At 40.8% G+C, this 72,089-nt stretch overlaps 1 pseudogene; it reads right to left on the bottom strand.

Annotated features, from left to right (window-relative positions):
• Positions 1-45,088: 45,088 nt before the first annotated feature.
• On the bottom strand, positions 45,089-46,131 carry LOC148013608 (plant cysteine oxidase 4 pseudogene; annotated as a pseudogene).
• Positions 46,132-72,089: the final 25,958 nt, after the last annotated feature.

Here is a 72,089-nt window from a genome sequence, read left to right as displayed (position 1 = left end):
GTTGAGGGAGATGACTCCCTCCTTATCCGCCTCACTCGAAGTGAGGTCTTTTTACTCTTCTTGACCCGAGAATCCTTCTTCCTTCTAGGAAGCTTCTTAGCAATTGGATGCTTTGCATCTTCACCATCAATTGGTGCAATGGTGTTTCCTCCAGTATCACCATCTTTTGGAGGATTCAGGCCTTCACAAGTAGCTTCTTCCCTTGCCCTTAGGCGACATACTTCAGGAATCTCCAACAAGCTACGATACTCTGTCAATTGAGCCTGTAATTGCTTAGTTATAGGTGCTTCGTCAATTGCCATCTTTACCTTCTTCTTGCAAGGATCGCCTTTACTTTGAGAAAAGCAAAGAGACCTTATCTGATACCACTATTATAGAATCTGAGATACACACTCAACATTCTTATATACTTAAAATATATATGGTGAATATTATGTTGGCACAGAGGGAGAATAGATAAGAGAAAAGAAAGATGTAGAGAGAGAGATAGAGAAATTGGCAACACACTAGGGACTAGAAGATGGGCCAGTCCCCCCCTTGTGGAGTTATATTATTGACAAGGAGCAAGCTCCTCCATTACACATAAGCCAGTTCTTACTTCTAGATCTTGGAAACAAGATCACGGTTCCTTGCACGGTATACAACCGGCTAACACTTGCACAACTTGGAAGTTGGCACCTTTTGATCCTTCTTGAATCTCCTTCTCTCCTACACAATATGTGTAGGGCTCTCCTCTTGGCGCTTGATTTCAACAGAGCTTCCACAGCACTTGCACCTTCTCTTCTCCTCTTGGAACTTGATTTCAACAGAGCTTCCGCAGCACTTACACCTTCTCTTCTCCTCTTCGATACATGCAAAGTGATGCTTCCTTCACCTCTCCCTTACACCCAAGGAGAGCCTCCTCTTTTATAGGATTTCAAGAGCTTCTCTTCTTAGAGAGAGAGTTGAGTTGATCTTCATGCAAGATGTGGTTGTTCCACTCTGTAGCACTAATTTCAAGATATCTCTTTGTGCATTGTTTGGATGAAAAAACGTCCAACACGAAAGTTGTAGATCTCACTATTTCCGATACCCATGTGGCCCGTTTTTAGAGATTGTTTTTCTATTGCGAGATATTTTAAAAATAGATTTTCCAAAAAATAGTTTTTTAAATTGTGCTCTTAACTTGTGGTCCATGTAATCACCTTGAGTCATAGATAAGGAGAGTTCATTAGATTGCCTTGGGCCTCAACCTTAAGATTGAATTCCACACAAAAGCTTGTATCATTTTAGACCTTAAAAAGAGAAAATCACTTCTCTCCTCACTTCCAGAGGATCATGTCTATCGTCTTTCTTAGTGAGAGAATTTTCTCTCTCTTCTTTTTTAATGAAAGAAAAGACCTTAAACCTTGACTTGTAGGGCAGAGGATGACCCCAAATGAATACAATGCTCATTACACACAAGTAAAACATTCCCAGACATCTTTGGATGCACACATAAATACATATACACAATGCTAATGCACTTCCTCTTCTTAGAACTCAATCCATCTTCATTTATGTGTAACTCCTTGGTTCTTGTGTACACTCTTACACTTGGCAGACACTTCTTTTCCCCTTCATAACTTGTACAACATATACCAGATATCCCTGTCACATTGCTCTGATCACCCTATTAAGTGATGCACTAGGAATACTAGTCTCAAAATGGTCTCATGCCATGCTAGATCATCATCAAAATGGTCTCATGGCCATGCTAGATCATCATCAACACTTAAAGAAAAGTGAATCATTAATTTATTGACATGAATTTATTAAATAGAGAATGTGTAATAAGCAATCAATTTAGTGACAGTTATCAAAGTCTAATTCCCAAAATTGAACCAACCCATCTTGTCCAATCAAACATAACCTGTCATATTTTCAAAATCGCACACCCCATAATCGAACATCCAATTCTCAGAATCGAACTCCCAGAATCGGATATACGAGAATTGGACACACCAAAATCCAACACAAAAATCGAACCATCCATAATTGGACACTTGTCAAATCAGATGTCTAATTCCCAGAATTGGACGCATCAAAATCGGACACACCAAAATTGGACAAACCCATAATCGGACCACCTGAATCGGACCATTGGACTGTTCGATCGGCCGATCGAACCAACCCAGAATCAGACGTCTATTCTGATAATTGAACTTCTGAGAATCAGACCTATGAGAATCAGATAGAAAACTGTCAAAATCAAACAGGTGAATAGAACGCAAATTTGACACGTCTAACCCCTAAAACCGATCTAGAGACCATATAGAGCCGAAAGCACATCATAGATCTATGACTGGACTGAAATTTAGAGCAAGTAGTTCAAAACTTGGCTTACGAATGGACCTTCAAATTGCCCATGGTTTTTGCATAACGGCCCTACGGGCCAGGGGGGACTGCCCCCCCTCGGACCCCCACGGAGGGGCCTCTGTCCCCTCTGCACCTCCCCCAAGTAGGTTGGAGAGAAAACATGCATTGTGACAGGTCCTCCAAATTAGATCCTAGTGTAGTAATGGCTCTACACAAGCATAGATTTTCACTTGCAGAATAGCAACCAAAATCCCATACCCAAATAAAGACAAACAGAGACCCTAGAATCTCAATGGGCCAATCTAACTAACAAGGGAAAAAAGGCCACACCACAAAAACATGTATATGTTGCATTAGGACTGCATCTAGTCAAAGTGGAATGGAACAACATCAAGCTACAACTGTGAGGATGACTAGACATGAGATTCTTGATGATAGATGCACCTTGAATGGCACTGCATAGACAACCCAAGATATTAGTGGAGAATCCACATCTAGTTGTGCAATGGGGGACTCAAGGGCATGTATTAGAAGGCTTGAATTTACAAGCCAAGACCCAAAAGAAGAAGACATAGTACCACCTGCTTATCTTAGGGTCAAACTCACCGCAAAAAGAGAGCATAGTGTCGATGCTCTCATCATGAAGAAGTAGTAGATTTTAATGTCTTGACCTATGAAGCATGGACCCTACTAGGCCAACCAGAGCTCACACCGACTAATGCAACTCTTAGTCCTTTACGGGGAAAACCCACAAGCACTTATAGGGAAGTGCAAAATCCTCGTAACTATTGAAACTGAAAGCTTATTTATCATGTTCCATGTTCCTCCTAATAGTGATGATTGGAAAAAGGAATCCCTCCTAGGAAGACCCTTCAAAAGGCCGACAAAGTGTGAGGCTGATTATGTAGCACAGAGGATACACTTGATACTACCATGTGTGAGGATAATCATAACCTTTAGCAAGATTGACCTCATGAAGCCTCGAGGGAAAGACAAGGAATATTCTGACATATTAGGCAAGCCTAGTAATAAGAGCAATGACTTCTTGAAAGAGTTGATAAAAGCACATGTTGAACAGAGAGAACCAGTGAGCGAGGCCATGCTTGAAATAAGAAGTTCAACAGACAATTCTAAGGATAGGCTTTGGACTTACAAATATCATAGAAGACCACAAAAGAAGCCCAAGCCTTATAGACAAAGGCATCGATGGAAAGCCTACACAATGCTGCAATAGATATCCAAAGTGTTGCTACGTGCACAAGGGTATTATGCACGTAACCAATGGATTTGGGTACCAAAACCCCTTGCTAAACCTCCTCTATCAGCTGAAGGTCAGATCGCATCAAAAGCAAAGAAGTGCAAGAGGAAATCTAAACGAAAATCCAAGTCTCGAGGCAAGAAACCAAACATGACTATTCGAAAGGTAGATCCTCAATCTAGTGTGCTTAACAAGTGGACATCAGATGTAATCATTGAGTGTGCACAAAGACCATTAGTCCTGTGACTTTCCAAGAGGATAATGAGCATCATAGGCACAATGATACTCATGATAAGGCTAATTTCTCAACAAAAAAAATGGCAGAATCATCTAATAGCCACCAAAAAATCTTTCAGTCAAGTCCATCTAGGAGTATCAAATCTCCTACACCCTCTTTCCCTAGACAGACACAGGAAGTACAATAGCAGTCGTCAACTGTAGCTGTTCAATCCCAATCTCTATCTCCATCTGAGCTTCCAAATGTCCAAGGTGTGGGACATGATAGCACCCCTAATTCTCAACCTAGGGATACGCTTGTGCAATCCACCGTGGCTAGCTCAAATCGATCTACACAACTAAATGCTCAAAGGGCAACAAAAGACACGACCACTTCCGATCTTCCTAAAGACTTAACACCGCAATCTACCATTGGTAGTAGCCAGTCCATGGAACTAGCTACTACTACTTCCAATTAAGAATCATAGTAGTCACAGCCTTTGGACATGACAATGCCCCTTGCGAAATGTGTCCTTAGCAATTCATCTGTGGAAGAGATGTCACAACCAAAATCCTTGACACCTCTAACACTTTTGAAGCACCTAAAACCTAGGCTTGAGGAGAAATCTCTCAAAGATTTGGCCAAGGAGATGGCGCATCTAACCAATGAACAAAGATGAAGTGCATGATGAAGCTTGATCACAATCTGACAGCCATCACACGTGCGTACGTCCATGTGGATATCGAAAGGGCAACACCAAAGCACAAAAGCTCATAGCCGAACCCCTAACTTGGATAAGAAACAACATGTTTGCTCTCGCTATGTAGCTATCACTGAAGAAGCCATAAAGGACATCCCAAAATCCACAGCTAGAGAATTGCGCTTGATACCCTCACTCTATACTACTCAATGTGTGACAAACAAGGAAAAGCTCGAAGCAATCAAATGAAAAGGGAAAGGACAAGGCAACTTTGTGTAGAAATGGCACTCCAACCAGAGTTTGGCCAACCGAAATTGGCCACTGACTAATGACACTCGCTGAGCAAAGGAAAGCCCTTTGGACATCAATATATAATCCCGTGTATGTTGCTCTGACCTCATTAAGAGTGTTGGCAATGGTCCATGAGGTCCAACTGATGGGACCTGAAATGGGCCGGCACTGGCTATAGCACTAGCCGGACCTCATGCTCATGACACACAAACACCCTCACGGCCTCGCGGACCAGGAGCGTCAATCTAATGCTAAAGGACAAACTGCCCTAAAGCTTAAGTCATGTGTTTATAGTTTATAGTCCAATGTTTCCCTTAAACTCCTCAGAGGGAGATCCCAAAGTACATAGGCATAACGCCTCATCACACGCACATAGGAGGCACTCCACTGACTAATGGCCGGAGCCCCACTGTAGCTCTCCTACATCGCAGGGATTGGCCCCTTGATGCACTGCTAAACATATAACACAAACGAGTACAAACTCCTCTCAAGGTACCAATATTTAACGTTCAGGATGTACCATTCCTCACTACACTTTTCCGTTAGGACCCAATGATTAACCTACAGCTTAGGACATCCTCTCATGCTCATCATTGGTCACAACCTAAGGAAGACATGTGCCATACATCCAAGAGGTTTTTCTGATACCTTTAATTATTATGCTTAATGAAAATCGTGTATGGCTATGTGCTCAGACAAAAAAAAAATCATCATCGTGCATGGTGCATGGTGCGTAAAGCATTCTTTCCATGAATTTTACTAGCGTGTGCTGCGTTGAAAGGAGGCGCCGAGCCATATGCTCATGCTACCATCCTCTTTATTCAAATCATTTCCTATATGCCAAGTGCAATGAATAAATCAAATCTTTTCTTTATCTTTCAGTGTTTCAGCCCCTCCTCATCTAACTCTTAGCATTTTGTATCATTGATCGGTTAGATAGGGTGTCTATGCATTTTTCCCTTTTAAAAGAACGATAAATACGCACAAAACATAGAAACGGGGACAAACCATGGCCAACCTCGTGCTTTTCCATCGTTATACATTGCACAAACATAGATATAATTTTCCTTAATTTTCCTCAGTCCGTTTTCTATTTTTTCCTAATTTTAAACCCATTTTTCTCTTTTTTTGGGTATTTTTCCCTATTTTTCTTTAATAAATAATGACTGAAAATGAAAGTTGATTGTGGGTTGTGGCCCTTAGGTTCATTGACAGCAAAAACTCAGATTTAGTTTGTGTGACATATCATATTCCTCATTTATATAGCAAAACCTCCAATTTTACCCTTTAAATGCGTGTTTTTCATGTATTTTAACACTAATTCCGGCCATGTAGCCTTATATTTTCTGATTTTCAGGTTGCAAACAGTTGAAACTCATGGCAAACAATATTATAATGAACTTTCATTCCATATGAACAAGGTTTCATAAAGCAAATAGCATAAAAGGACCATTTTTCTTTATAAAAATAGCATTACCGCTTATTTTCAGGTCTCGGTTTATTGGTCTTGATTACGGGACTGATTTCCAGCATGCATTTAATACTCAGTATCTTCAAGAACTGCACTCTTCATGTATTCATCCATCGGGAAGCAATCCAGTCTCATCCGAACAAGCTTTCCTCCATCATTCTTCATTGTCTTCTTCCACACAAGAACAGCCCCTTAAGGGAGAGAGAGGGAGGAGAGAGAAAGACTAAAATCAGATATCTTCATCCAAGCCATCATTGCGCGGGCGAGAGGCGGCGACAGGCAAAGGGTAGTCAAGCCCCATAGTCACTTGGGGGGGTTGCTCACAGGCAGGAGGATGCATTGCCCAAGATCATGGCGTATTTTTCGGTGCCTTCCTGCCATTCTTCCCTCACGTTTTTTCTCCTCATCTTCTTGCCCGCAATTTCATGTTTGATGTCATGTGGCATAAAATGCCTTGGGCTCCCAAAGGTCACCACTCATTTAGCCAAAAAGAAGTCCACCCTTTCGCATCTTGCCCTTTCCTTGGCCATTTCCCCGTCCGGTGTCCAAATCAAGTGCTGTAAATTTTTCCACATCCAGCTTGACATCCCGCATTGGCTAGCAACTCCTGACAACCCACACGGCAGTCTAAAAATTATCAAAAATCAACAAGTATCACTCGAGCATCTTTTAAGAGTCGTATTTCACTTGGTGCTTAAAATCGTCCTAGCTGGAGCCGCCGCCTTCGACATTGAATATTTTTCCCTTGATATTCGTAATTTTTAGCTATTTTTAAGCACTTCTCGGCATCAAAACTCCACTCTCACCAACTTTTTTCCAATGTCCAAAAACATCCCTTGTATGATAAAGTGCTTCTAGAAGAAGATCTACACATGGCTAGCAAGCTAGGAGTAAGGAGCATGGTACTTGATGTTAGCGCATACGTCTTCTGCCTCACTCAAGACGTGAAAATCCTAGATCTCTATGCTTCCCATCAATACAACTGTGGGAGCCTTCGCTCAACTGCTAAGACCCACGGACGACTTATTATTTCAAGCGTTCCAAGCCGAGCACTAGTGGCTACCTCTCACATAGCCAACACACCATTCATATCTACAGGTGTAGTGAGCTTACCTCCATGCCAATCGAGTTACCTCCTCTCCCGCGCACTCTGGTAGCTCCATGATCCAAGTGCAAGCTTCAAGCAAGCTCCATCCTCATGCTCCACTCTCCAAGCTCCATCGTCATGAGCAAGACAAGAGAAGAGAAGAGAAGAGAAGAAGAGAGGAGAAGATGGAGAGCTTCTCCTCCCCAGTCCATCACCCTCACACACTCACTCTCTCACACTTTCACACTCCCTCTCTCAAGCACAATCTCAAGCAAGCAAGAACAAGAATAAGAAGAAGAAGAAGAGGAGAGCCACTTTTGGACACACACAAGAACAAGCTTCTCATTCACTTTTCAACTTTATATACAAAACCCTAAATCCATTTTGGGCGGTCATCCCCTTATCCCCTTTTTTACATGGTCGGCCGTGGCCTAGGCTCTTTTTCCCATTGTCCTTCTATCTTCCTAGCTTCCTTCCTACCGCCTATCTACCTTTACAAATTGCACGGGTAAGAGCCCAACCAGCGCTCTTTAAATTAAACCATGATGCGCTTGTGCTCTTTGACAAAAGTATTGACTTGCACTTTTTCTTGTGCACCTTTTTCCTTTATTTAGGACTTTTCTGCATTTCTTATGCTTCCATATTTTTCTTGGCGCACATTCGTCTTTCGTTTCACTTTTGCATTGGCCTTTGTCCTCTGCTTTACATTTTCAAGATTTTCCACCTTGTTCGTCTACTTCTTCAGCTGGTTACACCGAAGCCTACATGACAGGAATCCTAAACCATCTCTTGCTTCTACACTAGAGTTACTCGAATCTCCTGAGCAAGAGAAAAACATCTCTAAACACAATGCCCGCTCTGATAAGAAGCAATGGAGGCATGTTCCAATGGGTAAGGACAAGAGTCTAGAGCAAACACCCGACCAATGGGTAAGACAAGAGTCTAGAGCAAACACCCGACCAAGAGCAACTGCCAATGCAATTAGATGAGGGGCTAAATGAAAGAGAATTGGCTAAAGAGCTAAACTCTCCACAAAGAGAGGCAGTGGTACCCTCAGAACCTAATGAGGCTATTCAGCAGGCCACAGCTATGTCCCATGAGGACACACTAGAGAAAAAGAATGATGAGGCCCAACCAAGCACATCAACGGCTGGCATGGTTCATGTTCTTGAGTCTTTAAAGGATACACCTCAATTGCCCAAGAAAAAGAGGAAAAAACAATGAAAACAATGACAATTGCAAGTGACGGTACATGCCAACAAGATTGAGACCAAGAGTGCTGAAGAGCTTGGGAATAAAGCATTGAGTCCACCCACGAATGAACCCATCGCCATCTCTCCTAACAGTGTTGAAATCTCAAACACATCTGTGTGTTCTGATAAGTCAAAGCAACCATTACCATCAATGGTTACTTGCAACACTCAATCCACTGACAATAGAACTTGCATTGATCCATCAAGTGGATATGACACTATCACAACAGGTTGACAAAACTACACCAATCACATCTGAGGAGAACCATGACACAATAACAACAAAGCCTCAGGACAAACATGAAAACCTCAAGGACATAAGCAATCCTAGCATTGACCAATCTTGCTCATCTAGGCCTGAGTCCCCCAGCTATGCTAAAGCCTAGGGAAACTCCCATAACCTTGCATGAGATAGCAACCGAGCAAGCCCTCATTGAACATAGAAGTGTCACAAAGTGCTTGATTGAGTTGGATGCTACACTCAAATTATTCACACGTGTCTACATCATTGTAGACAAAGGCACCCTCCCTAGGGAGTAGCTTGAGGAATACTTGCCATATCCGCTATCCTTGGAAAAGCAATAATATCTTAACGAGCACTATGACAAGCTCCTACATGAATGCATGCAACTCATCTCTGACGAGGAGGCTGACGAACTACACTTAACGGTGACATTCAATGAAGTATTTTTCCAACCAAATCTCTTAGAGATAGAGCAACTAAAGCAACAATCACACTGTCGAAGTCAATTTGAAAAACGTTAATTTGAAAACCATGCTGCAATGGTTGAACTTGTAGCCCACAATCTCAAAGGAGCGATTGGCCAAATGGCGGTCTCGAAGAGACCCAACCTATGTGGCACCAACTTCCTTTCGAGTATTGACTGCCATTTAGGGTATGGACTTATCCGAAACTAGCCAAGAGAACTCTTTGGTTGATAAAATTCTCACTATGGAGGAGCTACATGTTGCCAATTGACTCAAACAAGGTACCACACTACTTGATGTTGCAAAATATTTGTTGTTATTGAGTAGGCTACCATGAGTACTAGATGCATGTGCCACACTTCAATACAACCCTGAGTTTTACAATTGGTTTTTATCCTCACGAAGTGACATGGATTTATAAACATGTATATAAATAAACAATATGTTTTGTGACTGTGTATAGATAACACATGAAAAACAAAGCCATCACACACACAAGAAATAATAATCAAGCATGGGTGATATGCATCGAAGTCAACACCACGGGATTCAGATAAGTGATGTCTCTTTGAGCTACACCCGTTCATTATGGTTGAAGCATATGATTTGCATGTATTGTCACAAGTTGCCAAGTGAATGCATGATGACACAAGTCTTTGTACAGAAGCATTCAATGTCCAAGTCACCACAAGACCACTAATCCCACAAAAAACCATTATGGGGAAAGTGACATAAGAACAAAGAGCCATGACAAAATCCTCGCTACTGGAAGAGAAAATCACCCCTACATAAAGCACACACTGCATTTGAGCATAGCCCAAAGCATAGTCATTGGCTGCTCTCTCTTTCTTGGCCAGACTCTACATCCAGGGCAAGATTCAGATGGGAAGCTCCCGTTCCCAGTGGAAGAGCAAGCAAAGTACGGCTTAATGGTGGAAACAAGGGGTTTTAGCAAGTTTACATTCAAGCTTACCCTAAACCTAAAAGATGCCATCATGGATGAGCGAGCCGTAAAACAACTCCTGGACCAGTGCAGTCTGCAGAAGTATGTAGAGAAGATCGGGCAGGCTATCGATTACAGCAAGTGCGCAAAATTTCTGAGGAGTTTTGATGTCGAAAGAAATTGTGGCCTGATGATAGTAAGAAGAAGACGAGAAGCTCATCAAGTAGACGTGGAGTGGAGCCCTTTGGTGATGGAGAAGGCCTTGGGTTTAGACGCAGTTGCAGGATTGAGAAATGCCCAAGGAGGGATGTGTATAATATGCTGGGGGTGAGCCATCACCAATCCAAGAGCAAGAGGGAGACAATGTCCACAAGGAACAGCAAGACAACATGGAGAGAGTAACTAATGAAAAGGAGAATGACCAACCATCTCAACAGCAAGAGAGCGAGAGGACAATTCGTGAGCAGTAAGACTAAAAATTTGTCAAGTGAAAAGGAAAAATCACACTCTCAAAATCCCCATGAGAAGAACTTGATCCACCTCTAAAGAAAACAGAGGGCTACAAAGGGTGGAGGAGGAATTGAGCAGATTAGGAGAAGAGCGCAAGAAAAATCCAGAGAGGAGAAGAACGACTAAGGCAAAAGGGAGGAGCAGATTACTCTAATGAAGATGGAATCAAAGATTTAGCTTACAAGCTAGCACATCGCTGCAACATGGACTCCATGCTATGACACCTAAGCCTAGCATGGGCTTAGGAGTAGAGGAGCAATATGCTCCCCTAATCCCAACTAAGTGGACCTCACAAGAACTCTCCTTGATAAGGGTTTTGGGGAGCCAAAACAGCAAATGCAGCCAGCTCAACAAGAGCCACTGGAGTTGGTCCATGAAGAAGGGCGTAACTCTAAATCAGATCAATAAAAGAAAGAATGAGTACAGGAACCAAGCCCCCTCTGTGGCCACAACAAGTATAGTCAAAAGAGAAAAGGGATCCATGCTAAGCCATGCATTCCTTGGGTAAATCTCTTAGGCCCCCTTAGAATGTAACTACTATAGAGCATAAGGATTATGTCTAGCATGCCCTCTCCCAATGCATCTCCAAAATAGAAAAACAAAAAAAAAGAATTTTTTTTTAAAATGCAAACAAACAAATACTCCCACAAAGAACAAGGAAAGAAACAATGAGCTTTTCCATGTATATCAGAGTGCCACAAACACTGCATCTAGGGGTCCTCAGGTTAGGCATGTCAGGTGGCCTTGGTCAGCTGAACCCCCTAGCCCTTCCGATCCCCCCACTTCACACTTAGGGCACATCAAGGGTAGGACACACCTAGCGAGTTTGTGCTCGTCTATGGTTAGACCTCTCTCTCCAAGTGATACCCATAGCGCCTCCCCTATACACAAACTGGGTCCTCAATTGTGGGACAACACCACAGGTTTCCCTAAGGTTCATCGATCCCACTCCCAGTTTCACTAGCACACGGAAACCATGCAACACTACACAGTGAGGTAGACACACCCATAGGTAGTGCACTTCCTTTTTCTTTTTTCAAGTAGACTAAACAATGGCGATCCATCACTAGCATTGAAGGCCCCCACTACCCAATCAAATCTAATCTCTACGTGTCAATGAGCTCAATTCTCCTACATCATGTTGGCCAAAGTGCAAATAATGTCTCAAGAAGCCTTCAAGTGTACTTCTCCTCAACATCCACAAATTTTTCCACCCCATTGAACTCTTGCTTCATCCACACATTTCTCTATAAGGAACCAGACCAACTGTCTTCTAACTACGTAATATCTACGTATGCACATGCACTCAGAATCCCCAAAAACCAACACCTATGCTAGCCATCAGTGTAATTCCCAACAAAGAATAGCCCTATCACCAACTCCAATAACCCTACCACCAACCACCCATGCCAACAACGTGCCCCCAATGACCTTCATTAGCACCACCACCAAAACGCCTCCAAGGCAACCATAGATGTCCCTTCCACCCACATCTTCCAAAGCCTGCTACCTACAACGATGAGTGCCATGGGACTGGCACTCATCCCAGGAGGGGGTAATGTTAACCCTTAGACAAACAAGGTGGAAAATCTCAAAAATCTAAAGCAGGAGACAAGGCCAAGGCAAAAGTGAAACGGAAGATGAAGGCGTGCCAAGAAAAATATGGAAACGCAAGAATTGCTAAAAAGTCATAAATCAAGGAGAAAGGTGCACAAGAAAAAACGCAAGTCAATCCTTTTTAAAAGAGCACAAGGTGCACCATGATTTATTTTAAGAGCGTCCATGCAAATTGTGAAAATAAATGGGCGGTAGGAAGGAAGCTAGGAAGATAGGAGGACAATGGGAAAAAGGGCCTAGGCCATGGTCGGCCATGTAAAAAAGGGGATAAGGGGATGACCTCCCAAAAGGGATTTAGGCTTTTGTATATAAAGTTGAAAAGTGAATGAGAAGCTCATTCTTGTGTGTGGCGGCCAAAAGTAGCTCTCTTCTTCTTCTTCTTCTTCTTGCTTGCTTGAGCTTGTGCTTGAGAGAGGGAGTGTGAGAGTGTGAGGGAGTGAGTGTGTGAGGGTGAGGGACCATGGTGGAGAAGCTCTCCATCTTCTCCTCTCTTCTTCTCTTCTCATCTCTTCTCTTGTCTTGCTTGTGGCAATGTAGCTTGGAGCATGGAGCTTGACGATGGAGCTTGCTTGAAGCTTGCACTTGGATCATGGAGCTACCGGAATGCTCGGGAGAGGAGGCAACTCTATCGAGCATGGAGGTAAGCTAACTACACTCGTAGAGATAGGTAGCATACCGGCTATGTGAGAGGTAGCCATTAGTGCTCGACTCAGGACGCTTGAAACAATAAGCAGTCCATGGGTCTCGAGGATTGATCGCCTCTACAAATACACAAGTGGCGTAGGCACAAGAGCCTTTACCCCCCCCCCAAAACATACTAGACATTTAAAGAGATTCACATTATCAAAGCTCAAACAAAAGCAACCAAAGAGCCAACACCATAGAGCTAGTTACAAGATAAAAACTTCCATGAGATAGAAGAGATAGAAGTTGGAGCAACCATAATGATAATAGAAAACACTACTCTCAATATAGGTGCCCCAAATTTTGCAACATGTAAAACTGATTGTATCTAGAGAAAAAAATGAGGAAATGATCTCTAGAATGTAGGTCATAATCTAGCCTATCAACCAATAGCTTACCCTATAGCATAGCAAGCATTAACACAAGGCATTGAGCAACAAGTGGTACCACAAATCTACATTCTCCCTAACATTTGTGTACACAATTAGAAATCACAAATCACGAGGAACAATAGTTGACCAAAAAGCACTTATGCACATAACAAGCACATTCATGTCTCGACTAGTTTACATGATGCTCTCTCATGTAAGCAAAAGGAAAAACATGTATATAGTCAAGCTTCCAAATCCATCTGCCTCTTTTGCACCAATACATACATGACACTATGACTCATACATGCAAATAACATATTTCAACACAATTCAACATAGATCAAGTATAGCAAGATGTATCACAAAAGCACATCCTCAACTCTTTTCTATGAGAAAAAGACCAAAAATTTCATTGTTTCTTTTCCAAATGTTGTCATTTATATTAAAATCACTTTCAACATATGAACACAATTTCATTTCCCTCGTTTTTACAAATAAATAGCATTCACAAAGCCAAAGATGACTCCATATGAGGTACATGCATCATAAATAGTACTACCTAGTATTTATAAAAATCCAACAATGTAAATTCATGTACCCGCATTGAACTATGGATGTAGATATTCAAGCTATATACTCAAAACCACAAGAACACACAACACCAAATTAAACACCATCCCATGACCCACCATGACCCACCATATCACAAGTACTTAACAATAATCTAGATAAGAATTGCAAACATTGCTATATAAAGACCATTGACATATATCAAGGACTTCACAAACTACAATGACCTCTAGATTTTAATGAATGCATCCAAGCATATACTCAACAACAATCTACATGGAGAATAAAATAGAATGGAAAATGGTACAAAACTTGCTATGACATTCAACATCCTTTTTTCTTAGAACCTAACCCCACTAACATAAATGCATCTCATTTCAGGAATCTTAAAAAACATAATTGATATTGTAACTCTAATATGAAGATATGTATGAAAATCCACTACAAACAAGTGCTACCCAAGTCCTACTAGACACCAAAACAAATGGTATCTACATATAGACAATTGACATTAGCAAGCAACAATCAACTTTGGGAAAGTAGTGTAAGAACAATGTGGAAGCCAAAGAGGAATGCAATTCTAAATATCTAGTTTATGATGAGAGGGGAATTTCTTAGGGTTTGAGTAATGTCAAGGGTCTTTAGAAGGGTTGGCCACTATGCATCTGATGTATCAATAGTAGGAAAAAGAGGTAACAAGGTTGAGGAAGTCATGCTCTCCACCAAGGGTTGGAGTAGCATAGGAGTCACATTATCCACAAGTGGTTGGGTTGGATCAGGAGGAGGTGCCACACTCATGGTTACTATGGCATAGATAGTAGCTGAATCACATCTTTTTGGGGCCATGGTTTTATGGTTCCTAGTAGTACATTCATGGAGAGAGAATAGTTAGTCCAAGTACATAAGCAATAGGGCTTCTCAAAGAGAGGGGGTTGAGGCGATAGGGAAGAGGAATTCATGCAAGGGTGGTAGGGATGTAGAGGTTAATGGAATTTGGCATGAGGTAAGTGATGAGAAGGGGAGGGGAAGTGGTGGGTAAAGTCGTTGAAGAAACCTTCACACTGAAGCTCTATGAATTTACCTTATGGAGTTTTTCTCCTTTATTTGAGTTCCCTCTACCCATTCTTATATAGTTTTTGGAAAGGGGGAAGGGGGTTTCACTTTTAACATTTACATTTACATCATTGATGATAGAAGTGACAAAATCATTAAACAAAGGTAAACGATTGACTTTATCCTATTGGCTCGAAAACTATACATAGAAGAAAGTGACAAAATACTAAAAGCATGTATGTAAAAGAACCACTACACCCATGATCGTGAAAAGCTTGGCATGACCATCAAAAATGTCATATACTTACTCAATGGAGATGTCTAAAACCAAATCCATGGTACCCAAAGCCATACATGATAGGCAAGTACTTAAATATGCCTTCTTTTAGACTTGCAATATATTTAACCCAAAATAAAAAACTCTCTCTTTAAAAAGTAGATTTTTTACAGAAATGTGGAGTTAAGCAAACCAAGAGGGAATCAAACTTCTATAGGAACCAAAACACCAACCTCAATTGCTATGAATGCTAGCATTAGGTCTAATGAAACTACCTTGCCCAGCACCATCTCTAAGCAATATTTATGAACCAATACAAAAGTAACAATGTAGAGAAACAAGACCAAACACTTCATCTATAGCATTAGATACAAGCAAAATGAAAAGTATATGTAGACCACATGACAAACATTGAAAAAAGAATCTAGCAACAAAAAGGAAAACCTATTTTTAAAGTGAAACAAGACATCCAAACCTACTAGCCATTCGAAAAGGATTTGGAGCTCAACAAAGAGGTAAAAGTTGATAGCATAGACAAGGCCATTAATCTAGAGTAGGACATGAACCTAAAAAAGAATGGAATTACTACATGCTACAGTAATCTACATGGACACCCAATGAGATGTAAAAAAATATTACCTTTTGAAGAGAAGAAACTTGATTTAGTATAGGAATACATTGTACATTATCTATTTTATGCTTCTCAGACACCGGATAAATAAGTATAATTCTTCCACTTTTTGCATGATCCATGTCTTTCAAGACTTTGAAAATTAAGTGCATTCATCGTTTCTTAAACTCTAGTTAAATATTCAATGACCTTCAACAAAATTGCTATTTTTTTAGCAACATCCATGAACAAATATTTTTTCTTGATTTGATCTTAACTGTTTTGTATAAGATTTACAATTTCAAAGAAAATGAATATTCTATGTTCAACTTTCATTTTGGAGCAACAAAAACTAAAGCTTATTATCCAAACCATTGAAAAACAACCACATGGCCACACATGTCAACCTAGTACCATTCATATTTTTTCCATCTCTCATTTTTTGTCTTTGTATGATTTCTTACCCCCAAACTATGGCATCCCAACTAGTGTGCTTCTTCTATCTAACATAGTGACATCATAGCATTGAGAAGCCATGCAACTTGTTGTTTGCGAAGTCTCATTTTTGAGCCTTCATCAACATCCCATGGAAAACTACCCCTATTCACCCCCATGGCATTGCTATTCTATGCAAATTACCCAAGAGCTTGACAATTTTCTGACATCCAACAATTCTAGTTTTAGGTGGAGCACATTATCCCCTTCACCTACAACTCCCCATGGATGCATAACAAACACCATCATTGTTTCAAGTTCCACAAAGTGGGAGGAGGGATTCAGACCACACTCAAGATGGGTATACTAGCTCAACAAATGTACCATTAGAAGAACGTCACTATGCACAAGGTTCAACAGTGCAAATAAACCTATGATCAAGGAGGTAAGAACAAAGAGATTGGTAGGCTAGAAGAGGGGTGGTGGGTAAGAAAAGTTTTTACATGTAGTAAACTTAATCTCGTTCATGTTGTCAAGCACTTCCATATAGTGAGTGGGAAGAAGTGAAGCACAACGATGGAGCCTCACTGTCACTACTAATGTCATTAAAGAATGAGATGAAATTTTAGTCTATAAGGTGTTTGGGATGTTTAAGATGTAGAATGAGAAGTCTAAGGAAATAAGAAGTGACAATGAAAATAAGATTGGAATAATTGGAGAAGTTTTTCTCTAAGGCATGAAAGAATGGCACAAGGTCTTCGGGAGAAAGGTATAATATGGCTAGGATGAGAGATAATACATGTTAGGGATCTTAGGAAAGTTAAACTTTCCATCCTTGTTGGGGTTGATCTTTTGAATTGATTTCAGTAACTACAATATACCACATCTGCCTAGTCCTTGTTGGAGGTATAAGAAGTAAGAGTGAACAATGCTCAATTGATGTTCAAGTTTACTCTTTGCAACAATGTTTGCACACCATAAACTTATCTACATTTTGGAGGATTCTTGGTGCATCTTGCATTATTGTTATGTTTTCGTGTCTTTTGAATAAGCCATCTTGTAGCACTATTGAAGCCTCTCTTGATAAGTTTGAATGTGAAAATGTGAAGCACACAACAAAGGTGTGGACGAAACCTCTAGAGAACGCCAGAATATATCATTTTTCTACCAATGTGGCTTGCATTATTTTTCTATTATTAATCATTTTTCTATCTCTATTTTTTATCTTTCCTCTTCATTACAATCCATTGCCACCTAGATGTTTTTGTCCTCAAAAACAAAAATTGGACTTATTATAAGATACTACAAATGGTGGAATGGAGAGGGTACTCTACATAGATCTAACAAAAATATACCTAATTTTCAAGAATCCTCTTACGAATTACAATTCTAGGGCTAATAACTAATTTCAATGTGTATACATCCATTTTAGAGCATAAAAATGTAAATTTGAGTCAAAATTCTTCAATTAAGAAATTCCTTTGGATGTAGACATTGTGTTGTCCATTGCAAACCCCATTATACAAAATCTACAATAACTTTTGATTGTCTAATCCAAATCAAGTTTACTATAGCTCCAAACAAAGCTCTCTTCAAGCACTTTCAAATCATATAACTCTTGTAACTTTTCCATTAGATTAGAATCAAATTTTCCACAAAGTAGAGAACTGACTTGCAATTAAACAAAGCCCACTAGTTGACACAATCTCTTTGATAAAGAATACTTGAAGTTAGGAAAATCATTTCAAAAGTAGTACTAGTCTAGGCAAAGATCAAAAGAAATCCCTTATCCTCCCAAATCAAAAGGAAAGCTATCATCAAAACCATCAATTGGATCATAGAAATTGTCTATATCATCTCCATAATGCACTGATTCATCCTCAAGATCCTCAAGCACTTGACTTTAATATTTTTGTATTTACATTTTGAAGGGTGATCTACATTATATTTCTCTCCACACTTAAATTAAACTTTTTAACATTTTGCTCCATCTAAAGCTCCATTGGAATTAACTTGTCTTTATTGAGAATAGAAGTAGATCATGACTTGAATTCAATATATTGGTTTCATGTTCTAGCAGCATTAGAGATCTTGATAGTTGTATCAAAATGGAACTCAAGCTTTGATGTCCATTCTTCTAGATCATATGGGAAAGATAAGTGCCCACTATAATTGGTCATGAAAATCTTATAATGGTGCTCTCTTTCAACAATTGCTTATTGTCCATTAGAAGTTTGCAGATGTTGTTCCAGGTAACTTCCATTGGGACCCAAATTATTTAATACACAAGTTGAAATCTTCCTGTAACTAGTTGTACCCTTATTCCTTCAATTCACAACAGGTTTTTCACTACTATGGGATGGTTCACAACTTTATAACTACTATTAGGAAACCCTCCCTGTCCAATTATACTTGGCTAAGAATTCAAATTTACAGGTTGAAATGATTGCCTTGCTTTAATTCTATCTTTATTCTCTTTATATGCTATCTAGGCTGTGAAATTTGAGTCGTTAGTGTACGCAAAGAGTCTTTAGTAGATTGGGCCATATGATCAATTGCATCTTTGGTTTGCACACGTGAATGAGCATCTTTGGTTTGCACACTTGAATGAGCATCTTTGGATTGCATCTTCTTGGCTCTCTAGTGTATCTTATAGGTCCAACATCAATCACCTCTCAATTGATGACTCCTTAGGCTCTTTTGAGTGGATTCTATGAACAACATTTGATGGGGAGAATCTTGAATATGTGGGGAAACGGTAAGTTAAAGCTTTTGAGCTTGATCAACTTATAGAAGGAGAATTGATGTACAAGCCAGAATCCTCCAAAAATATGCATCTTCTAGGAATCTTTTGGTGGCATAGGTGCCATCATAAACAATATTTATATTTTTAGGGCAAATGAGTACCTCAATTTCCTCTTCAATATGAGCTAAAGAACCTTCAAATGGTTCTCTCTATTGGAAGATCTTAGTAGACCTTGGGGTTTGGCTATGGCTATCTTGTACATCTTTGAGATTTGAGACCTTGAATTTCCACCTTAATATGCTAGGGGGTAGTGATGCCTTTAAAAGGAAACTGATATGGAATTTTGATGAGTAGTACACTAGCCTCGAGTCCTCTTCTAACTAAAACTCTTGATTAACTACATGACCACTTACATAATTGCCTTAGCATCCTACCATGCTTTTAGACTCACGTTCTACTGAACCCTAATATTGATCTAGTAAACCCTGATCTATCCTCGCATTCTTAACATTGTCTTGCCTTACTAGCAAAATACCTTTTTGACAAGGATTGGGAGGAAGAAGACATAGAATTTAGAGAAAGGAAATAACCAAAGCTTCAAGATGGAAAGCCTACAATAGCCACCAATGCTACAATGGCCATTATCCTGAGAAAGGAACCTCCCCAACACTTAACATCATGCGAGATTGGGTTATTTATTAGTAGTATTTGGAATATGCATTTTTTCCTAATCAAGATCCATAAAGAAGACTTTGGTAATAATGAAAGGAGGCATACTTGTCTTCCTTGGAGGATTTGAATTCCTTCCAACACTAGCAAGTACTTTGTTGCTAATGGTTCACCCTAGGACATACATTTCCTTCAAGTTGAACTTGCAACATCATTTCGCATTTTTTCCTCATGAGACTCTACCATACACCATGGGAGAATGACAAAATGAGACTCAAATTGAAGACATTATGATTGGATGCCATGTATTGAGACGACAGACAAGGAGATTGTACATGTTTCTGAAAATTTGGTGGTCTTTATAAAGGTTGTTAGGAAACAAAACAAACAACAACCAAAGAAATGAAAATGCAAAGACTTGTAGTTATATCTTGGAGAATATTGCCAACATTACATGAGGCATATTTTATAGGCTCTTCTATAGAGAATAGATTGATGTGCCCATGAACGTATGAATGAGTTAACATGTCAACACGTGAAAGTGGTGATGTATGCAACTTCAAGCAAGTTTGAAGGTGGACATGGCTTTTCGTTAGTTCCGGTTCCAAGTTTCTCCTAGATGAGTTGGCAAAACAACCAACTATTGTTATTAAAGCTTTGTGCAGGTCACATGTGATCAATGTTTTCCTTCTTAGCGGGAAGCAATGAATCTGAAAGTGATAGTCTTGCTTTGTAGATTGGACATGATGGTGGTGTTTTGCACAAAAAAATCATTCCTTCAACGCTCTTGAGGAGCAATACAAAAAGTGTGAGAATAATATTTTTGTGAATTTTTCTAAGGCTTTGGATGTGAATAGATTTGTAATGTGCCTTAAGGGATATGGAATGTAGGTATCGAACTTATGCACCCTTGGAACTCGACCCACACTTGATCCACTATTCCACAACCCCAGTGGCAAAATTTTCCAAGGCTTTGGATAGCATATCACAACCAAAAACAAAAGAAATAAAAAATAGAGAACCCAAGTAAAATGTGAAATAGAAAATGAAGGAAAATGGGCTTACGTCTATTAATTATCAACTTGTTTTCGTAAAGGATTTCCAAGATCGATGTGCATTGTGCAATATGGCCAAGGCCATGTAGTACGCCTGGAATATTCATTCCTGTTATATAAAATATTTATAATAGTATAAGGAGTTGGTGGTCGGATCAGAGTGGCGCAGCGGAAGCGTGGTGGGCCCATAACCCACAGGTCCCAGGATCGAAACCTGGCTCTGATATTGTTGACGCACTTGAAGTTATTCCATGCGGGAGTTTTCTCCTCTTTTCCTGTTGCTTTTTGTTGCCGTGCATAAGAAAGAGCAAGAATGATGGTAACCTATAGACCCTCCTGCAAGTGCGCCATCCATTCTTGCTTGTACGCCACCGCTTATGCGATCGATCCAGGATGAATCCTCAAAAGATTGCAATAATCCAGCTTTCGTTTCTGGTCGAGGGTTTATAACCTGCCTTCGGAGTTAAGCACACCCACCAATTGAGCTTTTTGGGCTGAAGGTTTATTGCCACAAATTGCTAGATGATGAAGTAACCCCATGAGTCCCATCGCACGCACGCGCTGTCATGAAAAGGATCCCCCAAGCCATCTAAACTCTTATAGTCGTTGGGGTCCTTATTTACTTAAAAGTGTGGGTACCTTTACTTATTAAATTCTTAAAAGTCTAGTCTTGGCCCATTCCTCGCACTTTTCAAAGCTAAATCTACGCCTAGAATCAATGTGTCATCAAAGTTGTAGTTATCGCATTTGCATGCTTACTGACCTAATTCTCCTTTAGACCACCAGAGAGACAATCCTCAAACAACATGAAGCACTAAATTCACCTAATCTCAAAGTCCCCACATACGCCAACAAAGGACTTGTCTTTCCATGCACTCTCGTGAGAATAGAATCACAACATGTTGAAGAAACTCCGCCTTGTATCCCAAGATGGCAATAACATGAGTGCCATCCTCTCCTCCCCATTTTTTTTGGCTCAATAATAGACATGTTGTTCATGTAGACCATCCTTGAAAATAAAAGAAGCTTAAGCCTTAAGTAGGCAATATCAAGGTCAATATAATGAGAAAAAGAGGCTTCATTCAACAACCAAAGCTCAAGATGATAAATATGGTTAACAAAAAGTAAAGATTGTTTGAATCATAAAGAGGGCACATTGATGAGCGTAATGATGCAAGTTCATGTAAAGCTTAGAAATGTTTCCTCGAGGCCTCCAACTCTAGACTCTATGCCTAACAAACTCTATATATCACGATAATGGCTTATAATGTTATGATCTCACAAAAAATCTCCTAAAGTTGCATAAGTCACTTTACTTTGGAAATAGATCTACTCCATGATAGCTTCAAGTTTAATTCTAGGGACTATACTAATCTCGATCTTAAATAGTGATTTTAGGGCTAGAAAGTTCATAATGCATGCCTGGATTAAAACTTTAAGCTCTCATTTAAGATTTATTCCTTAGACTCAAGGATTAAGAAGCTTTAGTAGCTACTCCTAGACTCAAGCTTCAAGTATGATCGTAATATCAATATCATAGTCTTGTGGATGAAGCTCACATAGTTAGCAAAAATTGTGGATACTTAGGAATGTGACCATTCTTACTTATTAATGAACAAGAATGCTCATCTATAGCAAGCACACCCTAAAATTGAGGGAATAGAGGAATTTTAGAATCTTTAAAAGGTTTGTGAGAGGTTTGAAAACAGTAACATAAGACCTCTACTATGTAATCACTCTAACTTTAACATAAGACCTCTATTATGTATTCACTCTAACTTTAACATTAGACCTCTATTATGTAATCTCTCTCTCTCTCTCTCTCTCTCTCTCTCTCTCTCTCTCTCTCTCTCTCTCTCTCTCTCTCTCTCTCTCTCTCTCTCTCTCTCTCTCTCTCTCTCTCTCTCTCTCTCTCTCTCTCTCTCTCTCTCTCTCTCTCTCTCTCTCTCTCTCTCTCTCTCTCTCTCTCTCTCTGTGTGTGTGTGTGTGTGTGTGTGCGCGCGCGCGCGCACGCGCGCGTGCGTGCGTGTGTGTGTGTGTGTGTGTGTGTGTGTGTGTGTGTGACAACACGCTTGGTGTACCAGCTCACCATCCCAACTATACATTTTCCACCCATGTCTAGGCATGTGCTCATACCTACTCTACTTAGGCACCTTTGGTTATCATCTTTTGAATCAAGCTTCACCTATTGTGCCAATTGCCTATCCCACTCATGCACTTCAAGAGAGAGAGAGAGAGAGAGAGAGAGAGAGAGAGAGAGAGAGAGAGAGACTACCTGCTCATTAATTGATCCTATGGAGTTGTGTTCATTAACTGATCCTATGGAGTTGTGTTACATACATACATACATACATACATATACAGAGCGAAAGAGAGAGAGAGCTACAAAAAGCTAAGAGGGGGGGAGTGCAAGAGAGAGGACTTTCAAATTTCAATTTGATTGTGTGTGTTTGGGATCAACTATAGGTTTGGGAGGCTCTAGATGTGTGGGCCCTCTCTTGAACCAATAATCTTGTGCTACACGAGCTCAATGATGTGACTTGATATACTCCCTTATTCATTCAAGAGGTTCAACCATGAAGCACAATAGCTATCTCTCATCTAGCCTCTCGCATGCATCACAAATACCAAGATTCGCTTGTAGTGAGCATTGCCTTCCTTCAAGCATTTGGGATGCTCTTGCAAAGCTCTTCGATCCACATATGCATCCGTTCATTCTCAACTCTCTATGGCCTTAACATGCAAGGAAGAAGCATGAGTGTAGGCATGAGAGTGTGCTTAAGAAAAAGAAGAAAGAGACTTCACCCCCATGGTCTCTCACCCTCACTCTCTCTCTTGCTCTCAACTCTCTCGAATTCTCACTCTCTTCCACTCTAACAAATGAAAAGCAAGAAGGTAAGTACAAAAAATTTGCACACACATGAATAGCATTTTCTATTCTTTCTTATCCTTTGGTTACATGAAAATTAGGGTTAGGGTTTTTCTATCCCTCTTGTGTATCCTACTCCTTTTGTGGTTCTTCCAGCTAATCGTGGCTCTTTTTGCATGTAATCTAACCTTAGTTTGGATGGAAAAAACAAACCTGGCACAAGTTGTAATCAAGATACTAGCCATTAAATACAATTTGCACATGAAGGAACATGACTCTCATAAAACAATAGCATAAAAATGTTTACAAAATTTACGAAATTAGCAAATTCTCTTATGAAATTATCAAAGAAAGGGACCACTTTAATGGGCTAGAATAGGTAGGTATTGTTAGCATGGGTCCTTTGATATTAGGGATCTTTGAAAAGTTGTCCCTACCATGCTCTTTTTCACAATACTCTTGGACATGCCTTCTTAGGTAGGGATAGAAGAGTAGATTGGCTCACTCATCCTTCCAAGAGCATTTAAAGGCTTCCCACGTCTTTTTATTATCTTCCAAGATGGGATATCACCATTCTAGTAGACATGGCTACACTTCTCTAGGCTTCAGTTTCAAGTATCTCCCCTTGCTTCCTTGGATTCTATATAACTTTTAATAAGATTTGACATCTAAAGGGTCTAGCCACTTCATAGCAATGTTCTTAGATGTTTGTATGAGTGGTTGTATAGTGCGTAGTATTTTTGCAATGTCTCCTTTGGGTTTTCTTCCTCTTCCTATGGTAGGAGCTTGAGGGGAATAGGATATTCTATTACTCTCTTTGATTGAGCTTGTAAATTCTAGATCAACCTCCTACTCTAGGATTTACTCTTCATTTGTTGGGTATCCTTTTGACTCCCCTATGTCAAAATATATTAGCTTTAACATGTCCATAGGGAATGTCATAGCCATGGTGGCTCTAACATGATAAGAGAGGTTGGTTGGGACATGTTGGTATATATCAAACATGTTGCTTTGATCTCATAATTGTCGTAGCCTTTCTACCTCCACTATTGAATCATGTCTTCCTTGGTTGGCCCTTCCCTCATTAGATTGATCCCTTAAATCTTTTCCATTCTTTCTAGGATATTACAGAGAAATCTTGGTAAAGATTTAAGTTCTTCTAGATCTTTAGATTGAGGCATGCAAGCCAATATTACAACTTCCCTAAACAACTTTTACTCTTTCACCATGACCAAATTGCAACCTCCAACTAGACTCTACGTTTCTTTCACTATACAAGGCCACTTGTAGGTCATTGGAGAGCTTCACCAAGGTGGTCTTGTTGAGCCTTTGTGTGTCATTTTCTACCATACTTACTGCCCCCTATAAGCTAGTGGAGATAGTCTCATGGAGACTTGGATATGAGGACTCCATTGGTCTTGTGTTGATGCTCTAGATATCTCTTTCATATAAATCTATCTTTGCTTTCTCATAGGCCACTTTGATTTTAGAAAGGGTGAGCTAGTGGCCGGTTTCTATTAGCTATATGATTAACTTGGCAGTTTTGGCTTTGTAGCCTTTGAGCAATTAGTCTTGCTCCTTGAATTTATCTTGAATCTCATTCATGGTATCCTCCTACTCCTTAAGCTTATCTTGAGCTTCTTAAGTGCTCAGTCATGCTCCTTTAATTGAGTCTAAAGCTCTTGCATTTTTTTCTTGAAGAACTTTGAGCATTGTATCACACTCCCTTAATTGGTTTTGGAGATCCTTGGTTATTGAGTCACGCTCTCTTAGTTGAGCTTAGAACTCTTGTTCTTGCTTCTCTTGTAGTTCCTTAAGCATCTTATCACATTCCTTCAATTGAGCTTAAAGTCCTTTGCCTATTCTTTAGATTCTATTAAGAAGATTTTGTATTCATCTCATATCCTTTCCAACCTACCTTGGAGCTCTTGGTTGGCCTTGCATGCATTGGCTTTGTCTTTTTTAAGCTCTTCACACATTTTCTCAAGGGCTCCTATTCTTCCTATTGCATTGTGCCCCTTGGAAGATTCATGTGCATTCTTTGAGGTATGTAGTGGGAGAGGGCTCTCTTTTGAATTAATTATGGTGACTTCAAGTGTGGGTCTTACTTTTGGAAACTCAATGATCTGCACTTGCATAGTTCCTATTTGAGCCATTAGCTCATGGAGGGTCACAAAGTCAGTATTAGTTCCTCAATCACCTTCTCCTTCCCTTTATTAGAGGTGCTTTCTCCTTTTTGGGCTATGAAATCATGTGACTACTTCATTTTGTCTTCTAATTTTCTCCATTCTTGCTTTGGCCTCTTCAAGTAACAAGAACAATCAGCCACTCTTCTTCAATGTCTCATTCATTGGATTCCTTTGAGGATGAGCTTAGGTCTTCCTCTTCTCTCTACTTCTTCTTTTTCTTGCTTGGGTCATCACTAGGGTTGGGATTCCCTAACTATTCTATTCACCTCTTTTGTCTTTTTATAGTGTCCTCAAATGAATCCTTGGATAGTGTAGGTGGATCTATATGTGGTGGTAGGATCTCATGAAGGAACACTTCTATAATCACAACAATGATGCAAGTAAATGAGCTATCATAGTCAATGATTAAGCTGTACTTTAGGGTTCTTTGGAATGACCCTATGTGCCTTGGCCAAGGATTTAGTGACATACTCTAGCCATAGAGCGTTTAACCAAATTCTCAAGGTTTTTAGAACTCGAAACATAGGTGGCCTACTCCCAACATGCTTGTCTCCAAATTTAGCTCGTGACTGTACTGGGCAGAGAAAACTAGTTTATCCTTATTCAATAGGTCTCTAATAGGTACGAATTGTGTTGTGGCTCAAAGGAATGGTGCTTATGTGATTGACATCCACCAATAAAAATGTTTTTTTTGTCTTTTTAAATAAATTTGAATTGCATATCATTTCTTTTTTTACTAGAATTAAATATTTTAATATGCATAGCTTGAAATCCCAAGCCTTACCCATCTTTTTACATTTACATCACAATTAATGGTTACTTGTTTGTGGTCTAGTTCTCGATTTCTCGATTACTCTTGGATTCTTAAAGGTCAAGCTTCACTTTCCAATCTTTAGAGTTGGTATTTCAATCTTTGAGGTCTTGGATGTGGTCTTGCCTTAGTAGTCTAGTCTTCCCTTCCTCCCCCTACAAAATTGGATCAAGCTTCCTTGTCATAATGTGTGCAAGTAGTTTTATGTTTTTGTAGTCTTATTTTACTGTTGGAGATTAAGTCGCCTATGCCTAGCCACCCGTGTATTAGTTACACTGACAGTAACCCACATTGTGTATTAGTTACCCACACACATATACACTGCAACATTTGGAGGGCACCTATCACTCTCACTTCATTCTTTATTCTTTCAGTGAGATTTGAATAAAGGGAAGGCTAGTCACACATTGTGACTGTTGGAGTTCCCACATCTTCTCTCTCTCTCTCTCTCTCTCTCTCTCTCTCTCTCTCTCTCTCTCTCTCTCTCTCTCTCTCTCTCTCTCTCCCCACTATGGCTCTTACTACCGTTCCATGCATCCACTTTAGGCTCACACCCTTCAACTAGTATCAAAGCCATTGTTCCATCATTAGCTCTTCCCCTTTAGTTTACTTCAACTCAGCTTGAAGGTTCCATGGCAGCTCAGCCCTCTTCTTCTTGGGGTATGAATCTTGGTCCCGCTTCTTCCTAGTTTCTCCCTCCACTTGAAGCTTGTTCCAAAGCTTCATGACCCTTTCCTAAGCCTCAATAAGTGCTCAGTCCAGCAGACATTGGCACGTCCTATAACTCCTACAACATCTAACAAAGGTTTAACACCTCTTTTGGCATTGTTTGGGACCTATTGGAGCCTCCTTTGCAAGTGCATACCTCAGTCATTGTCTATACATTCCAGACAATTTGTTGTAATATAAATAGGGGCAGCCATTCCTATTACAACCTTGAAGAGTACATTTTGGGTTTTATACTATCAGATATATGCTACTTGGATCTTGGATGTATGGATGCCTTTCACATGATGTTTTGAGCTTTGTTTGCTCATCTGTCATTCGACTTTAGTTCCAGTGGGAGCCACTACTTGAGACTTGGATGTTACATTCAGCATTTGGTTTTGCAGTTGAACTTGCGGGTCTTATAGTGCAACTGTGGGACTTGGTGACATGTACATGCTCTTGTCATGGTTTATGTATGCAATTGATGCTTATTGGGCTTATTTGACATTGCTTTTGGGTTGGCACCTATCATTGTCACACTGTTGTTGATTATGTGTGCAACTTGGTTTGCTATGTATTGAGCTTTCATTACATTGCTTAGTCTATTGTTCCTTTGGTTGATCTCTTTTGTTACCCATGAGACCTACTCTATGCATGATGGTTATGCCTATGGGATAAATCTCAATCTAAAACATTGATCTTGTGACAATTCTTGGTGCCAATCACATATTCACTCACTATTAGTTGTAGCTATTCCTTTTGGCAGTTACAGTTTATCTTATATCAATGTCTCCCCCTCTTTTGCATTGATTTCTTACTATTATACTTCATTTTCGCCATGTTGTAATTACATTTTGCTGCACTTTTTATGCAACTAATCATCTCCATTTGATAGTTCTTTGCATTGAGTCTATGGATAGCTCATTCCTTGGCTAGTACCCCTTGTTTTCAACTTGATCTTGCAAAGGTTTTGGGGCTGATTTGTAGGTTTTTACAATAGCCCGTTTTGCTCTTTTTCACATTTGCTTGGTCTCAATATGGTTGGTGGTTCCAATGATAGTGCGATCTTTAATATTGATAAGTTAGATGACACCAACTATAGCTATTGGAAGACCCAAATCTAGCAAGTTTTAGTACAAAACATGTAGGTTAAGCCTTTGAAACATGAGGGTGTCAAGCCCAAACATATTGATGCAAAGGATTGGGCTGACTTGGATTAGCTATCTAAGTCCACCATCATTTTGTTCCTCTCTAAGCAAGTTTTCTATAATATTATCTATGATGGGAAGTCCACATAGGACTTATGGGATAAGATTCGCAATGTCTATGACAAGCAAAGCCATGCTTCTCAAATGTATTGGCTAAAGTAACTCATGGATATTCTCAAACATTTTTCTTCATAGGGGGATTGAATTCAAGGGCAATCTCCCCCCTTTACTCGTCTTGGTTACACTACCTGAATCATGGGATATATTCCGTATTGTTATATGTGTAAATATGCCAAAATGGGCTAAAGTTACAAGATGTAGAGATGCACTCTTGAATGAAGAGGTTGACAAAAAGAATGTCGATGCTTCCCACGCCTCTCATGTTTTGACAGTTAAAGGAACTAATTGCAGGAGCAGTAATGACTATCGTGGGAGAGACTCTCGGTAGTCTTGTTCTCAATCACGTGGACAATCTCATTGTAAGACATGTGGTTATAAGTCCTCATTGACTTATCATTACTGTGGGAAAGAAGGACATATTCGGCTCTAGTGCCATAAAATGCACGAGGACAAGCACAAGGAAAAGGGCGAGGGTAAAGTACAAGACAAAATGATGATCGCAGCATTGTCCCTAACAAGTCCAGTATTAAGATTGAAGAGATTAATATCTTGCAAAATGATTTTGATGATGATTTCATGCTTGTAGCTTCTTCTCTTGATACTTCACAATTGACTAATACTTTGTCAGGGTATACTCAATGTTGGTTGATAGATTCAACGGCTTCCTTTCATGTGATTCCCTCATAGAGAGTGGTTTGGACTAGATCTATCTATTTGGGTAATGATCTGGCACTAGAGATAGTTGGTATTGGTGATGTCCAACTACAATTCGGTTCAAGTTGCACATTTACTCTTCATAATGTACATCATGTCTTGACTCTCACAAAGAGCCTTATCTCTGCTCGTACTTTGGATGATATTGGTTATGTTGTTTCCTTTGGTGATTCCTCGTGGAAAATTATCCATGGGAATCTTGTCATTGCACGTAGTGCTAAGTCCCATACACTCTACCCCTTGCTTGTATCTGAGTTAGTTGACCATGTTTTAGTAATGGATGCAATTCCACATGTATCTCTTTGGCATTGTCACCTTGGGCACATGTCTTTGAAAGGAATGAAAATGCTTACCTATTTGTAGTATCTTCCACCCCTTGACTATAAGTTCCTTGAGTCTTATGATCATTGTTTATATGGTAAACAGACATGTAATATGCATAAAAAGTCTGGTATGACATGCATGGGTGAGCCTTTGGCTCTTGTTCATTTGGATGTATGTGTCCCATGCCCTACAATTCATTAGGTGGCACGAGGTATCTTGTTACCTTCATTGATGACTATACGCACATAGATTTGGGCATATTTTCTATTAAGCAAAAATCAAAAGTCTTGGCTACATTTCAATGTTGGCTTGCTTTAGTTGAGAACTAGTCATGATATAGGCTGAAATGCCTGATGTCAGATAATGGGAATGAGTATGTCTCTAGAGCCTTTGAGAAATGTTGTGAGGAAAGGGGTATAGGGTAAAACAGGGATTTTACAGGGCACTACAGGGCATCTACAAGTTGTTATAGGTACACCCTTCATTACTAAAGTATAGGTGCAGGTACTACAGGGTACCCACAGGTCCTATTCAGCCTTCTATAGGGTTTGGTAACCATTTGGGGTTACTATCTTACCTTACAGGGTCAAAACATGGCACTTACAGGTTAAAACAGGGTGTAGGCCTGGACAATTCAAACTCAAAAATCGAGTTGCAGATTTTTTTATCTTAAATTTGTTATAGCATGCTATAGCTCATCTCAAAGAGGGCATTCTTGGCTTCGATTTGAACTAAAAAATTTTGAAATTAGAGTTCCCTAGCAAAAGTTATAGCCATTTTTCTGACAAGGGTACTGCATGAATGCACTATTATGGCAGGACATAAGGGTAAAAATAAGGTCCATGAAGATTATGCTCAGCAATTCAGAGATTCCATGTTGGATAATGCACCTCAAGAGAGCCTTGAAGAGCCTCAACAACAAGGGGAAGTTAGTATACTCAATAATACCTTGTGCATACATGAACAAAGACATAGGGAACGTCATGAAGCCATATTATCAAGAATGGAGCAAATGATTTTGTCTACTGATCAAACGAAGTCTTCCATTGAGAAGTTAGTAGATTCAACGACTCAAAAAAAGGCTTATACTGATAAGTTGGTGGAATATAATGCTCAAATTATGGCACAATTCTCCCAATGGATGCAAATGCAAATGGGATATAAAGAAGCTAAGGAGAAAGCTTATTCAAACAGTGAACCTTTAGTCCCACTTCAGCCATCTAACCAAAATGGTCATGGTCATGGGATTATTGGAAGAGGAGGCATCCCAATAGCCAATATGATGTAGATGAGGCTTCACAATGGCATGATGACTATTTGGGCAGTTTGAATGGAGCTAACTCTCAAGCTTTTGGGCTGAATACTCAAATTCCTAGGGGTCCTCTACCAACAGGAAGATTGCATAGTGGTTCTCAGTCACCTATTGGGAGATTTCCGTCCCAATTTGGGGGTTCCATACATGGTACTCATGATCAGCCTATTTTGGGATAGCAACCATTCCATGAAAGAGAGCTAAAGGACAAGATAGTTCTAGCCAAATTCAATGGTAAGTCATCTTCACCATCTGATTTAGAGGAGTGGACCTCTAAGATGGAATCCTACTTTGACATATTCCCTAAAACTGATGACATGAAGATTCATTTTGCTTACCCATACTTGGTGGAGGTATATTAAAAAGAAAACATACTTGTAGAGAATTGGGAAGCTTTCAAGGCACTTATGGATGAAGATTTTGTCTCCTCTCTTGAAAAAGAGAAATTGGCATGGAGATGGTACGGTTCAGAACAAAGAGGCCTAAGTGTAAGAGAGTATATTAACCAATTTCTCAACCTAACCATGTATGTAGAAAGCATCAATGATGAGGCTAAGCTCCATAAGTACATGTATGGTTTAGATCCATCTTTATCAGCTGATGTCATGGCACAAAACCCTACTTCCCTCTTTAAGGCTATTGATCTTGTGGAGCGCTATGGAAGAAAATATAGAAGAGAATCTTCATTTTAGCTTGGTTTTGGACAGCTAAGGACTGTTTTTAAATAGGGGCAAGTTGGTAACACTTATGGCAGCAATCATGTGCCAAATGGGAGCTTACGGGTACCAACTTATCCTCCATTCAATGCTTTCAAGCCTCAAAGTAATTTCAGGACAGCAAACAATCCTAGAGTTGACTTCAAACAAGGGGACATCAAGCCTAAATCCATTTTCATGCCTCAAAGTGTGTATACAAAAATGTCAAATCCAAGCTTCAGAGTATGTTAGACTTTGAGGATTTTGAATATGAGATGGATAAAGATAATGCAATTGCACTTAATGCTGAAAATGAAGATCTTGAGGAAGAAGTTGGGCAAGAGTATTTCTATGATCCAGCCAACTCTTTTCATTTTGATCCAGGTGGAAGTGTTCCTTTTGATCTAGGTGGGACTCGTCATGAGCCATTTGCTACCACTAATTGTTCTATTTCCATGGATGCTTGGACAGGATCTAAGAGCCCTAATATACTCCATATGAAGGGAAACATTTGTGGAAAGCCAGTGTTCATTCTGATAGACAGTGGTAATACTTAGTTTTGTGAATAAGTCCATCATGGACAAGATGAATTGTATTCCCATAGATTTACAACAGCCCATTAGAGTTCAAGTGGCCAATGGTGAAGAGGAAATCAATACACAGATATGCCCACAGGTTTCTTTACAGCTAGCTGAAAATTTTGAAGCAAAAGTAAACATGATCACTTTGGAAATGGGGCCTATAGACATTGTACTCAATTGTGATTGGTTGATGACATTAGACAGGATCACTATGGATTTCTCACAGTTGTATATGGAGTTTATCTTTAATGGACAGCTTATCCATTTACAGGGAATTACTAGTAGATCAGATTTTCAACTTATTACCATTCAACAACTCAAAAGGGAGTACAAGAGGTACTCACAAATTTTTATTTTGCATTTGAATAAAGAGATGCAAGATCAACCAAATAATTTAGCAAACCATCCAGCCTTGACAGCTCTTCTTGAGGAGTATAGGAATTTGTTTGAGGTACCTACTTCATTGCCTCCCAAGAGAGTAGTAGATCACCCCATTGATTTGGAGCCCAACTCAAAGACAATCAATAAGCCACCTTACAGATTATCAAAGTGTAAACGAGAGAAAGTAGCCAAGTAAATCAAGGGACTTCTTGAGATGGGATTCATTGAACCAAGTTCTTCACCTTATGCATCTCCAGTTCTGTTAGGCAAAAAGAAAGATGAATCTTTCAAAATGTGCATTGACTACACGGATCTTAATAAGATCACAGTGAAGAATAGGTATCTGATACCCAAGATTGATGATTTGCTTGATGAGCTCAAGGGGGTTCGATTCTTTACGAAGATTGATTTGAGGTCAGGGCTCTATCATTTCTTAGTGATGCCATTTGGGCTTACAAATGCTCCAGCTACCTTCCGAAGCCTGATGAATAAGATTTTACAACCTTTTCTCTTTCAGTTTGTCTTAGTGTTCTTTGATGACATTCTGATCTACAATAAGACTTTACATGATCATATGAGGAGGGTTTTTGATGTATTGAGACATCACAAGCTTTTTGCTAAGGAGAAAAAGTGTTCTTTCATGCAGACTGAAGTGGAATACTTGGGACATATTGTCAGTGAAAAAGGAATATAGGCTGATCCCAAGAATGTGCAATGTATAAAAGATTGGCCAACACCTACTACTACTTCTCTTAGAGGATTCCTTGGTTTATCTTCATTCTATCGCCGATTCATCAAGCATTATGCGGCCATTGCAGCTCTTTTGACTGATAAGTTGAAGAAGGAGGATTTCTTTTGGGATGCTCTTGCAGATAACAGCTTCAACCAGTTAAAAGGGACTCCTTACCTCTGCTCCTATCTTAGTATGCCTGGACTTCTCCAAAGAATTTACTATACAGTGTGATGCTAGTGGCCATGGCATTGGGGCTATTTTATTACAGGAGCATGGAGTGATTGCCTTTGAGAGCTGTAAGCTTACAGATAAAGAAATGGCCATGAATGTTTATGACCAGGAGATGTTGGCTATCTTACATGCAATTAAGAAGTGGCACCATTACTTGTATGGCAGCCGATTCATAGTACACAATGATCACAGGGTTCTTAAGTATTTCCTTACTCAGTCCAATCTTACTCCTAAGCAGCGTCGGTGGATTGCTACACTACAGAATTATGATTTTGACATCACTCATACGAGGGGCAAAGACAATATAGTGGCTGATTCTCTTTCTCATATGTGGGCTTGCAAAGTTTCAGCTATGAAAGAATTGCATAATGATTGGATTGAAGAATTACAGGAGGCTTATCTTCTCGATGAAGAATTCAACCATATTTTTCAGAAATTACAGCAAGGTCTTATGGAAGAAAACTCGCATTATCAGTTCAAAAATGGCCTTATTTGGTTGAAAGGCAAGATTGTTATTCCTTCTATCTTTTTTTTTACACGAAAAATTATGGAGGAACTACATTTTTCGCCTCTAGCTAGACATTCAGGAGTTTTCAAGACCTATGACAAGATCAATAAAAGTTTCTATTGGAAAGGACTGTGGAAAGATGTCAAGGACTTTGACATGAAGTGTATGCCTTGTTAGCAGAATAAGGACAGCACCCATAAGCCAGGAGGTTTGTTACCGCCATTACCTATTCCTACAGGTAAATGGTCTCATATTACTATGGATTTCATTACTGGCTTGCCTACTACCAAGAAGGGATGGAATAGTATAGATGTGGTGGTAGATAGACTCACCAAGGTAGCCCATTTTATTCCAACCAAGATTCAGTTTACTACCTCTCAAGTGGCTAGTTAGTTTATGGAGTAGATTTTTAGACTACATGGATTACCGCAGGTGATTGTTTATGATAGAGACTCAAAGTTTATGAGTAAATTTTGGCAGGCGGTATTTACATCTATGGGCACTGAATTGAGGTTTACCGCCTGAGGAAGCTTCTTGGAGGCCTGATTCTATATTGGATGAGTTTCCTTTCTTAAGGGATATATTAGTGGCTCAAGCATATTGATTATGGAGCTAGTGATGATGGAGACAGGATTAGGACAGCACGCTGTTTTAGAGCAGTTTTTATCATGCCTGATTTTCAAAATTAAGCTATCTACATGGGCTTAAAGTACTCTTCAAGAGGTCCGTTTTGATATATGGTACGCCTCATTTGGACACTTCTACTAGAAGTTAGGGCAGATTTGATCCAGCAGGGTCTGTTTACACAACAAGCTGTCTACTTCATTTTGAGATTATCTGTTGAAGATTTTATGGCTCTATATACTTTCAAAGTATTCCAAATCATGTATATCGCTAAGGTCTACTCTTGTTCTTCAGTTTTAGTCCATATGGTTGGTCATACTTCATTCATTTTCCCATTTGTAAAGCTGTAAAAACAAAGTAGTACTCTGTTCTATCCATCCTTTTCTAGTCTTTCAGGTATGTTTTTTAGGACAAAAACTTTTGGGAAGGGATGGATTGTAAGAAGCTGGGAATAAGGACTTAGTGTAAATAATATTGATATTATGCCATGTCACACACTGACATTGGTATAAAAAGAGAGGACATGTAATTTTTCATATCTTTTTGACACATTGTTACAATTACTGTCCTCTCTCATCTTGCTCATAGCTTCCATGGCTTCTCTCTCTTTCCTATATTTCTTTCTCCAAATCTAGTCTTTCTCTCTCCTCGTCACTCTCTTTTTGCAGTCTTTCTCTCTCTTTTATAGTCTTCTCTCTCCTCTTTCTCTCTCTCTAGTTCTCTCTCTGACAGCTAAAAACTTTTAAATAGAGGAATTTGATCTAAGTTGGAGAGAGAGAGAGAGAATGTGTATGTATATTTTGATAAAGGTCCAAAGTTATTAATGTAAGAGAAACCCAAAGGTAGTATTATATTATTATAGGAGAGAGTTGATATAATCGTTTTAAGCTAGAGAGAGAGAGTGTGTGTGTGTGTGTGTGTGTTGAAGATCCAAAGTTATTAATGTATAAGAAATGCCCAAATGTAGTATTGTAAGAGAAAGTTAAAAGAATTTTTTGGAGCTACACACACACACACATAGAGAGAGAGACTGTGTGTGTGTGTGAGTGTATGTGTGTGTGTGTGTTAAAAAAATAAAAAAATAAAGATCCAAAGCTATTAATATAGGAGAAGTTCAAAGGTAGTATTGTGGTGTTATAGGATAGAGTTGCTAGAATTGTTTGAAGCCACATGAGAGAGAGAGAGAGAGAGAGAGAGATTGTGTGTGTGTGTGTGTGTGTGTGTTTTTGATAAAAATTCAATGCTATTAATATGTAAGAAAAGTCCAAAGATAATATTGTAGTATTGAGAGAGAGAGAGAGAGAGAGAGAGAGAGTGTGTGTGTGTGTGTGTGTGTGTGTGTGTGTGTGTGTGTGTGTGTGTGTGTGTGTGTGTCTGTGTGTGTGTGTAAAGATCCAAGGCTATTAATGTAGGAGAGGTCTAAGGTAGTATTATAGGAGAGAGTGCTAGAAAATTTGAAACCAAAGAAGGGGGCGCTCTCACCTATAATACTACAATACTACTTTTGGGCCTCTCCTACATTAATTTGAAAAAGGCACCTCTCTATCCAAACTACTTTTTACATTTCTTTCTCTTCTCTCTTATCAATGATTTTTAAAAAGACACATCTTTCTTGTATCTCATCAATAATTATTTTTATCTCCTCTCTCTCTCTCTCTCTCTCTCATCCAAATGTTATTTTTATTTCTTTGTCCTCCCTCTCTTTTCCATTGAGTCCTAAAACCCTTCCATTGAAATTCCTTACATTCAAAGTATCTAGAATATATTTTTTATTTTAAACACTAGGCAAACCATTGATGAATTACTTAGTTAAGGTGGATTAGAGTTTATATGAGCAATAATCTTTAAAGCTATGTCTTTAGTTCTTTAATATACACTAGGCAAACCTACCTTGATTGTTCTCTCTATGTGTATATGTGTGTGCATGCATACACGCTTGTATATGTGTGTGTCTCATAAGGAACTTGTTTCTCTCTCATTAATATATATACATATGTATGTGTGCATGTATTTATGTGTGTATATTAGAAGTCTTAACACGTGCACACACACATATACACACATATGATTAGTTCAAATAAGTATAAAAATATTTTATAGCCTATGAATATTAATATTTCGACAACATAATGTCAACTTAGCAAAGTCATGCACAATGAGACCAAGATCATGGTCTCTCTCTCTCTCTCTCTCTCTCTCTCTCTCTCTCTCTCTCTCTCTCTCTCTCTCTCTCTCTCTCTCTCTCTCTCTCTCTCTCTCTCATTAAGCATATTGACTGAGCATAGAATTTATACTTGTTTTCACCAATCAATATCCCTTCTTGCCACCATAATAAATAATCCAAAAATGTGCAAGCGTTAATAATGAGTGTTTATTTTTTAACCAACGTTTAATAAGATTGCTAGAGTCATGTATAAAGAAAAATGTTTAGTGAGTATTTTGAATGGATGCAAATGAAGATATGTTTATACATCAACCCATGCTTACCAAAGAAAACTTACATCTCATATTTGGAAAGAGAATAACTTTTCCAACGTCGCCCATAGTGTGACCAGCAAAGCAAAGAGTTTGCTAATTATTAGAGTAAATGCATTTTATTTTGTTGAGAAAATACAAACATATCTCGCTTTCGTTAGCTATGATTAAATTTATGATAATCTTTTACTTTCATTATCTATCAATTTGTGAAACAATAGTACACTTTCCAGATATCAACATAATATGAATCTAGATCCAGATTGCTTGCAAAAATTGTTTTGTATTGTAAATATGAGAGAGAGAGAGAGAGAGAGAGAGAGAGAGAGAGAGAGAGAACTATTTATAAGTAAAAAATGAACTATTTGTTGTGACACATGTCATAATCCAATGTAAAACAAATTCTATCAAACCTAGAGTACTCGCAAAAATACTTTTGTATTGCAAACGAGAGAGAGAGAGAGAGAGAGAGAGAGAGAGAGAGAGAGAGATAAAGAGAGAATTGTTCGTTGGAACACGTCACAATCCAATAATGTAATACAAGTTCTATCGATTTGGACTGCTTGCACAAATGTTTCTATATTGCAAACATGAGAGAGATAGAGAGAGAGATAGAGAGAACTATTTGTTGAAACATCTTTCATAATATAATATAATGCAAATTCTATCAATCCATAGTACTAGCACAAATTATTTTTGGGTTGCAAGAAAAAGAAAGAGAGAGACAAAGACACAAAGAGAGAGAGAGGGAGGGAGGTAGTGGTGATGGTGAGATATGTGGCATAATTTGAGAGAGAGAGAGAGAGAGAGAGAGAGAGAGAGAGAGAGAGTGTGTGTGTGTGTGTGTGTGTGTGTGTGTGTGAGGAGAGAGAGAGAGAGAGTATGTGTGTGTGTGTGTGCGTATGAGTAAGTGAGTGAAGGTGGTGGCAAAGGTAGTGATGGTAGTAGAGCTAGCGATGACATCGATGGTGTTGACAGTGGTAGTGAAGGTGGCGGCAATGGTGGTGGTGGTGGTGAAAGTGAAAGTGGAGGTGGAGGTGGATATATCTAAGGCTGGAATAAGTGAACTATGTGGAATAAGAATAGAGGGGTTGCCAAAAAAAACTCACTCAAAAGCTCGCTCAAAAGCTTACTCAAAAAACTCGCTTCTTGCCTTTCCCCCTTTCTTGGTTATGGAGATGCAGATGAGATGGGATATTGCCTATGGGATCTGTAGGCTTGGAAGTTTATCCATGGCCATAATGTTGTTTGATGAGGGAAAAATACATAAGTAGCCTAAGCATGTCATTGAGGTACGTATGGTAATATTTTAGGAGGAGCCTCCTACTACTATATAGCCAACTAGATAGGTTGATGCTCCAATATCCCAAGTCCCTGATGCTCCACAGGATGTACAAGCCCCCACCCTATTTTGAGGTGGTCTACTAGAGATAGATGAAAACTTGTGTGGTTTGAGCCCTCTATGAATTATGTCATGGTGACAAATGCTAGTGAGCCTCTTACTTATGATGAAGCCATGAGCAAAGGTGATAGTCACTCTTGGGAGAGGACCATGTTGAGAATAGCAAATGATGCTTATATGTATGCCCATAGAGGCCTGCCCATAAATGGCTTTGTGTAAGAGAGAGACAATGATGAATGCTCTAGGAAGAGATGTTGAAAATCCCATATGCATAGTGAGAATAGTGATACTATCCAAAAGCTATATAAGCATGTACTTGACCCTTATTTCAATGTAATGGTACAATCAGTTTGAGTCACTCAAGATTGTGTTTATGAGTCCAAGCTAATCTATCTTGGAACCTAATTCACTTGAGTTACAATTTCTCATTCCAATCATGTATCATGTGTTTGATTTGCGTCCACCATAGCTCATCTAGTTCTAGGTCCATGATTCTCAACAAGCCATACAAACAGAGTGTAGAGGCATGCTCATGCTTAACCGCCAAGACCCACAGACCACTTATTGTTCAAGTGTTTCAAGTGAACACCTATGGCTATCTCTCACCTAGCCGACCCACCTGCAATCCTACCGAGGTGTAGTGAGCTTACCTCAATGCCGAAATGAGTTGCCTCCTCCCTCAAGCACACTGATAGCTCCACGATTCATGATGCAAGCTCAAGCATCCTCAAGCCTCCACCTCCAAGCTCCATCCTTCATAGCTGTGTGCAAGATAAGAGAAGAAAATAGGAGAGAAGAAGAGAGGAGACGATGGAGAGCCTCACCTCCAAGATCTCTCACCCTCACACAGTCACTCCCTCACACTCTCACACTTCCTCTCTCAAGCACACACAAGCAAGCAAGAAAAGAAGAGAAGAAGAGAAGAAGAGAAGAAGATGAGTCCACTTTACTACACACCAAAGAATGAGCTTCTCATTCAGTTTTTGAGTTTATATACAAAACCCTAAATTCCTTTTGGGCAGTCATCCCCTTATCCCTTTTATTACATGGCTAGCCATAGCCTAGACCCTATTTTCTATTGTCCTCCTATCTTCCTAGCTTCCTTCCTACTGCCCATCTACCTTTACAATTTGCACAGGAGGGAGTCTAGCACTCTTTTACAAAAGTTTTAGGGGCACCTTGCATTTAAAAATGTTCTTTTGCATTTGACTTAGCTTTGGAGGCCACCCTTTCGTTTTCGGCCATTTTCCTTCCTACTTCCATTGTGTCCAATTTCCTTCTAGGCCACCTCTTTCAACTCCCAACTCGTGCTTTTCCACTTTTTCCGCTTTTTTCTTGTTATGAGGTTAACATAGAGTATGACTCATTCCAGGAAAATCATAGGTGGAATTTGGTTCCTTTGCCTAGTGGAAAGTGTGTTTTGCCATGCAAGTGTACAAGTTGAAAAGTACCCCTGGATGTCCCAAGCCAACATACAAGGCCCTGGATTGGGTGCTAATGATTTCAAGTTGGATCATGGTGTGGACTTTTATGAAGTATTTTCTTCTATTGTGAAGATAACTACCCTATGTGTAGTACTAGCTTTGGTTGCTCAACTTGACTTGGATATTTATCAGATGGATGTCAAGACAACTTTTCTTCATGGAGGGGACTTGCATGATGAGATTTACATGGAGTAGCCTAAGGGTTTTGCAGAACTTGGTAGGAACCACCTAGTGTATAGATTGAGAAAGAGCCTTTATGGCCTTAAGCAGGCACCTAGGAAATGGTATCACAAGTTTGATGCTTTTATCCATTCATAGGGATATTCCCATAGTGATATGGATCCGTGTTTATACACGAAGAAGATTCATGATGGTAGCCTTATGATTTTGATCCTTTGTATGGATGATATGTTAATTGCTAGGAGTACTCATGATGAGCTAGATGCCTTGAAAGGTCAAATCAAGAAGAGCTTTGAGATGGAGGACATGGGATAGGCCTCACATATTCTTGGGATGCACATTACACTCGATTTCTCTAAGGGGCTCCTTTATTTCTCACACAAGAGTATATCCAGAATGTTGGAAAATAGAACAAATGATCTATGCTCTAGGAGAAAGGCTCAGAATCCCATAAGCATAGTGAGAAACGTGAGACTATCCAAAGGCTATAAAAACATGTACTTAGTTCTCATTTCATTGTAATATATAGCACTTCTCTTTTATGATAACTCAAGGCTGTGTTTATGAGTCAAAGCTAATCAATCTTCGAACCTAATTCACTTGAATTACAATTTTCCATTTCAATCATGTATCATGTCCATGACTTGCATCCACCATAGCCAATCTAACTCTAGATTCGTGTTTCCTAACATGGTATCAAAGCTAGCTGAGCTACATAGCTAGTGGGTATACTCTCTCAACCATTCCCTCTCTTATCCTCTTCTCTACTCAACTCATCAAATCATCTACTCCCCATCTCAATCTCCCAAGCTACATGTGGTGATTTCTAGTTCAACCAAGAAGCTTGGTTCAAAACTCATATTGGAGGTGCTATGCAAGGGGTGTGCTTCTGTTTCTATCACATAGAGACAGAGAGAAAGAAAGAGAGTTTGAGCAGCTTGTGTGGCCTCCACAAATCCATCGCCTACTGCCAAGAGGACGTCCTTGCATGGATCGGGTATACCGAGTTCATACTGAGAGATGCATAAGTTTGCACTACTAGGTTCACACCTTTTAGCTCACAAAAAGATTTAAAAGATTTTCTTTACCTAAGCTAAGGTAAAGCCTTATATCTAATTAATCCTTTCATTCAAGTCTCTTTCACACTTACTCACTTCTCAATCTAGTTCAGCATAAACCTCATTACACTCTCTCCCTCACACTCAAATCCTTGTTCACATTGCCACTTAAATTCTCTTCCTCCTTGCAAATTGGATGTAGCTGATCTTGATCCCAAAAGTGATTCACGTTCTTATAGAAAGCTACTATGTGTGGGATGCTCCATTGATTAAACATTTGCAAACTCTCACTTTGTTGTAAAAGGATAGATACTACCTGAGTGTACCATAAACTCGTGGAAAGACCTCCTTATCTAAAAATGATGGATCTTGAGAAAATAGTAAAATTTAATGGTGAAGGTTTTCGTCCATGAAAAGAGAAGACCGTATATCATCTCATGCACAAAGATCTATGGATCTATTTGAAGATGATGCAAGAGATGGAGATGGCAAGAAAGAAGATGTAGGAGGTGAGATCAAAGACAAAAGAATAGAAGAGAATGAACAACAAGCCTATAAGCATCATTTCCTGGGGATTGATCGATGATGTTTTGCATCATATCTCTAGCATCAGGGATGCCAAAGCTACGTGGGATGAACTTGATAAAATCTTTGGGACGACACAGGCTAAAAAATCCAACATAAAAGTACTTGTGCAATTCTACAAACTAGATGTAAAAGATAGTTCTTCTATGACCATGCATATTAATAAGTTTAAGAGCTTAAAAACTCAACTTTCCACTCTAAATAATAACATTTATGATGAAGATGAAGCCACTGCAATACTACTAGCAAGTGTAAATCAAGAGCAATATGAGAACCTTCTATCTTGCGTGCTATATGGCTACACTTAGAAAATGGCATTGGGATCCCGTCAAGGGTAACGTGAGGTACTTATAGGGCACAAAAACTATGTGTGTATCTTATGGTGTCTAGGATACAAGAGTCTGGGATACACTAACTTTGATTATGCAAGACATACAAACAATAGGAAGTCCACCACTGGCTATGTCTTCACCTTTGCTAGAGGTGTTGTTTCTTGGATATCTAGGGTGCAAAAATTCATGGGCCTATCTACTACAAAGGTAGAGTATGTTGCAACCACCACTAAGACTTGCAATATACTCTCTCAATGAGGTCCCTACACGCATTTGGTTTCTATGAGTGCTATTCAATCCATGCAAAGATGAAGCACATTGATGTATGTTACCACTTTATTAGATAGATCATTGAGGACAAGTCCATTGAGCTTGTCAAGATCACAATTGACTAGAATCTTGCATATATACTCACTAAAAGTCTTCAGTGGATTATTTTCCTTCCTTAGGAATTTGATGGTGGGTGCTGGATAAGATGACACCTTTCTTGATTGTGTTGTACTTATGTACATTTGTACTTTGTTACTTTTTTATTATTCTCTCCTCACTATGGGGCATATTCACCTTTAAGTGGAAGGTTGTTGGGGGTAAAGGCACCTTGTCTAGCCACCAGTGTATTAGTTACACTGATAGTAACCACACCATGTATTAGTTTAGCCTTGGAAAGTTGCACCTACTAAATTACGGGCCATCATAAAGAGCAACACTAAAATTGGTTCTAAATGAGGTTCTACAATGAGGGTCAAAGTATTTGGTGTATCTTTTTGGCTCATGCATTCATGGGCTAATCAATATTCTAGCTTGTTTGTAAATGGAAATTCCAAGGTGGTAAGAACGTGTATCCAATCCTCCTCATCCTTGGGAGAGGGAACATATCTAGCCAATGGTCAGGAGATTGGAGGGTTATTAGAATCTCCTCGTAATACTACAAAGATAGTGTCTAAGTTAACAAATGAGGTTTTCCATCACTCCATCTTGATGCATATTTCCTCTTTCATATTTCCCAAAAATACTAAACCATTTTCCCAATCCTCAATGAGACAAGCATTGTGCATCCATGGTTAGCTAAGCAACAGGTCATAGTTGACTCCTTTCATGATAAGAGACTTAACCTTGAATTGTACCCACAATCTTGACTGGCCAATGTCTTAAGTATCCTGACTTTAAACCCATCGATGACAATCTAATTAAAATGCACTAGATTGATTGATGGATATCCCCAAGCTTGAAGTATACCCTAATTAACTATGCTCACATTGGCTCTAGTGTCAATAATTCCTTGTCATATAGTATTTGTAAGTGTTTCCATGGGAATATTTTTGTGTTTCTCATCTCTTTTTTGCATTCACTACTCCTCTTTACCATTGAGAACTCAAAATAGGTGCTTAAATGTCTCTCATTGATTTTCATTTCTTCTATCTACCTTTGCAATTACCTTCATTCTACCCTAGGAACATTTGTTTTCTATTCTAGTTCCAGGAAAGAGTTGACTTTGTTGCAATTCTAATCCACAACCATCTATATTTAGATAACATGCTTTGAGCCTTCTTCAATGGACTACGTGTAGCATCAATAGTTGATCAAATTCCAAGTTTGCTGGAACATATCCAAGTCTCTTATTATATCATACTTCTTGATGGGCTCCATTAGTTTCTCCAATCAACTTTGGAATGGAGCAATACACATTTTCATTCTCTTCTAATCTTCAAGGAGGGGTAAGAAGATACCTTTCTTTAGCATCTCAAAGATGTCTATCTCTTGTAGTTCTTGAAACCATTTCTCCTTCTATGGAATTTTTCTTTTATAGGATCCTAGGTATTATATTCTCTATACTATATTGTTATGTAGTATGTTTATATCATTCTACATTATGTTGTTATGTGAAGTAGAACGAGAAGTTTAATTTTGACGACTTTGCCCAATTAGTGGAAAGGGATGGATGCAATATAATGTAATTCAAGTTGATAGATTTCTTAAGCCTATGCTAGGCGTGCTACCCTTGATATGCCCCTAAATTATGGGATGGGGAATGCTAGTAGTACCACTATTCTCACTATGCATATGGGATTTTCAACATCTCTTCCTAGAGCATTCATCATTGTCTCTCTCTCATGAAAATCCACTTATGGGCAAGCCTCTATGGGTGTACATACAAGCATCATTTTCTATTCTCAACAGCCCCCCTCAAATGATGAATCCCTACCCTTGCTAGCTTTTGTCCCCCCTGCATAAAAACATGGCCCAGGAGACTAGCTCTTTGGTAGCCTAGTCAAGTTAAGGTTTGAAACTTTACATATTTGGTAAGGGCTTTAACATCCACTATGGGAAAATTTCTTTGTTGTCAATAGCAAAAAGTTCTTTTTCCATGCTTCTTTGGCATCCTTTACTTTTCTCGATCTTCTAGGTGTCCTTGATCTTCTTGGACTCCTTCTTGGTCTTCATGCTCTTTGCCTTTGTTGTGATTCTTGTCCCTTTGTTGACGCATGGTACTTCTCCTTTTTGCTTTATGCTTTTACAAATGAACACACTGATGGGTACATGGGCTTGGTTTGACAAACTCTCATTCATTGAAGTTCGGGATACATGAATTTTTTGGATTTTAATGGATAGGCAATCAATAAAAGGGCTTGACATGGCAATGGATTTTGGAGAAGTGCAAACATCTTAGAGTTAAACTAGTTCTGCAATGGAAGCAAAACTTTTCAAGGTACAATTCTTGGACCCGTGTAAGGAGCTGTCTTTGACAAGTTAGCTAGTGGTTTGGACTCCTTTAGCCATGATAGAGCTGGCATTCGCTCATGGCATAATTTCCATTTCCATCACCAGAGGATTCACCTGCTTGTCTAGAATATGGAATATCTCGATAGTACGTACAATGTTTGCCATCTTCTGCAAAATAAGGAGGAGCCAAGACATCTAGTACATCACAAGTTGTTACTGTTGTGAATTCATGTATATTACCTCCACTTGTTGGGTGAAGCATCGATGGTTCACAAGGTGCTGACATAGTCCTATCAACAACTAGCTTTGCAATCCTGGATTGTGTTGCATCACCACTGTTAACCCAATCATAAGCCTTGACCTGCAGTGATCCATATAGAAGTTTGCTAAAGAAATTCATGCATGGATGATAGTGAAGAGGTGTTACAACTGAAGTAGGTAGGCAGAAGATCCCCATAGAGAACTCATCACACTCATATATGTGCATATATGATATGATTGGAGCTGAATGAGATGCTTTTGAGTGATACCTATCCCTATTCCTTTTCTCTGTTTGGATAGAGTTAGAACCTCCATTTTCTTGTTGAGGTGGGATTTCATACAATCCAACATCAGGCGGCTTGATATTGTCTAGAAGAAGGCGGACTCTCTACAACGCTTGAGGAGAGAATGGAGGTCTTAACAGTGTGAAGGCTTCTCTACACGCCTCATACAGCCGCTGCATTGCAGGCAAGGGCTCGGCTCCCGAATCCTCTTCTTCAGCAGGGTCAGGGCCCAAGGCCTTTAAGGAGTGCTCCTCTTTCAAGCACATGATGAAGATGATGATGCGAAGAGGCCCAAAGTCATGAGAACATGTGTTAATGTAGAGGCCTCTTACAGCTACTTGAGGGGGCAATGGCCTGCTAGGATCTATGACATATGTCTTGCCATGGCCAGAGGCTCCTAGATAGAAGGGGAAGACCACCCCTGCAGCCACAAACAGCAGGAGACCACTTGCTATGATTCCATTACAAAGATATGACATCTCTCTATCCTTTGTCTCATTGATAGACAATAGAAAATAGACACACACACACACACACTCTCTCTCTCTCTCTCTCTCTCTCTCTCTCTCTCTCTCTCTCTCTCTCTCTCTCTCTCTCTCTCTCTCTCTCTCTCTCTCTCTCTCTCTCTCTCTCTCTCTCTCTCTCTCTCTCTCTCTCTCTCTCTCTCTCACACACACACACACACACACTCTCTCTCTCTCTCTCTCTCTCTCACACACACACACACACACACACACACTCTCTCTCTCTCTCTCTCTCTCTCTCTCTCTCTCTCTCTCTCTCTCTCTCTCTCTCTCTCTCTCTCTCTCTCTCTCTCTCTCTCTCTCTCTCTCTCTCTCTCTCTCTCTCTCTCTCTCTCTCTCTCTCTCTCTCTCTCTCTCTGTGACAATTGTTCCCCTATCACAGCCGACATTTGTTCCCCTATCACAGCTGACATTTGTTCCCCTTTTGTAGCCATTATCTAGAGTACCAGAGCTACATACGCACATACACATACACGACACTTATCACACTCACAGCACTGTATTTTCAGTTTCCAGTTTTTAGCTTTTCATTCAGCACTTTTATTTTGGATAGCTGGACCTCATCAGTTGTATCACAGTTTGTCTCATAGGCCAGTTTTGGTCTTTAGAAGATGTTAATATAACTTTCTTTCCTTCTCTCTCTCTCTCTCTCTCTCTCTCTCTCTCTCTCTCTCTCTCTCTCTCTCTCTCTCTCTCTCTCTCTCTCTCTCTCTCTCTCTCTCTCTCTCTCTCTCTCTCTCTCTCTCTCTCTCTCTCTCTCTCTCTCGTTCTGTCTGTCCGAGTTTGTGTCACATACCAATTTAGCGAAGAAATCACACCACTAGCTACCTAGCTCAACCATGGTTTTGATACCATGTTTAGAATCATGGACCTAGAACTAGATGAGCTATGGTGGACACAAATCAAATACACGATACATGATTAGAATGAGAAATTGTGACTCAAGTGAATTAGGTTCCAAGATAGATTAGCTTGGACTCATAAACACAACCTTTTAGAGATAGATTCGATCAATAGAAACGAGTAAGCATCTCTAGCTTGAGAACCTCTAGGTGGAGTGATGCGTGTGCACCTATTCTAGAATGAATCTTTTTCTCTCTTTTATTTTACTCACTTTTAGTCCTTCATGAGTGGACATAGGTGGACGTAGGGTTTGAGAGAGGTAACCCTCACTCATCCTCTTATTATTTATACTCTACCTATGAGGATCTTATGATGTATCTACACCTATTCTACAACAGAGCTTTTGTTCTCTCTTTTTTTTTCTCTCACTTTTCCCCTAAAGATTTATGTATATGATAACCATTGATGATACAAGCTACCCTATTTATAAAATATTTCTATTGTTGAAATGCTAGCAAAGAAATGTACAATAGAAATCTACAAGTTCTTTGCTAGCATTCCCCATTAGGGCATATAGTATTACAAGGTGCAATGACAAGGTGGTGTCTAAATTTCTCACCCATTAACTTTAGGAAAATGGCTCTTTCTTAGACTTGGAAGGAAAATATGGTTCACTTTTAAATCTGGGAGGTTGCATAGTTGGTTTTGTGATCAAGATGGGCCACTTGCCTTTACCACTCCCCTTTACCATTAGAGAACTCAAAACAAGTGCTTCAATTTCTCTCACTGCTTTCCATCCCTTCTACCCCCCCTTTGCACTTTCCCTTCATTCTTCCCTAGCCACATGTATTTCCTATTCTAGATGCCATTTCCGAGAAAACCTCCAAGGGTGAGGCCTACAAGGTGCTTTGCCACTCCTTGTTGAAGGACAATATGCTTTCCCTGACACGATCTCTATCATGTAGCTAAGTTAATAGATACACAAGCAACATTAAACTATTGCATTTCTAAGTTGAAGGTCAAGAAAGTTAAAACTTTGTAGATTTTTCTCATGCTACCTATCGAATTGAGAAGTGTATTGATTATATCGGAAGAGTAAGTGCAATTTTTCATATATTCAGAAACAATTTTTACAATATTTGTCGGTCATTTATCGTGTATAGGGGGCAACAAAATCTTGCAAGAAAATAACTTACATTCATCTGAGTAGGAGCAATAGTTGTACAATGGCAAATGGTATATTGCGTGTATGATAGGAAATGTTTCAATAAATTCTATGAAATAGCAAAATCTCCACTATTACAGTTAATTTTTTGATTTATGGCAAACACTTTTTAAGCATGAGCACTAATTTAGATATGAGATATTCATTTTTTTGAAAGACCATTTGTGGCAAATATTTTGTGAGCATGTAGCACTAATTTAGATATTGCAAATTCATTTTCCTTGGGAGAACAAAAAAGTTAATGACCAATGTATGTGCTCATTTGAGTAACGTAGTCATTATTGAGTAATTCATATGCATGTATTGGAACATTGACATTACTATAAGGAACTTTTGTATGCCAACCATCATCACTTTGGAAAAAATAAGGATATATAACATCAGTATATATATTCTATGCAAGTTTCAAATAGAGATACAATGAGCATCTTGAGTATAAACATCAACATCACAATGATCAAGAGTATCTCATCACTTGCCCTAGCATGATAGTTGCAATCTCAGTTCCAACACAAGCAGAATATTGTATATTAGTTTGTTGAACACTAAAAATAGTTGCTCTCAATTCCATTAAGGGATTGTGTTGCAATTGTATATCCTCAAATCTAAAATATTATGCATATACATTGTGATGATGCATCATCCATATACATCATTGTATTCAATATCATAAACGTATAGTTGTGGTCTCTCTCAACATTGTATATTAGGCAAGAGAGAATCTATAAAATGATAAATTAAGCAATGTACTCTGAAAGTATAAGCATTGCCATCAACACTTAAAATCTCATCAACATTCACACAAATGACACAAATGCAAGAGTACTATTACAAGCTCATATATTACTTTTAAGCACTCTACTTTAAGGATGAACACCATGCAACAAACCATGAAATGGTTGTGGTGGACATTGCAATGATGCTAGCATCATTTTTTCATTTTGGAAAAAAATATTTACCAAACAAAATTGAATTTCACATTTCCATATTTTAGCCAAACATCGCTCATACATCAAAAAGACTCTCAATGGAATGCACATCAAGGTCCTGAAATAGTAATATTATACTTGTGGGATGAATGTCCAGTGTGGGCTAGGTAGCATTATTCAACTCAAATAATGGTTTCTATATAGATAATATGATGTTATTCATGTTTCTCAAATAATGGCCAAATATTCGAATAAAAAGTCTTTCGATTGAAAAATAATATCTAATAAATATTGATTTGTAATATTTTCGCATGAAATATTAATCAACCCTAAACCTTGCACACCCCACCCAAAAATGCAACCCAAAGTAATCTCCCACATCGTAAAATGTTGGTGGCTAAGTGCTTACTCCGCGCGAATTAATAAACTCCAGCTCCGTGTCGCGTATGGAAGACCGTGGCTTGAAACCGCAAGCCCACACAGGAACACCCTTCATGGGAAAAGGCAAATGGATAATGAACAAAATTTTGCAAAATTTTGTAATCCTCTCCCCTCAGCCGATGCATGGCAGGGAGAGGGATTATGGAGGGGACCTTGAGTTATGTGGAGAGCATGGGGAAGGGAGGAGGCATGTAGAGCCATGTGTGTGGCTATTTCTCCCCCCCCCCCCCTTTATCCTATATGACAACCCCCTGAAGCTTGAGGGGGAGAGAGGGAGAAGAGACGTACTGTTGCTGCTGTGAAGAGCCGTCTCCTGCCTATAGCCATACTGCTGCCATCGTGCTACTGCCACGCCCTGCCGTCCTCACCCTTCATCGTCATCATAATCTCCATCATCGTCATCAGCACCTCTATCCTCATCTTCTCTCTCCACGATCGTTTTCTGTCACGAAAGCATTGGAAGCTTCTAATTTAAGCTGCCATAGTGCTGCTGCCACACCTTACCATCCTCACCCGTCATCATCATCATAATCTCCATCATCGTCGTCAGCACCACCCTCCTCATCATCACCTCCATCCTCATCTTCTCTCTCCACGGTCGTTTTCTATCACAAAAGCATTGGAAGCTTCTAATTTAAGCTTCCATAAACCTTGTTCTCACGTGCTTCCCCCAGCTTTCTTAAAACCGCATATGCAAGGGCCGATGTCCTGCGTGGAAGGAGGAGATATCGGACAGAAGTAGATTCGATACGTGGAAGTGACCCAAGGGGAGTTGCTACGAAAAAATACACTGCATAAATGGCTCCAAAGCTAAAGATGCGAGGCGCACACGCAGAAGCCTCCAATCCGAGTTCACGCGTGGACAACGCTACGAGTCCTCATGCCCAGGTTCCAATTGTATTCTCGCATGAAAGGGATGCATTAAGCATGATGGGTTTTAGGAAAATTTAAATGCATTTATTCATTCGTTTACGAAGTTAGTGCATATCCTGCATTTGAAATTACTTGCAGTTCCAAGTTGCAATCCTGAATGCATATTGCATAGGTTAAAAAGATGGATTTGTCTAAATGCATCCTAGATTGCCTCGGGGAAAAGAATAGTGCATGGTGCACCTAGGTAACAATTTCCTAGTCTCGACTCGTACATGAGATAATCTTAGACGCCCTTTGAATGTTGTCCAAAATAGTCACAATGCATGGGAAGGAATTTATGATCTTGTAAATTGCATGCGATGATAGTTCATTTTGAGACGGGTTAAGTGCTAAAGGACGGGTTAAATCATTAATGGACTCGTGGCAACAATTGCTCATGCATGGACTCTTTTATCGAAGTTTGTATTTCGAAAGGGATGCATTTTCATATTAAAGCATGAATTCAATACATGAAATGAAGGGTTTATAAGCATAGTTCTTGATGTAAATCAACGTAGCGTTTATACGAGTAGCCCTAAATCGTTAATCATTATAGCTTAGGCAAGGAAAAGAAATTGTCATTGTAAATCTTATAGTTGCATAGAAGGAAAAAGTCTATGAATCGCATATTTGCATGGAATGTTATATCGTGCAATTATTTACATCTTTTGGAAAAAGTATTTGCATCTCTAAGAAAAGATCACCTCTTGTCGCAAGACAATTAGATCAATTAGGTAAATCGCTTGTAATGGTGAAACTTAAATGATGATCACCTCAATGCACTAGGTAGAGCTAAGCCGCGTTAAAATTCTGCCTAGTATCGCACTCGGAAAACCGACTTAATATTTGCAACCTCAAAGATCCTACCCACATTCACAGAATGTTAGGATTAGCTAAACGCCCATGCAAGAATGATCTAGGGTCCTCACCCTAAGGATCAATTGGCCTAATACTAGACTTCCGCAAGGAAATTGGAAATCCTAGGGCTAAGCGTTATCAGCCTACTAGGGTTAGGGTTGGGTTGGGTCGAGAGGACCTTCCAAACCCTACATCTTGACCAAATATATTCTTGACCAAGGAATACCGTGCGATGGGAGAAATGACCCCACAAGTTAGGTGCTACACTTGTCTCGTGCAACAAGTTGCAACGTCGCATGATTTTGTGTTAAATCACAAAATAGTATTGCCACTCCTTAGAACAAGGTTGGCAGGTTCTACATACAAGTCTAATTTGCAAGAGGATGAGTAGTCATCCTGCTTCATCACCCTTCTATGAGGCTGATTTGCCAAGTTAGGGTAATTATGAATTGCCTAGCAAGAAATTAACCAATCAATTTAGGGCGACGAGGTTGCCCATGAGTTATTGTCTTTAATTTAAGGAAACCTAAGGTGGAAACAATTTGGGTTAACTGGGTATAAACCCTAACCCAAGGATAAGATGGTAAACAAGCAACTTAGCCTACAAAACCCTTGGGATCTTGCCAAGTCATAATTGATCCTGGATCGAATGCTGGATGCATTGGAAGAGAAGGATTCACATCTTAGTAGTTGGCCGTGCAAACAACCAATGGAATGCTTGTGTTTGTATACGTAGGAGCACTGTTTGTACTTCCTTGCTCAAAGAACTAATGCTGGAAAATAACTAATGCTTCAGGTTGAAAGCCTGGAGGGAGAGGCAGCATTAGTTACCCCCGATTGCCTACCTGACCCTATCCAAGGGGGTTGTTAGCCGCGCCGGGTACATGGACCGAACTTGCCGCGAGAGGTCTCTCCATGGGTACTACTTGGAGCAGGAGGACGCTCGGGTGTCGGGGGGGCTCTAGCCGTAAATCCCTTGCCTCCAGGTCCTGCACAAGAGGCCGACTTGACTCGAGATTAGATCTTGAGGCCCGCATACTAGTCTACGGGCAAAAACTTGGAATAGAAATCCCTGAGGATTGCTGGAATTGCCTTCGGATGGATTATGGAATTGCCTTCGAGTGGATTATGGAATTGCCTTCGGGCAGATTATGGAATTGCCTTCGAGCGGATTATGGAATTGCCTTCGGACATATTATGGAATAGCCTTAGGGCTGGATTATATGATGTATTCCAAAGACTGATAAATAAGATCAATTGTTGAAAAGGAACTTGTTTGACATTGTTTTTCTATATTAGTGCTTAAGTTACGTGAAGGAACCGGTGATTAATTGGCTAATTAAAGAAGCTGTTTTTGCTTGTCAAACTAAATGTGGTAGGTAACTAGATAACTAAATCAACCTGAGGAAAGTGCGATGGATGTGGCCATGGGTCCGTCCTACGAAAGGGTGGTCTCAATTGGCCATGAACTTTTCTCAAAGGAATTGACAACAAGGTAAACAATGACCTAGAATCTAGAGAACTAGAGTCCCGATTTATACTGTTTTAGGGGAATGGAATGGGACTATGCCTTACGAGCAAAGAGGTCGAGCTTTGCATCCCTCTTGTTTCCAATTCTCCTTGAACCAAGTGCAGTATAAACCAGCTTCGACCCTAATGTTTCTGCGTAAAGTAGTTTCTTTGGGGCTTGACGCTAGCTACCTTCTAGGAACTTGACCATTAGGGAAACCCTCATTCAGGTCGGTCCTAAGTGGGAACGGCCGGAATGCTTTCGCTTCGTGGCAAACTCAGGAAGACCTAGATCGCAAACCCCTTGCATTCCATGGGAGTGTTGGGCAATGCTTTCTGGACTCTCTTCCCGATGGGCTGCTAAAATGTGTCCTGCAAGTGGACAGGGGGACACATCAGAGTTGGTATCAAAGCGAACCAACGAGATCTAGTATTTACAAGAAAACTTAATGAGGAGAAGTAGAGCAAATGTTGCTGTTAAGAACATTTTCTTACTTACTTATCGATGCTAGCCTACAGAGCCGCAAAGCATGGAACAATTTCTTGGTGTTCAGGTTATGTTTATGACTGCGATGCATGCCTCGGATTATCAACGAAGGCTAGATATGATGAATATCCTAGACCGCATCTACAATCCTTCACCCTGTATGTGGAACAGAGATGGACGGGTGATTGAGGAATTTATTACATAGCTGCCCACCGACTTGCATACCTTTGGACCAACTTGAAGAGAATCAAGCGGATGGAGGACTTAAAGATCGTGAAGCTATTCATCTTTGTTGAAGCTCACACAAATGCAACCCTACATGTCGGCGGTTGAAAGGTCAAGCAGAACACATATGTGTACGAGGAAGTGACTCGAATAATCCCTGCCGACAGAATCAAGGTGTTGGGACGTTATGAGAAGAACGGGTATCAAAGGAAAAGATATCCCAAGCTTCCTATGACCTATCAATTCCTGAAAATCCATGACCCCAATCCATACTATTACTCAGTTCCCGTAATTGAATGTAACACAGTCTTATTCTCCTCGAATTGATGTACCAATCAGCTTGTTCCATCTTCCCAAAAATAAATATACTCGAAAGGGCTATGCCCACATGAATGAAATAGACTTTTTTATCAATGATTGTCTTGACTGTAAGTGTTGGTAAAGAAGTTAAGTGATTAGGTTACTTGGTTAGAAGTTGAACTGAGCATGAAATATAATATGAAAAACGTCTAGCAAGTTTTAACGTAAGGAATCTCATGTCCAAGCGCAACCACAAGTGCAGATTCCTAGTTCGACCCCGACACCAAGTACAATTGTAATCCAAGAGAAGAAGTTCCTTCTCAAGCATATCAAACCACCTGAATTCGATGGTAAGGGAAGGACCGTCCAAACTGATGCCGAGATCTGGATCAAATCCATGGAAGATTATTTCGAAGCAGCAGGTACTGCACCTGCTAACCAAGCTATGCTCGCCAAATTAAAGCTTACCGGCGAAGCAAGACTTTGGTGGAGGCAATGGTGCAGAGACCAAGGGATCTCGAAAGGGTCAGTTACATGGGAAAAGTTTAAAAGAGTTGTGCGAGGGAGATATTTACCACCTGCCTACCACACGCAGAAGATGAACAAGTTCTATGAACTGAAGTAGCTTGGACTATCTCTTGATGCTTACTATTCAAAGTTCGTATCTCTTTTGAAGTACGCGCCACAAATGGATATGACACAACAGGTGTCAAAGTTTTGTGCCGGATTAAACCCACCTATAAACACCCGCCTCAAATCAATGCGCCCAACAAATCTTCAGGATGCACTCATTCGAGCTGCACCATAATACAGGAGGTGCAGATCAAGCCAAGAAATAACAAGACTTTGTCTTACAAGGATCAGAACAAGGGAGTGTATAGGTCTCAGGCTAAGAGAGCGTAGAGCCAAAATCACGCACAAAGGAAGAAAGCCAGGACCGACACTGTAAATAATTTCATTCCTACCCAAGGTAATGGCCATAATCTCTCTTGCTTTCATTGCAATGAGCCCAGTCACTTTAAAACGCAGTGTCCCAAGCTTAGCAAAGGACAACGCCAGGGGAAATCCCAAGGAACCGTCCGTGGCCAAGGAGCCGCCGCCGTCAGGGCCAGAGGGAGAACCTCTAGTGTTGCCAACAAGGAGCTGTATGATGAAGAAGACCCATCCATGGAAGCAGACATTGAGAGGGCAACAATTCATGCCACTCTTCACAAGAAAGGCCCGAATCGCCAATTCTCGGTGATTGAAACCCCTTCGGATTACCAAGGTAAAAGCTTCAAAACCTTGATTGATTGTGGCAATACACATTCTTCATTTCGCCAGTCTGTGCAAAAATATTAGGAATAGCCACAATAGATGCACCTACCTTACTTGTGGAATTAGCAAATGGTCATGAGGTCACTTGTACCAGGCAAACTGCTAAGGTGAAATTCCTACTGGGTGGAAAGGCAACTTCGATCAGATTCAGGGTTATAAACCTAGGTATCCACGAGTGTTTGCTCGGAATGGATTGTCTTAAACCTAATGACGCCCACATTCACTGTGGAAAGGGCCAAGTCTCCTTTCGAAATTTTGAAAGGGAATTGGTCACAACTCAAGGAGAGGCTAGGAAGCCAAAAATTCAACTGGCCAAAGCATCTCGGATAATAAAAGGAGTTAGAAAGGGACTACCTGTCTATTTGATTAAGCTAAATAAGCTAGATCAGAATCAAGAATCTAGGGAAGAACCTTCATGGCTAAAGGAATACGCAGACGTATTTCCTGAAGAGCTGATAGAATTTCCTCCTCAAAGGGAAGTCGATCACGAAATCAAGCTAGCGCCAAGAGCTGCACCAATTGCAAAGACCATATAGGATGTCCATCCCAGAAGCGATTGAGCTAAAGAAGCAACTCAAGCAACTGTTAGACCAAGGCTACATTCGTCCCAGCAGTTCGCCATGGGGAGCTCCATTGTTGTTCCAAAAGAAGAAAGATGGAACGCTTCGGTTATGCATTGACTACAGAGGGTTGAAACAATCAACCATTAAGAACAAATACCCTATTCCAAGAATAGATGAACTTCTTGACCGTCTTCAAGGTGCAAAGATCTTCTCCAAGATTGATCTCAGGTTTGGATATTATCAGATAAGGATCAAGGAAGAGGATATCCCAAAGACGGCATTCATCACAAGGTATGGGCACTTTGAGTTCCTGGTCATGTCATTCGGGCTGACAAATGCTCCTACTACCTTCAACAGGCTAATGTAGGATATCTTTAGGCCCTATCTTGATGACTTCGTACTCATCTTCTTCGACGATACCTTAGTCTATCCAAACAGGAAGAAGCTCATGAACCCTAGCTTCACATTATCATCGAGACAATGAGGGCACACAAGCTTTATGGCAAAAAGAAGAAGTGTGCATTTTTCAAGTGACAGATTGAATATCTGGAATTCATTGTATCAGCAGAAGGAATTTCAGTAGACCCCATTCTAGAGTGGCCAACGCCAACAACTGTCAAAGAAATATGTAGTTTTCTTGGATTGACAGGATGGTACAAAGTCTTTATCAAAAACTATGCCCTGATTGCAGCACCTCTGACGGATCTACTGAAGAAGCAAGTATCAATTGTATGGTCACCTGCTGAACAGTCCAGCTTTGACAAACTAAAGCAAAGCTTGGTATCAGCACCCATCCTGAAACTTTCGGATCTTAGTAAGGAGTTTGAAGTGATAACTGATGCTAGCACACTTGCCTTAGGATGTGTGTGCTTATGCAAGAAGGTCATCCTGTTGCATACTCTTTAAGGAAACTAAAGAGCCATGAGAGGAATTATACTACCCACGATCTGGAGCTGTAGGCTATTATCCATGCTCTCAAGCTTTGGAGACACTACTTGTTGGATAACAAGTTTACCCTAGTGACGGATCATAAAATTCTTAAATGGATCTTTACCCAGAATGAGCTCAATATGAGGCAGCGTCGATAGATTGAAGTGCTAGAGGAATATGATTTTGAAATCAAATACCGGTCTGGAAAGGAGAATGTAGTTGCCGATGCAGTCAGTCGCAAGGCATTTTTGAATTCTTCGATTTTGCAAGATCCATCAACAATAAGATCTCTAGCCACAAAGGTATCCATGCCGAACAACCCAATCCTTGAGCTACATAGATAAGAGACATGCCATGACCCAACCTATCAGAAATTGCTAAGGGAGATCCCTATCAAGGATCAAGACCCAAAGCTACAAACAAAGTATCTAGAATTCTCTATCAATAGTGGACTTGCCTACTATAGAACAAGATTATGTATTCTGGCAAGCCAATCACTCAAGCAGAAGATACTTTGGGAAGCCCATGACTCCCCTTTCCCAAGACATCTTGGCTATGCCAAGACCCTTAATGCAATTAGGAAGAGTTATTATTGAGAGAGGCTCAAAAGTGATGTCCTCAAATATGTCACTGAATGTTTGTCTTGTCAACGCATTAAGGCCGAACATGTCAAAATGCTAGGGAAGTTGCTACCGCTTGACATTCCCCAAATGAAATGGGAATTCATTAGTATGGACTTTGTTGTTGGCCTGCCCCAAGTTCAGGGAGGATACAACTCCATTATGGTTGTGGTAGATATATTTACCAAGGTTGCATATCTTATCCTTGTTAAGACAAACTATAAAGCCTCAGACATTGCAAGGTTATTCATCAAGGAGATATTCAAACTGCATGGGTTACCCAGAAGAATCATTAGTGATCATGACTCTCTCTTCACATCACACTTTTGGAAGGCTATCTTCGAGGCCATTGGGACTCAACTCTGTTTTAGTATAGCTTACCATCCCCAAACCAATGGTCAAACAAAACAAGTCAACCAAGTCATTGAGGATATGCTTAGGGCACACTGCTGTCGTGAACCCAAAAAGTGGATTCAATATTTGCCACTGGTTGAGTTTGCCTACAATGCTTCTTATCAACAAAGCATTCATATGACCCCTTTTCAAGCATTGTATGGGCACGATTGTCATAGTCCTTTAAACTTTTCGGATCCAACCTTGAGGGTTGAAGCTTCATAACAGATGCTAAAAGACATGGATGACCAAATCAAATCAATAAGATAGGACATCCAAGCCACCAAGGACAGACAAAAGGATTATGTAGACTTGAAACATCAAGACAGATCCTTCGTTGAAGGAGATATGGTCTTCATTCGCGTACATCCAAAGAAGAGTTCCCTATACTTGGGTGAATGCAAAAAGCTAAGTCCAAGGTATTGTGGACCCTGCAAGATTCTCAAGTGCCTAGGGCCTAATGCTTACAGACTTCAACTCCCCGAAAACCTAAGAGTCCATAATGTATCCCATATCTGTCTATTGAAAAAGTATGTGCCTAACCCTAGTAACGTGCTTGATGATCAACAAGTTGTAATGCCTAGCCAAAGAGTCCTTGAGCTATGGCCTGACAGGATCTTAGATATTAGGGAGAGGCATTTGAGATCCAGAACCTTGAGAGAATACCTCATCCAGTGGAAAGATTATCCCGAAGAGGATGCCACTTGGATGGATGAAAGTACTCTCAACCATCAATACCCCCAGTTCTTCTCAAGATGAGGACATCTCGATTCCTCTAAGGTAGAGAGAATATAATATTTCTGCACGAAATATTAATCGACCCTAAACCCCGCACACCCTGTGCAAAAATGCAACCCAAAGTAATCTCCCACATCGTAAAATGTCGGTGGCTAAGTGCTTACTCCGCACGAATTAATAAACTCTAGCTCCGTGTCGTGTATGGAAGACCATGGCTTGAAACCGCAAGCCCACACGGGAACACCCTTCATGGGAAAAGGCAAATGGATAATGGACAAAATTTTGCAAATTTTTTTAATCCTCTCCCCTCAACCGATGCATGGCGAGGAGAGGGAGTATGGAGGGGATCTTGAGTTATGTGGAGAGCATGGGAGAGGGAGGAGGCATGTAGAGCCACGTGTGTGGCTATCTTCCCCCCTCCCCCCCCCCCCCCTTTTATCCTATATGATCCCCCTTGAAGCTTGAGGGGGAGAGAGAGAGAAGAGACGTGTTGTTGCTGTCATGAAAAGCCGCCTCCTGCTTGTCACCATACTGCTGCTGTCACGTTGCTGCCACGCCCTACCGTCCTCACCCGACATCATCATCATAATCTCCATCATCGTCGTCAGCACCACCCTCCTCATCATCACCTCCATCCTTATCTTCTCTCTCCACTGTCATTTTCTGTCACAGAAGCATTGGAAGCTTCTAATTTAAGCTTCCATGAGCCTTGTTCTCACGTGCTTCCCCCAATTTTCTTAAAACCGCATCTGCAAGGGCCGGTGTCCTACGCAGAAGGAGGAGATATTGGATAGAAGTAGATTCGATATGCGAAAGTGACCCAAGGGGAGTTGCTACGAAAAAATACACTGCATAAATGGCTCCAAAGCTAAAGACGCGAGGCGCACACGCAGGAGCCTCCAACCCGAGTTCGCGCATGGACACTGCTACGAGTCCTCATGCCCAGGTTCCAATTGTATTCTTTCATGAAAGGGATGCATTAAGCATGATGGGTTTTAGAAAAATTTAAATGCATTTATTCATTCACTTACGAAGTTAGTGCATGTCATGCATTTGAAATTACTTGCACTTCCAAGTTGCAATCCTGAACACATATTGCATAGGTTAAAAAGATGGATTTGTCTAAATGCATCCTAGATTGCCTCGGGGAAAAGAATAGCGCATAATGCACTTAGGTAACAATTTCCTAGTCATGACTCGTGCATGAGATAATCTTAGACGCCCTTTGAATGTTGTCCAAAATAGTCACAATGCATGGGAAGGAATTTATGATCTTGTAAATTGCATGCGATGATAGTTCATTTTGAGGCGGGTTAAGTGCTAAAGGACGAGTTAAATCATTAATGGACTCATGGAAATCGCTCATGCATGGACTCTTTTATTGAAGTTTGTATTTCGAAAGGGATGCATTTTCATATTAAAGCCTGAATTCAATATATGAAATGAAGGGTTTATAAGCATAGTTCTTGATGTAAATCAACGTAGGGTTTATACGATGTTAACAGTTAGACGAACAAGGTGAAAAATCTAAAAAAGCTAAAGCATAAGACAAAGGCCAAGGCAAAAGTGAAACGAAAGATGAAGGTGCGCCAAGAAAAATATGGAAGCACAAGAAATGCAGAAAAGTCCTAAATAAAGGAAAAGGGCGCACAAGAAAAAGTGTGAATCAATACTTTTGTAAAAGAGCACAAGCGCATTATGCTTTAATTTAAAGAGCGCCCCTCACCCGTGCAATTTGTAAAGGTAGATGGGCGGTAGGAAGGAAGCTAGGAAGATAGAAGGGCAATGGGAAAAAGGGCCTAGGCCATGTAAATAAGGGGATAAGGGGATAACCGCCCAAAAGGGATTTAGGGTTTTGTATATAAAGTTGAAAAGTGAATGAGAAGCTCATTCTTGTGTGTGGCAAAAAGTAGCTCTCCTCTTATTCTTCTTCTTCTTCTTCTTGCTTGCTTGAGCTTGTGCTTGAGAGAGGGAGTGTGAGAGTGTGAGGGAGTGAGTGTGTGAGGGTGAGAGACCGTGGGGTGGAGAAGCTCTCCATCTTCTCCTCTCTTCTTCTCTTCTCTTCTCTTCTCTTCTCTTCTCTTGCTCGTGGTGATGGAGCTTGGAGCGTGGAGCTTGAGGATGGAGCTTTCTTGAAGCTTGCACTTGGATCGTGGAGTTACCAGAGTGTGTGGGAGAGGAGGTAACTCGAATGGCATGGAGGTAAGCTCACTAAACCCATAGATATGGATGGCGCGTCGACTATGTGAGAGGTAGCCATTAGTGCTCGGCTTGGAACGTTTGAAGCAATAAGCGGTCCGTGGGTCTTGGCGGTTGAGCGAAAGCTCCCACATTTTGGTTCCATTTCCAGGACTAACGGATTCAAGCCTTGAGCACTTGCGCGCTTCGAATCGAGCATCAAAGTAAGGGTTTTCCCCTGAATCGGTGCTTGAGATAGATAAGTAGGAAGCAAGGGAGTTTGAAGAGGTATTTGATCTCCTTAGCAAGTAGGTTTTTGGTTTTTTGGATTCGGAAAACATGTTGAAGTAGGGTAGTTATTTGCTTTCTGATTTGGGTGCATTAGAGTAGGAAAAAAAAAACAAAGAAAAAGAAGAAAAACAAGCATTAGGGTTTCTGCTGTCATAATAGGGCGTGAGGATTTGATTCATTTGGCGATTTGCATTTTGGAGTTTATTGGCTATTTCAGGTATATACAACTCTTCCCCTCCATCGATAGCTTTGATCTGGAGGTGTGTATGATAGGCCATGACCTGAATCGTGTGATTCGGGTGATTTATCGTTGTGCCGGCAAAAAATGCGCCGTGCTCGGCGTGTCCGAGTGACGGCGATCCTGGGCCAAGTCCCAGAATCAACCCTCGGACCACTCAAAAATTCAGCCCTCGGCCCTGCCGACTCGGCCCACTTGACTCGGACACCCACCGCTCGGCCCGTCCGAATTAAGCATTCGGACCAACTTTGAAATTCGGCCTCGGTCCACTTGACTCGGCCCACCTTACTTGACCCTCGGCCCACTCAGCCCTCGGCCCACTACCGCTCGGACCACCTGACTCGGACGCATGGTAATTCGGCCCTTTGACCGCTCGGCCACTTGGCCCTCGGCCCACTCGACCCTCCGCCCTCGGCCGGCCAAATTTGGGACTCAGCCCAAAAATGTCAATTTTTCCAGAATTCCATTTTGGCCAAAAACTAGGTTGCCACCACCAAAATAGACTCCAAAAATTGTATAGAGCCAAAGGCACATCATAGATCTATCACTAGGCTAAAATCCATAGTAAATAGTTCAAAAATTAGCTACCAGGTCCTCCCAATCATGCATGGTATTTACCGTAACGGCCCTTCGGGCCGGGGGGGGACTATCCCCCCTTTGGACCCCCTCAGAGGGGGCTCTGCCCCCTCCGCACCTCCCCCGGTAGGCTGGAGAGAAAACGCATCCCACAATAGGTCCTCCGGATTAGGTCCTAGTGTAGTAATGGCTCTACACAATCATAGATCTTCACTTGCAAAGAAGCAAATAGAAGCCCATATCCAAACAAAGACAAACAAAGACCCTAGAACCTCAACGGGCCAATCTAGCCATCATGAGCAAAAAGGCCTCACCACAAGAACACATGTACATTGTGTTCAAACTGCGTCTAGTCAAAGCAGAATGCAACATCATCAAGCTATCAATGTGAGGATGACTAGACATGACAGTCCTGACAATAGATGTACCTTGAGCAGCACTGCACAGATGATCCAAGACCTCAATAGTGAATCCACATCTAACTGTGCAATTAGGGACTCAAAGGCATGTATCAGAAGGCTTAAAGCTGTAAACCACGAGCTGGAAGATGAAGACATAGTGCCACCTGCTTATCTTAGGGTCAAACTCACCGCAAAAAGAGAGCATAGTGTTGATGCTCTCATTGATGAAGGAGCAGATTTCAATATGTTGACTTACGAAGCATGGACTCTACTACATCAACCAGAGCTCAAACCGACTGATGTAACTCTTAATCCTTACGGGGAACACCCATAAGCACTTCTAGGGAAGTGCAGAATCCTTGTAACTATTGAAACAGAAAGCTTGCCAGTCCTGTTCTATGTTCCTCCAAATAGCGAGAATTGTGGAAAGGAAATCCTCCTAGGAAGGCACTTCAAAAAGGCAACGAAGTGTGAGGCCGACTATATAGCACAGAGGATACACCTAACACTACCAGGTGTGAGGATAATCACGACTTTTAGCAAGGGTAACCTCACCAAACCTCGAGGGAAAGGCAAGGAGCATTCTGACATACCAAGCAAGCCTAGTAATGAGAGCAAGGAGTTGTTGAAAGAGTTGATACAAGCACAGGTTGAACGGAGAGAACCAGCGAGTGAGGCCATACTTGAAACAAAAAGGTTAGGAGACAAGGCCAAGGATAGGGTTTGGACTTATAAATACCGCAGAGGACCACGAAAGAAGCCCAAGCCTTATAGACAAAGGCATTGATGGAGAGCTAGCACAACGCCACGATGGATATCCAAGGCGTTGCTACGTGCTCAAGGGTATTATGCAGGTAATCGATGGATTTGGGTACCAAAACCCCCTATTAAACCTCCTTTGTTGACTGAAGGCCAGATCGTATCAAGAGCAAAGAAGCGTAGGAGGAGATCTAAATGAAAAACCAAGTCTCAAGTCAAAAACAGTGGAGTGACCGAGCCCCTCATGGTCAAAATCAAGAAACCCAACAGGACCAATTGGAGGGTAGATCCTCAGCCTAGCGTGCTTGACAAGCAGTCATCAGATGTAATCGTTGAGGATACGCAAAAGCCACTAGTGTCCAAGGAGCCTTTGATTCCCCAAGAGGATAGCAGGCATCATAGGCACAACATTGCTTATGGCAAGGTTAAATGCTCAACAAAGCAAATAGCAAAATCATCTAACAGCCACAAGCAAATCTCCTAGCCACCAGTGTCAAAGCCACTTAGGAGTCCCAAGTCTCCTACACCCTCTTCCCCTAAACGGACACAGGAAGCACAACACTCGTTAAGTGCAGCTACTCAATCCCAATCTCTACCTACATCAGAGCTTCCAAATGTCCAAGAGGCAAGACATGACACCACCCTTAGCTCTCAACCTAAGGATATGCATGTGCAATCCACCGTGGCTAGCTCAATTGATACTCGATCTACGCAAGTGAATGCTCTAAGAGCAACAAAAGACACGACCACTTCCAATTGCCCTAAGGACTTGATACCGCAATCCACCAATAGTAGCAAGTCCACTGAACTAGCTGCTACTACTTCAAATCAGGGATCACAACAGTCACAGCCCTTGGCCGTGACAATGCCCCTTGCAGAACGTGTCCTTAGTAGTTTACCTATGGAGAAGGTGTCACAACCAACTTCATTAACAACTCCAGCACTTCCAAAGTTCCTAAAGCCTAGACTGGAGGAGTTAAACAGAAGGGAAGAGCTAGACTCTCCAAAAAGGGAGGTAGTTGTACCCTCACAACCTAGCAAGGCTATTCAGCAGGCCACAGCTATGTCCCATGAGGACACACCAGAGCAAGGAAAGTTGAGGCCCAACCAAGCACATCAACGGTTGATCTAGTTCAGGGTCTTGAGTCATTAAGTTATGCACCTTCATTGACCAAGAAAAAGAGGAGAAAACGGTGAAAACAACAGTAGCTACATGTGGTTGTAGACCCCAAGAGCATTGAGACCAAGAGCACTGGAGAGCTGGGGAATAAATCATCAAGTCCATCCACCAATGAACCCATTGATGTCTCTCCTAATAGCGGTGAAACCTCGAACACATCCATGTGCTCTGAAAAATCAAAGCAGCCGTTGCCATCAATAGTTAATTTCAACACTCAATCCACCGACAATAGAACTCACGTCGACCAATCAAGAGTGGATACAACGCTGTCACAACAAGGTGACAAATCTATACCAGTCACATCTGAGGAGAACCATGACAAAATAGCAGCAAAACCTCAGGAAAAATGCACAATCCCCGAGAGCATAAGCAATCCTAGCATTGACCAATCTTGCTCATCCAGGCCTGAGCCCCCAGCTATGCTAAAGCCTAGGCAAACTCCTAGAATCTTGCATGAGATAGCAACTGAGCAAGCCCTCGTTAAACATAGAAGTGTCGCAGAATGCTTAACTGAGTTGGATGCTAAGCTCAAGGTGTTCGCACATATCTACGTCCTTGCGGACATGGGCGCATTCCCTAAGGAGCAGTTGGAGAATACTTGCCATTTTCCCTATCCTGGGAAGAGCAAGAACATCTTAACGAGCACTATGATAGGCTCCTGCATGAACGCATGCGACTCATCTCTGACGAGGAAGCCAACGAACTATGCTTAACTGTAACATTCAATGATGTGCTCTACCAACCAAATCTCTTAGAGATAGAGCAATTAAAGCGACAATCGAAGAGTCAAAGTCAATTTGAGAAACGTTGGTTTGAAAACCGTGTTGCAATGGCCGAACTAGGAGCCCAAATCATGACAGTTTTAGAAGAGCGATTGGCCAAATGGTGGTCTCAAAGAGACCCAACCTATATGGAGCCAACTTCCTTTCGAGTGCTAACTGCTATTCGGGGTACAAACTTAGCTAGAACTAGGCAAGAGAACTCTTTGGCTGATAAGGTTCTCACTGAGGAGGAGCTACATGTTGCCAATAGACTCGGACAAGGTTCAATGCTACTCGATGTTGCAAAATATCTATCGATATTGAGTAAGCTGCCACGAGTACTAGATGCGTGTGCCACACTTCAGTACAATCCGAAGTTTTACAATTGGCTTTTATCCTCGTGAAGTGACATGGATTCGTAAATATGTATATAAATAAACAATGATTTTTGTGTGACCCTATATAGACAATATCAACACACACAAGCAATGATAGTCAAGCGCAGGGAGAAGAGTTGGGTTTGACATGCTAAGCTCCTCAAGTCCTCCTCTCATCACACATTTAAAAGTCGTGTGACCATCCCCACCTCCAAGTCAAGGGCATGCAACCCTCACTACCGCCATAGGAAGCCTTGACCAACAACTCTGATGGTGTAGACGGGGTACCGTCCCTTTCTATACACCTAACCCCCTTTCCGGTCTATCCTTCCGAGGATGAGCCCTGCCCCACTCCATGACAACCAGTCCACACAACTTAACATAAGCCAATATCTGCTAATGGCTGGAGGCAAAACGAACATAATCATGGGGGCCATCCCTCCACAACAAACACTGCATGCCTCACCTCTCCCCTCCTCATCATATGTGCTTGATAACCCACTATATAATCCCTTCCATGCAAATAGTTTTATCCTGCCTCGAGGCCTAATCCTTGGTTCACATTTTGTAGGTCTCCCTACAATAGCCGACATGGAGCACCTAGTGTAGTTGGCTTGCAAGGACGATATCCGTTGTCGAAGGGAGCATGTAGCAAAAGCACCTCCGCCAGAACACTATGTACCTACCCTTAAAAGGTATGCAAAGAAACGAAGTGACATCGGCCCGACGTAGGCCAAAAGATCCCCAGGCCAGGGGAATAGAAGCTCAAGAGAGCACAGAGGGCATGGCAACACTAGCCGTGCAGGCTCCTACCAGACGCTCGAGCACTAGGTGCTCGAAAGTGGAGAGGGTAGCTCGAGACAAGCAAGAATTTGACGCATTGTTTAAAAGCATTCTAGAAACAGTTGCGGCCAGGGACTACATCATCTAGGTCCCAGCTGACATTTTTCCCTCCCAGCCTCACAGAAGCCCCTCACCAGCATAGCCTCAGTCGCCCGACCACCCAGACTCGCCCCGCCTCATACAAATCAAGTAGCCCCATGTTGTATAAAAGGCTTATCAAATGCTACCTGGCCATGACTTTTTGTCTTTAAATGGTTAAGTGTTGACATGTTCCCCAATTGTACAAACTTTTCATATCTGCATTTAATATATTTCACGTCTTTAGCAAAAGAAAAAGCTATTCAAGCGCAGGTGATAAGTATCTAAGTCAACACCATGGAATTCAAATAAGTGATGTCTCCTTGCGTTGCACTGGTTTATTATAGTTGCGGCATATACCATGCATGTACTCTCATGAAGTGACAAGTGAATGCAAGATGATACAAGTCTTTGTGCAAAAGTGTTCAATGCCCGATCACTGCAAGACCATCGACCCCCCAAAGAGCCGCGACAAAGCCACGCTGCCGGAAGCAAAAATTACCCTTGTCGACCCCCCACATCGCATGGCCCAAAGCATATTCATGGGCTACGCTCTCTTTCTAGGTCAAGCTCTATAGTTGGCTCACGGAAATTGTTACCTCAATTGTACCAACATCGCATGTCGCAAAGAGGTTTGCAATATCTCAAGTGTATCTCCCCATCTCAACAACTACTTCTCTAACTATGAGGCTAGGGCACAATCATCACTATAATATCCATTTCTTGAGCCTTCGAAGCTTGACATTTTCCAACCCATTGAAAGGCTGATAGCCTCAACATATTGCAATGGTTGTACTCATGCAAGTCCAAAAAAAAAAAAGAGGAGAAAAGAGAAGAGAAAGAAAGAAAGAAAGAAAAAAGCACAAGAAAAAGAAACAAAAAAGATAAAAGAAAGAGAAAAGAAAAGAAAAGAAACGAACAAAAAGATAAGAAGCACCCACGATCACAGCACAGCACCTAAGGGTCCTCAAATTAGATATGTCCACTGATCTTAGTCGACTGGCTCCGTCCCTAGTCCCTAGCCCTTTAGCATCACCCACAATTGTTCAGGGCACATCAAGGGCAGGACATACCTAGGGAGCTTGTCTCGCCTATGGTTAGACCTGTCACCCTAACCCACTTGCACAATTTCCTCTTGCACTTTGCCTTAATACCATTGCAATCAATTGTGGTAAGCACCGCACAATTGGCCAAGAAAAGTACACCGTCCTCATCAAGCAAGTCCAATAGCTTTCAACTACCGAAAGTGCGGTGTCCCTGTATTCAATTATGCTACGTCATACAGTCACAATGCAAAGGATGTCTCATATACCTTCACGTATACTTCTTCTCAACATGGACAACTTTGCTTCATCCACACATTGTTACGAGAAACTAGCCCGCGGTCTTCTAACTACGTAATATCTAAGTATGCACGAGCACTCACATAATATCTGTACCGAAGTATATACACAGTTTGGGTCCTCAAGTCCAGGACAATACTCTCACCTTGCTTAGAGTTTGACCTGTCTCTCAAACTAATTGCACTATGTCTTGTGCACAATAGAGAAGACTAGCACTACCCCTGGGGAGAGACCACCTATGAGAGGTTTTCAATTGCAGGTATTGAAGACTCCAACAACAGTGTCATTTGCTCTTCATCGACACCCAACTCTGAATTCTTATCATTTATCGTCCTACAGGCCCGCCAAGAACCGTCATGTGCCGAATCCCCAACAAAGAACAGCCCTACCACCAACTCCAACAACCCTACCCACAGCCACCTAGGCCACCAACATTCCCCCAATGATCTTCCTCCACACCACCACCAACACTCCTCCACGGCAGCCACCAATGCCCCTGCCACCCACATCTTCGGTGCATGCTAAAGTCTGCTACCTACGACGGTGAGTGCCATGGGACTGGCACTCGTCTAGGAGGGGGGTAATGTTAACCGTTAGACGAACAAGGTGAAAAATCTGAAAAAGCTAAAGTAGAAGACAAAGGCCAAGGAAAAAGCGAAACGGAAGATGAAGGCGCGCCAAGAAAAATATGGAAGCACAAGAAATGTAGAAAAATCCTAAATAAAGGAAAAGGGCGCACAAGAAAAAGCACGAATCAATACTTTTGTAAAAGAGCGCAAGCGCATCATGGTTTAATTTAAAGAGGGCTGGGCTCTCACCTGTGTAATTTGTAAAGGTAGATGGGCGGTAGGAAGGAAGCTAGGAAGATAGAAGGGCAATGGGAAAAAGGGCCTAGGTCACGATCGGCCATGTAAAAAAGGGGATAAGGGGATGACCGCCCAAAAGGGATTTAGGGTTTTGTATATAAAGTTGAAAAGTGAAGGAGAAGCTCATTCTTGTGTGTGGCAAGAAGTAGCTCTCCTCTTCTTCTTCTTCTTCTTCTTCTTCTTCTTGCTTGCTTGAGCTTGTGCTTGAGAGAGGGAGTGTGAGAGTGTGAGGGAGTGAGGGAGTGAGTGTGTGAGGTGAGGGAACGTGGGGTGGAGAAGCTCTCTATCTTCTCCTCTCTTCTTCTCTTCTCTTCTCTTCTCTTGCTCTCAGTGATGGAGCTTGGAGCGTGGAGATTGAGGATGGAGCTTGCTTGAAGCTTGCACTTGGATCATGGATCTACCGGAGTGTGTGGGAGAGGAGGTAACTCGAACGGCATGGAGGTAAGCTCACTACACCCATAGATATGGATGGCGCGTCGGCTATGTGAGAGGTAGCCATTAGTGCTTGGCTTGGAACGCTTGAAGCAATAAGCGGTCTGTGGGTCTTGGCGGTTGAGCGAAAGCTCCCACATACGAGTAGCCCTAAATCGTCGGCAAGGAAAAGAAATTGTCATTGTAAATCTTATAGTTGCATAGAAGGAAAAAGTCTATGAATCGCATTTTTGCATGGAATGGTATATCTTGCAATTATTTACATCTTTTGGGAAAAGTATTTGCATCTCTAAGAAAAGATCACCTCTTGTCGCAAGAGAATTAGATCAATTAGGTAAATCGCTTGTAATGGTGTAACTCAAATGATGATCTCCTCAATGCACTAGGTAGAGCTAAGCCGCGCTAAAATTCTGCCTAGTATCGCACTCGAAAAACTGACTTAATATTTGCGACCTCAAAGGTCCTACCCACATTTACAGAATGTTAGGATTAGCTAAACGCCCATGCAAGAACGATCTAGGGTCCTCACCCTAAGGATTAATTAGCCTAATACTAGACTTCTGCCAGGAAATTAGAAATCCTAGGGCTAAGCATTATCGGCCTACTAGGGTTAGGGTTGGGTTGGGTCGAGAGGACCTTCCAAACCCTACATCTTGACCAAAGATATTATTGACCAAGGAATACCGTGTGATGGGAGAAATGACCCCACAAGTTAGGTGCGACACTTGTCTCGTGCAACAAGTTTCAACATCGCATGATTTTGTGTTAAATCACAAAATAGTATTGCCACTCCTTAGAACAAGGTTGGGGGGTTCTACGTACAAGTCTAATTTGTAAGAGGATGAGTAGTCATCCTACATCATCACCCTTCTATGAGGCTGATTTGCAAAGTTAGGGTAATTATGAATTGCCTAGCAAGAAATTGACCAATCAAGTTAGGGCGACGAGGTTGCCCAGGAGTTATTGTCTTTAATTTAAGGAAACCTAAGGTGGAAACAATTTGGGTTAACTGGGTATAAACCCTAACCCAAGGATAAGAGGGTAAACAAGCAACTTAGCCTACGAAACCCTTGGGATCTTGCCAAGTCGCAATTGATCACGGATCGAATGCTAGATGCATTCGGAGGGAAGGATTCACACCTTAGTAATTGGCCGTGCAAACGACCACTGGAATGCTTGTGTTTGTACACTTAGAAGCGATGTTTATACTTCTTTGCTCGAGGAACTAATGTTGGAAAATAAATAATGCTTCATGTTGAAAGCTTGGAGGGAGAGGCAGCATCAATTACCCCCGAGACTGCCTGCCTAACCCTATCCAAGGGGGTTGTTAGCCGCTCCAGCTACATAGACCAAACCCACCGCGAGAGGTCTCTCCGTGGGTGCTACTTGGAGCAGGAGGATGCTTGAGTGCCAGGGGGGCTCTGGCCGTAAATCCCTTGCCTCTGAGTCCTGCACAAGAGGCCGACGTGACTCGAGATTGGATCTTGAGGCCCGCATACTAGTCTACGGGCAAAAACTTGGAATAGCGATCCCTGAGGATTGCTAGAATTGCCTTCGGGTAGATTATGGAATTGCCTTCGGGCGGATTACGGAATTGCCTTTGGGCGGATTATGGAATAGCCTTCGGGCTGGATTATATGATGTATTCCAAAGACTGATAAATAAGATCAATTGTTGAAAAGGAACTTGTTTGACATTGTTTTTCTATGTGAGTGCTTAAGTTATGTGAAGGAACTGGTGATTAACTGTCTAATTAAAGAAGCTATTTTTTGCTTGTCAAACTAAATGTGGTAGGTAATTAGATAACTAAATCAACTTGAGGAAAGTGCGGTGGATGTGACCATGGGTCCGTCCTACGGAAGGGTGGTCCCGGTTGGCCATGAACTTTTCTCAAAGGAATTGACAACAAGGTAAACGATGACCTAGAATCTAGAGAACTAGAGTCCCGATTTATGTTTTTTTAGGGGAACGGAATGGGACTATGCCTTACGGGCAGAGAGGTTGAGCTTCGCATCCCTCTTGTTTCCCATTCTCCTTGAACCAAGTGCAGTATAAACCCGCTTCGACCCTGATGTTTCTGCGTAAAGTAGTTCATCTACATTAGCTACCTTCTAGGAACTTGACCATTAGGGAAACCCTGATTCAGGTCGGTTCTAAGTGGGAACGGCTGGAATGCTTCTGCTTCAGTGGCAGACTCGAGAAGACCTAGATCGCAAACCCGGTGACATTCCATGGGAGTGCCGGGCAGCGCTTTCTGGACTCTCTTCCTGATGGGCAGCTAAGACGTGTCCTGCAAGTGGACAGGGGGACACGTCACATGATTAGACCATTTCAACCATTTGAATACATTCTAATTTGCTAATTCTTTTGTCTTCCTCTCCTGCCTGTCACTGCACAATTACGTTTGAGTTTTTCAGTTTTTATAAAATATAATATTTAAATATATTCTCCATTACTTTAGCTTTTAATTTTATTTCAAGTTTTTAAATAATTTATTTGTGTTAGAACTCTATCTCATACTTCAAAAGTATATATTTTATTTTTAATTTCAATTTCTATGTGTGTTAGAGGCTTGCCCCACATTATAGAGATGGATTATCAAGATTAGCCAAATATACTTTTTTGTGTTAGAGGTTTGTACTCACACTTACAAATACCTTTCAAACATATAATTTGTTTGAATTTATAATTGCTAGTGTTTGAGACTTGTACTCACACTATGATAGTAAGCTCAAGCAATAATGCTTTTGTTCTTGTGGTATTAGAGGCTTGACTTACACTCCATGAATGGATAAAAGCTTTATGATGCTTGCACTTGTGTTGTGTTAGAGTCTAGTATCACATGCATAATACAAGTGACATGCTTAGATATCACAATTTTGGGAGCACATGAGATTTACTCGTGCTCCAATAGTATGACCTACAATAAAATCTTTGTTTCTTCAAGTGTTAAGACTTGCCTCACACTCTATGGGGGGAAAATAAAAATGCGGTGCTTACTTGTGTTGTGATAGAGGCTAGTACTCACATTCAGGATACAAGTATAAGATTTTCCTTAGTTATCACTAGTTAATTAATCCTTTTGTAGCTCTATCCTTATGTCTATTGAGGCTTGCCTCTCACTCCAAAATGAAATTACACCAACATTAGAATAATATAACTTTGTGTGTGTTAGAGGTTTACCTCACACTTCAGAGACACAATTACATTTAGGATTGCTTGTAGATATTGTGTTAGAGGCTGGTACTCATATGCATAGTATAGCTTATTGAAAATCCTCGTCAATTTAATGAGATTTGA

The sequence above is a fragment of the Lygodium microphyllum genome, chromosome 26, assembly GCF_053477565.2.
Source record: "Lygodium microphyllum isolate KBCC chromosome 26, Lygodium_microphyllum_v1.1.10, whole genome shotgun sequence".
NCBI lineage: Eukaryota > Viridiplantae > Streptophyta > Polypodiopsida > Schizaeales > Lygodiaceae > Lygodium > Lygodium microphyllum.
The sequence above is the reverse complement of the archived record's forward strand: the minus strand, read 5'-3'. Positions and strand labels throughout refer to the sequence as shown.